The 63,793-nt window shown below is 40.0% G+C and overlaps 4 protein-coding genes across 8 annotated transcripts in view; 2 read left to right on the top strand and 2 right to left on the bottom strand.

Moving 5' to 3' along the window:
- Positions 1-4,100: 4,100 nt before the first annotated feature.
- On the top strand, positions 4,101-13,785 carry LOC137046212 (immunoglobulin lambda-1 light chain-like). The gene is made up of 4 exons (XM_067423332.1): positions 4,101-4,253; positions 4,341-4,673; positions 11,497-11,526; positions 12,978-13,785. The coding sequence occupies exons 1-4, from the start codon at positions 4,211-4,213 to the stop codon at positions 13,304-13,306; spliced, it is 735 nt and encodes a 244-aa protein (XP_067279433.1). The 5' UTR covers positions 4,101-4,210; the 3' UTR covers positions 13,307-13,785.
- A 5,347-nt stretch (positions 13,786-19,132) lies between these two features.
- On the bottom strand, positions 19,133-37,956 carry LOC137055135 (germ cell-specific gene 1-like protein). Its single transcript, XM_067429058.1, has 5 exons — positions 37,596-37,956; positions 33,057-33,104; positions 30,733-30,885; positions 20,319-20,430; positions 19,133-19,882 (listed from the first exon to the last, which is right to left on the bottom strand). Exons 1-5 carry the CDS (start codon positions 37,894-37,896, stop codon positions 19,606-19,608), a joined length of 891 nt encoding a protein of 296 aa, XP_067285159.1. The 5' UTR covers positions 37,897-37,956; the 3' UTR covers positions 19,133-19,605.
- Positions 37,957-51,887: 13,931 nt separating this feature from the next.
- On the top strand, positions 51,888-54,604 carry rcvrna (recoverin a). The gene is made up of 3 exons (XM_067423323.1): positions 51,888-52,441; positions 52,745-52,856; positions 52,957-54,604. Exons 1-3 carry the CDS (start codon positions 52,061-52,063, stop codon positions 53,073-53,075), a joined length of 612 nt encoding a protein of 203 aa, XP_067279424.1. The 5' UTR covers positions 51,888-52,060; the 3' UTR covers positions 53,076-54,604.
- Positions 54,605-55,462: 858 nt separating this feature from the next.
- Positions 55,463-63,793, bottom strand: part of gas7a (growth arrest-specific 7a) — a 140,329-nt gene continuing 131,998 nt past the window's right edge. For all 5 annotated transcript variants that reach the window (XM_067423281.1, XM_067423288.1, XM_067423297.1 and 2 more), the window contains one exon: positions 55,463-58,134. In XM_067423281.1, coding sequence (XP_067279382.1) covers positions 58,021-58,134 — 114 coding nt within the window. In that variant the 3' untranslated portion in view covers positions 55,463-58,020. The remainder of the gene's footprint in view (positions 58,135-63,793) is intronic.

Here is a 63,793-nt window from a genome sequence, read left to right as displayed (position 1 = left end):
CATATACCTTTTCACCGCTAGATGAGGGAAAATATAACACAGTGTAGCTTTACAGTTAGACATCAACCTTCTTAGTATTCCTCAATCAATTCATATAAACAATATAACGAGAGAGAAAACGTTAGCCTATAGATAACGTTAACCGTCACTGACTGCCAGAGGTGTGTAACAGTGTATATGGACTGCATTTATATAGCGCTTCGAACAGACCCATGGCCACTAAAGCGCTTTACATCTTGCCTCACATTCACCCATTCATTCACTCAGTCATATGTCAGCCATGTAAGGCGCCATCCAGCTCGTCGGAGCAGCTGAGGTTCGGTGTCTTGCTCATATGGACATCTCGACACTTGTTCAGGTGGATTGAGAAAATTGAGTCTTTGATGACTGAATAAGTGCATTTCACATTTATTCCACCAAGTGGCAATGTGTGAAAAATCCCAGATTATAATGAAATTGTGTTAATTAAATGTACATATTACTTTAAAAGTACATATCAGTAATTTGAATGTACTCATTAAAATGTAATTAGTAGTCTGCTTTAACATATTAGTAGCCTACCTTTTGTACTGAGAGTGTTGCTCAACTCTGACTGTTTATCTAGGCGATGATAATGTTTTACAGAAAAATTGGGAGGGGGTAATGAAAAAAGTTAAAGGTCGCTTAGATAAATGGAAATGGTTATTGCCAAATATTTCATATAGGGGGTGAACGCTCATTGTCAGCAACTTAGTGGCATCCTCACTTTGGCATAGGTTGGCATGTGTAGACCCTTCTCCACAGTTTTTGGCTGAAATTCAAGCTGCACTTGTGAATTTTTTTTGGGACAAATTACACTGGGTCGCACAGGGTGTTTTATACCTCCCTAAGGCAAGGTTTGATGGAGCCTCTTTTTAATTGATCCAACTAAACTGGATTTATCAGAACTGCCTGTTTTTTATCGGAACCTTTTTAAGGCGTGGAGTCTTTTTCGTGTTCACCAGACTGAGAACTCGTACTCGCTTCATTGGTTATTACAAGAACCATTAATATTGGGGGCCCGCTTGGACATTTCCACTCACTGGTCTCTACCGGGGATCAGTGTCCTATTGAAGAAATCCAGAGTTTCCACTTTGGGACATTTATTGACTGTAACTGGGCCTCATTTTGAAAATGTGGAGGAAGCATCTACATTTTTGGGAATTAGATCTTCTCGTTTTATTTACTCAGTTTGTGATAAAACTTAAATCATGTTTTACAGTTGATGAAGAACACATGTTGAGAGATTTTTTCACAGGGGTTAATACTCCTGATATTCAAGATCCTTTTCCGTGTTTGGTGGTACAGCCTAAGATTGATGGGAGTTTAGGCTTCGTACTCGTACTCTTGTCAAGTGAATGCAAAAAGCTGTATAGAGCCTGGTTTTTAATAAGAAAATGCTTGATAGAACTGATACGCCATGGCGGTCTGTTCTTAAACTGAGTAAAGATGTACAACTTGAATGGAGGTCCTTATATAAACCACCATTATCCAAAAGGGTAGGTGATATACAATGGAGAATTCTCCACAGTGCCATTGCAGTTAATTCTTTTATTTCGGTGTTAAATCCTGAAGTCAGTTCAGCATGTCCTTTTTGTTTTCAAAGGGAGACGGTTTTTAATGCTTTTATGTATTGTGTTAGATTGGAACATTTATTTATGAAGTTGAAAGTTTTGTTTGGAAGACTTAATTATGTTTTTTTGTATTGAAACATTCATTTTGGGTTTTAAGTACTTTCGGAAAAAGCGTTTCATTTGTCAATTGTTGAATTTTATTTTAGGGCAAGCAAAAATGGCTATTTATATTAGCAGGAAAAATAAAGTGGAACAAAGGTCTAGTGATGATGTTAACTTGTGCTTTTCAATTTTGATCAAAGCTGGAATTTTGATTGATTTCCGTTTATATAAACTTATGGAAGATCTTACAAACTTTAATTTGATTTGGTGCCGTCGTGGTGCAGTGTGTGAAGTGTATGATGGCAATTTGGAGTTTTCCTTTTAAGTTTAATGTGTATTTGTGAATGTATAAATTGTTAATACTTATATTGCTGGTGTACTGTGAAGAGATAATGGATTAATTGTAAATAAAGTTTTGTCAAAAATCAAAATCTCTCAAGCGACACAAGCGACAAGACTTTTGTCAGGGACTGTAGTAGAGGAGAGGAATGTGTATGGCAATTATGTATAGTATAATGTAAATGCTTATATAAAAGCAAAAGGACAATAATATCATATGTAATACATTCTCTCTCTCTCTCTCTCTCTCTCTCTCTCTCTCTCTCTCTCTCTCTCTCTCTCTCTCTCTCTCTCTCTCTCTCTCTCTCTCTCTCAGGATACACCTGCACAATGTGCCTCATAATTTTAGCTTTATGTAAATCATGATGTTCCTCTGAGCTCTTTCAGAACTGAAACACACACACTTATTCTTTTAGAAGTCACAGATGACAGATCAGAGAAATATGTTTCATACACACAAACCACACTGTAATTTCCATGATTGTGTGATATCTAATCAATGCTGTTATTTTGCATCATATTTCTTACTGATTTATAACTTTTACTGCATATCAAAACACATTTTTTTCTGTAATGAATAATCAAGGGACATAGATTGTAAAAAATAATGATGTCATTAATAAATGCTGCAATATTTCATAGAAAATAAGAAATGTCAGTTGTGGTTTTTATGGTGACTTTAAAGGGTTACTTCAGCGATTAGCATATGGCTTTGTATCAGTAGAAACCCTGGAGAATATTCAAATTATTGTGCTTTCCCCCCTCATATCCCCCTGAGACAAGAGATTTATGCATTTTATTTCTGGAAAAATTCCTCCTATGATGCAAAATGACGATTTTTGCATCATAGGAGGAATGTTTGCCCAGAGGCTAAAGACTACAGCCAGCAGAGGGAGCTATTTCCGCATGTTTTGAATCTGCGCATGGGGGATGGGAGATTACACTCAGCTGGCAGGGAGAGCTCAGCTTGCAGACAGGATCATTTAAACGGAGCTATCGTGAGCAATGTAAGTCTTTTAACTTCTCAAATTCATTTCTATGAAAGTTAAGCTTGCAAAGACATGAACTGAAACGCGTGCCAGACTGAACTCCTGTGTGAATGTATGCCGCGAATGTAGTCGCGATTACCTCAGCTCTCATCACTCGTGCAGTTAGTGCTCAGGGCTGTGACACTCGCGCGGTGACACTCATTATATTGAACAGGCACGTTCAGTTTTTAATTGTAGTGTCTTCTCTAACTCAGTCACAGTAATGAAGTTGGTGGTGTTGGGAATGGCCTCACAGGGCAGCGAAGCATTCTGGGAATTGTAGTCTTTCATCCCCATGGGACAAAAATACATTTTCTGTCTTTTCTCAGTCTAGAAGACACCAAATTCAAAAATAATTTCACATTTCTACTGCATTGATGACCCAGTTTAAATACAGATTCATCTTCCCAGCGCTGAAGTACCCCTTTAACATTTGTAAGTCAAGAATGGTTCATCATTATGTTCATTCATCACACATATACTGTAACAGCTCATAGAGTGGTCAGATCTGTGAAGACGCCTGTAACCGTCTATTAAAAGAGCTGATCAGTTTGACTAATGCAGTGTCACAGCAAACCAGAAGCTCAGCTGAAGAGAGAATGACAGAAGAGAGAAAGACAAAACTGCATTTCATTATGAAACACGTGTAGTTTCCTCTGCTGTTTCTGATGAACGTAGCAGATTATCCTGTTAATACAGACGCTGTACACACTATATACTGGACAATGCTGCAATAGTAAAAGTATAGTGGGGTTTTAAAAGGAGTGTAGACTTTATGATCTTATTAAGATGATGAATGACATCAGGCAATGTTTGATAAGTTGTTTGAATTATTATGTGTTTTATTCTGTCCTTTAGATTGAAGCTCCTTCTCCATAATGACTCACATTTATAGCTTTATGCAGATTGTGATTTCATGTCTCACGTCTTAGAGAATCGCCATTGGACAAACTTTCATTTAACAGGAACATTGAGATTTTTCCATATTGTGAAGTACTGAGAATATGAAACACGTTTCTGGATGAAATGATTGGCTGAACTCTAGTGATCGTCCCTCTTTCAGAGTTCCTCTTCCTCATATATGAGTATCTCGATCGCTCTTATTCTCTTCATCTCTCCACTAAACTCAGTCTGCTCATCACAGGGAAGATGCGGATCATTTTCTCCTTCTCTCTTCTCACTCTTCTGTCATGTAAGTCACACATTTCACTATAAACATGCTGTTCTCTCAGGACTGTCGAGGTTAATGAAATTCATTTGATTTATTATAATTTTACAGGTGTCGGATCTGTAAAAGTGGTCACACAGAAACCCTCTGTGCTGACAGAACAGAAAGGACAATCTGTGACTCTGGATTGTAACGTTGAAAAGGATCATGATTATGTCAGCTGGTATAAACAGACTCCAAACACAGCTCCTCAGTTTGTGTTGAGATTTTATCATTCACACAACTCTCCTAACCTGTATGGGGATGGTTTTACCTCCAGCCACTTCACATCTAGAGCTCAGCAGTCTAATATTGACTATAGTCTGATCATCAGTAATGTGGATGTGGCTGATTCTGCGGTGTATTACTGTGGCACATGGTACGGCTCTGTTAGTGAGTACGTATCACAGTGATTCACAGCATGACAAAAACCTCCTCACTGCTCACATTCACTTCTGCTTTTACACACACCTAATGTTCTTGAATTCAGTATACAATATGGCAGGTTTTACAGTTGTGCACTTCATCAATATATTGAAGTCACACAATAATTATTATACTGTACAAACTGTATATTCTATCCCCTATCCATAATCCAACCCCTGGTGAACGACCTTTCACCAAGTACAGCCAGTTCCTGGATCAACAATCCAATAAATCAATCAGATCTGAAGGACAAGTTTAGAGTTTATGTCAAAGTCAGGCCTAAAGCCAGGGTTAGGTGCTTCTCCATCGTGTTATTCACCCATCACTGTCCTCTGGTTTTATAGATTTGTTATATATGTTATGTGTAGGCTCAGGTTTAGGGATAAGGTTGGGATGACATTTCCAGACTGGAATGTTCTTCAGGATCAATATGTGGATTCAGGAACATGTCTTACTTGACAAAATCAGTGACCTCCTGTCCCTAAACAAAACCCTCACAGAAAACTTTCTGCATTTTTACATTTTCAAAAACCATCATTCTTCAGTATGATTTATAAGATAAAGTCGACCCCTGTCTTCTTCCTTCCTTACACAACGAACATTATTACACACGTTTGAGTTCGCAGATACTGAAGCGACGATTACGTCTCGCTCGCTCGCCTGCCAAACCATCACGTCCACTGACACGCCCGCGTTCGTGAGTCTCCTGTTACCGACGACGAAGTTTGTAGCCTCCTCCTCATCCACATGCGCAGCTCGCACATTCAGTGCCGCGGGTTGACCGGAAAAAGGGCCTTCGGAGGACATTATCAAGCCATGAAGGCTACCGGTATCCCCATCAGCCGAAGTTATCCAGCGTGTACCTACTGCACCTGGCCTTAATACTCTGGCTAATCCACCAGAACCTGCTTCTCACAGCTCAGTAACCGCTCCTGCACCTGGCCAGATGCAACAAGTCGGCAGGAAGAGAACCGCTAAATCCTCATCGCCACACTCAACAAAAAAAAGTCTACGCAGCACCCTCAAGCTTCTACTTCACTGGATTTATCTGAGCCCGCCGGAGTTTAAACCACATCGCGTGTTATTTCCCCCAACTAGCGGCGGAAATGCATATGACCAACCGTGAATATTTAGTTCTGTTCCTCTCAATTCCGATTTCGTTTAACTCTACGGTGGCCGATTTAGTCTAAGATTAACACGGCAATCCCCCTCCTTACATTCGACACCGCGCATCGAGCGTTAAAACGCGAAAGGCGAAGCTTTATTTACGGGTATGTCCCTCCTTGGCTATGTACTCAGATGGAGGGCCAACATGGCGATTACGTAATTATGCATTTACAATGGCATTTTATAAACTTACAAGAATACTTATTACTTGAAATAAGTAACTATACATCATTGAGCACATATTCTGAAGAACTAAGTTATAGATAAGAATACATTTTAAAAGTTACACAGCTTGTAGCGTTAAGGCTCAATTCTCCAAGTCATCCAAGCCTCTTTCAAACAGTCAAGACCCTGGAATCAAAGATGTCGAGTTCGAACATTCTTTTAATAACTCCGAGCTTGGTCCCAGCCACTAACATATTTGCAACCCACCAGCTTCCTCCCCCAGCCATCGGATTAAGCATTACATCGGACGTGCCTTCTACTTCAGCCTTCCAACTTTTCTTCAACCGACGGAGTCAACATTTCAGGATGCTCTGCCACACCCGAAACTCCTCCTTTAACTTTTCTTCAGCTCAGTTTTCGGTAGGCATCTTGTCTCTCCAGCTGCAGTGTCGCCTCTTATTAGAGTGAACATTGTCTAAGGTAAGGATATTAACTAGGCTTCACTTCTGCTTCCCTCGTCTGCCGTTGACAGAAAAATGGTAGAACGTGGTGACATGGCAGTGCTTCTCATAATTTACGATCCCAGATTAACCGGAATAGTTAATTCCGATTTCGCCATCGCATTGAGCTTTACATAGCCATATTGTGCCAGGTTCCTGATCGGAGGGAAGAGTTAGATCTGATTTAGCTTTAATGGCTGACTCTGACCGAAGGTACAGGAGAAACTTGTTTTACGAATATCACAAACCTTTAACGACACGGAATTGATTGTTCGCCATTCCGGTGGTTTAAAAAAAAAAAAAAACTGGCATGTTCCATTCGCAGCGCTCATCAACATGACATCAAAGCAGGCTAGTCAAATGCCAAGGCCGTCCAAGGAGCTGAACACATAAAGCTTGTTCATACTTCGCTGGCTCCGCAAAACGAGACGTTTATACTTGACGCGCTCGCCGTCGTGCTATTCTTAAAACGACAGAGGGTGACTCCGAGTACTCGTCTATAAACCATCAGGAAACGTCGAGAAGAGTGGGCTAAGGTACACAGGTGATGACAATTATTTAGTTATACTTGATATTATTACTTGTGACGTGAACAAACTATGTAAGCAACTACATCAAAAAAAAAAAAAAAAAAACACCTCCAGCTTCACTGGACCTCTTTCCATTGAATATAAACAATGCTTAGGTTCCAAAACAGAGCAGAAAATGCTACACGCAGTCAATTAGCAATGCTTTCCTTGCGCTTTTTACAGAATCCGTTTGTCTTTTCCTAAAGAAATTTGACCACATCTGCAGTTTTGCAAGTTCCTCACCCGAAATTGGTCTGCTCTCGCTCTACGAGATTTACCCCATAGCCGTCGCTAGCATGATCTGGGGCCATTCATAGTCTCGTAAACGCATCTCGATGTTCTGCGATAACAAAGCCACAGTTGCCATCACTAAAAAGGCAGATCCTCTTGCCTTTCAAGTAAAGCTTTAGTTAGACGGTTATCTGTTGTCGTAATTCTAACATTGAAGCTGGAAATATATTCATGGCCACTGCCATGTTATTGCTGGCGCGCTCTATCGATTCGATTCCAGTTTTAGACGGAATCTAAAACTAGCTAATCCGTTCCCAATACCCTGTCCTCTCCTAGCAGAAATTAATTAAATTAATCGATATGCTTACTTCGGCTAGACAATATGTCTAAAGGTGTCGCTCCCTCAATTTCAAAGCTTACACGTCCGCATGGTCAGCTTTTTCTATGTTCTGTTTAGCCTTCCAAATTCCAGTATTTGCCATTTTAATTTCAAACGTTTGTTCCTTTCTTGTTTCCAATTTAAAAAAAAAAAAAAAAACACCTCTTCCATCCGCCGACTCCTCGCAGGTATTCAGTTCTATGCAAAAATAAATAACCCTAATTTTCCAAGTCTCTTCTCCGAAACTTCCATCATTTACTCCTTAAAGGCTTAGCTAAATCCTCTATTAAACAGATCAATAAACGTCTGCCCATTACTCTGCCGTTGTTGCATAAATTCATCAATTCCGTCCGCAACGGTCTCTTTTCCTTTTACATCAATATCTTGCTAGAAGCAGTGTTCTAGCTGCTTTTTACGGTTTCATGCGTCCAGGCGAATTCTCTTCAGATACTTATACTTTCCATCCTTCTCGCGGTATTTCCTTTTCTGATATTTGTTTCTCTCCTAATTGCTTCATTCTAATTCTTTAACACTCAAAAAACAACGCTCAAAGCTCCGGCGTCACCTTATCTTTCCCTAAAATCAATAATCATTTTGGCCATTTACATCTATGGTTAAATTTCTTAAAATCCGCCCTAAAACTTCTAACGTTGCCCCTCTCTTTATCTTACCTAACGGTGCACCTCTTTCAAAAGGCTGGTTCAGAACCCATTTAAACTCTGTCGTTAAAAGCTGCAGTCTATCCTCCTCTCTCTACACCGGCCACTCATTCAGAATTGGGGCAGTTACTACAGCAGCTGAACGAGGAATCCCCACGTCAGCCATCAAGATTCTGGGTAGATGGTCTTCCTCGGCCTTCGAATCATACATAAGACCAGATTCTAACACCTTTCTTCAAACTCAGCAAGCTCTACAGTAACTATAAGGTACATTTCTATGCAACTACTGGTGGTGGTGTCGTTATTTATTCATCCCATTATATTATTCTAGCCAGCACTCCTCAACGACTCTCTAGTCATTTAATATGTGTGACCTAGTGGCTCTGTTCAATGTGGCCTCGTCTCTATGTGGCTGTAGCAGCCGTTGTGCCTTCGTTACATGTTCGATTAAAAAATAAATAAATTAGTAAATTAAAAAAAGGCCTCATTCAGTGTGGCTTAGTAGCCTTGTGGCCCAGCGGGCCTAGTCTCTATGTCAGTCTCATGGTACATATTGCCTCGTGCCACGTCCGGCCTTCATGACCATGTTTTGTGTGGCTTAACAGCCATCATCTGTACGTCTCGTCTAAATGTGGAATCATGGCCGAGGAAACAGTATGTTGATGTGAAACAGTCTATGTGGTGTGAAACAGTCTATGTGGTCTACTGTGACCGTGTAGCCTAATGTGGCCTTGTCTCGTGGTCTTGTGGCCTTCATGGCATGGTTAAATGTGGCCTAGTAGCCTTGTCTTAAGCATGTCTGTCTATGTGTGGCATTAGTGGCCTTGTGGCCACGTGGGCCTTGTGTTTATGTGGGGCTTGGCGCCTTGTGGCATATGTTTGCCTTGTCCTTCAAAAAGATGCCTAATCGGCCAGTGGCCCCTCTGGGGCATATGTTCAATGTGGCTTAGGCCGGAGACACACTGCAAGCGTGGCGTTTCTGCTGCGTGTCAGCCGCAGGGCTGCCTGGCGTTTTCTCTGTCTTTGCACACCAGAAGCGTGTCTGACGCGGCGCTGCTGCTGCTGGGAAGCCCTATACTTCATGTTAAATATAAATATATTGCCTATTGATACACCAAAGACAACGTCGGCAGTAGCCTATTGACCATACATATGGTATTGACGGCAAAATAGGCTACAGAATATTTCGTTCTGTTTTGACAGGTTTAATATTTCAAAATTGATAATTATGTTTTTTATTCTCAGCCTCCCTGGGAAAGTCTATGCCAGGGTACTGGAGAGGAGAATTCGGCCGATAGTGGAACCTCGGATTCAAGAGGAGAAGTGTGGTTTTCGTCCCGGTCGTGGAACGCTGGACCAGCTCTATATCCTTCACAGGGTGCTGGAGGGTTCATGGGAGTTTGCCCAACCAGTCCACATGTGCTTTGTGGATTTGGAGAAGGCATTCGACCGTGTTCTTCGTGGCACCCTGTGGGGGGTGCTCTGGGAGTATGGGGTCCGGGGCCCCTTGCTTAGGGCAGTACGGTCCCTTTACAACCAGAGCAGGAGCTTGGTTCGCATTGCCGGCAGTAGGTCAAATTTGTTCCCGGTGCATGTTGGTCTCCGGCAGGGCTGCCCTTTGTCACCGGTTCTGTTCATAATTTTTATGGACAGAATTTCTAGACGCAGCCAAGGGCCGGAGAGTGTCCGGTTTGGGGACCACGCGATTTCATCACTGCTCTTTGCAGATGATGTTGTCGTGTTGGCAACCTCAGACCTGGACCTTCAACATGCACTGGGACGGTTTGCAGCCGAGTGTAAAGTGGCTGGGATGAGAATCAGCACCTCCAAGTCCGAGGCCATGGTTCTCAGTCGGAAAAGGGTAGCTTGCTCACTCCAGGTTGGTGGAGAGTTCTTGCCTCAAGTGGAGGAGTTTAAGTATCTTGGGGTCTTGTTCACGAGTGAGGGAAGGATGGAACGGGAGATTGACAGGCGGATCGGTGCAGCATCTGCAGTAATGCGGGCGTTGTACCGGTCTGTCGTGGTGAAGAAGGAGCTGAGTCGTGAGGCGAAGCTCTCGATTTACCGGTCAATCTATGTTCCTACTTCGAATTCGGACCGGAAACAGTAAACCATCCGGGAATCTTTGAAATACTCTTTTCAACATACTACGATTTGGGACATACTAATTCTATTTTCGAATACTATTTAGGATGGATACTATGCGAATTGGGATGCAGGGTCATATTTAACTCAGGTGCTGTCCATTTCTTTTGATCATCCTTGAGATGGTTCTCCACCTTGATTTAAGTCCAGCTGTGTTTGATTATACTGATTGGACTTGATTAGGAAAGCCACACACCTGTCTATATAAGACCTTACAGCTCACAGTGCATGTCAGAGCAAATGAAAATCATGAGGTCAAAGGAACTGCCTGAAGAGCTCAGAGACAGAACTGTGGAAAGGCACAGACCTGCCCAAGCTTACAAAAAAATGTCTGCTGCACTTAAGGTTCATAAGAGCACAGTAGCCGCCATAATCCTAAAATGGAAGACGTTTGGGATGACCAGAACCCTTCTTAGAGCTGGCCTTCCGGGTAAACTGAGCTATCAGGGGAGAAGAGTCCTCCACCAGTTGGGGCTTTATTGGCAGAGTGGCCCGAAGGAAGACTCTCCTCAGTGCAATACACATTCAAGTTTGCTATACAACACCCGAAGGACTCCAAAATGGTGAGAAATAAGATTCTCTGGTCTGAGAAGACCAATATATAACTTTTTGGCCTTAATTCTAAGCGATATGTGTAGAGAAAAATATCACCTGTCCAATACAGTCCCAACAGTGAAGCATGGTGGCAGCAGCATCTTGCTGTGGGGGTGTTTTTCAGCTGCAGTTCTGACACCTTCAGATTAACATCAGCCACAGATGAGATTGTGTTTCAGAGCACTTTAATACAGCAGTCAAATACAACTAATATGAAGAATAAAACAACAACACGAGTGTCTGTGTTTGAATCTGAAACGTTTCTCCGTGAATTAAACGTGTAAAGGACACAGCCGGCCGAGGTCGAGTGAGCGTTTCACTTCTGTTTGTGTCTCTTCACAGACTGAGGAGGTTTTTGTACGGCTGAACATATGAAATGTTTCACTGTGGTATTCGGACAAGGAACACAACTCATTGTGACGGGTAAGTCATCTTTCCACTGTATTTTTAGTTTTCAAATATTTTTACTCTATTAAATATAGTCTACACTTCGTTATATAAACTCTATTGTAGTTAGTTTACAGTTAAATGTGTGAATTCAGTCAGAGGCAGTTTTATCAAACAACTCCAGTAAACAGTCCTGAAATATTCTGGACTTATTATTATTTTTATTATTATTTATATAGAAGTGTTTTATGTTGTGATTTTAAGGACAAGTATCTGCTTTGTGTTTAATTTGATATATTTGTTTAAAATCCTCATTTAATAATGATGTCCAGTATCTGTGAAACCACACATGAGAAGTTGACCTGCGGTGTGAAATGCTGTATAACATCTAAAACTGTTTTGCTCTTTCTTTTATAATTATTACACATGAAGCTTTTATAGTGTTTCTTATTTGTACCTTAAAAAATCTGAAGGACAGTTGAAAATGAGCTAATGACGGCACAAAGATGATTAAAGATGATAGAAAAAATAGTGTCCGCATCTAAAATATACTCTGTGCCATATATTCATGAACTTTTTAACATAAAATCTTGATGTTGATAATAACAGTCCACAGACACAGACTTTTGTGTTGCAAGTCGGTAAAGACATGAGATGCGTGTATTAAACATAAATCATTATGATCTGATGTGAGAATAGATGAAATGTTAAAATGTTATGAGTTTAAGTGTAGTCAGAGTTTGTGTTTTTGTTGAGTTATTGTGTTGATGCTGATGCAGATGTGTGTTGTGTTAATGGTGATTTGTGTTGATGCAGATGTGTGTTGTGTTAATGGTGATTTGTGTTGATGCTGATGCAGATGTGTGTTGTGTTAATGGTGATTTGTGTTGATGCTGATGCAGATGTGTGTTGTGTTAATGGTGATTTGTGTTGATGCTGATGCAGATGTGTGTTGTGTTAATGGTGATTTGTGTTGATGCTGATGCAGATGTGTGTTGTGTTAATGGTGATTTGTGTTGATGCAGATGTGTGTTGTGTTAATGGTGATTTGTGTTGATGCTGATGCAGATGTGTGTTGTGTTAATGGTGATTTGTGTTGATGCTGATGCAGATGTGTGTTGTGTTAATGGTGATTTGTGTTGATGCTGATGCAGATGTGTGTTGTGTTAATGGTGATTTGTGTTGATGCTGATGCAGATGTGTGTTGTGTTAATGGTGATTTGTGTTGATGCTGATGCAGATGTGTGTTGTGTTAATGGTGATTTGTGTTGATGCTGATGCAGATGTGTGTTGTGTTAATGGGTGATTTGTGTTGATGCTGATGCAGATGTGTGTTGTGTTAATGGTGATTTGTGTTGATGCAGATGTGTGTTGTGTTAATGGTGATTTGTGTTGATGCTGATGCAGATGTGTGTTGTGTTAATGGTAATTTGTGTTGATGCAGATGTGTGTTGTGTTAATGTTGATTTGTGTTGATTCTAATGCAGACGCTGCTGATGCTGCTCCTCCTGTGCTGAACATCCTCCGTCCATCCAGAGAAGAGCTGATCAGCTCCAGTAAAGTCACTCTGGTGTGTCTGATCAATGACATGTCTGTGGCTTTTTCTGATGTGCGCTGGCTGGTGAACAAGAATTCAGTCACTAAAGGCGTCTTCACCGGTTCTGCTGATCAGCAGCCTGATAAGAAGTTCAAGATGAGCAGTTATTTGACCATTGAGAGCTCAGAGTGGGACAAAGTCGAAGATCTGACATGTGAAGCGTCTGTCGCCTCAAAAACCACCAGCACAACCATCAAGAAATCTGACTGCAGCGACTAAACGTGTGTAGTTTGAGTGATTATGACACTGGCATAGTGGAACAGAAATCATGAAGATAGAAACCATTAAAATACTTCAAGAATGTAATCTAGTAGCCTGAACTGTGTCGTTTTCTGCAGACAATATTTTGCCTTAAATGTTGATGTAAGATGATTTACTGCCTGTTTAATAAACCGCATAAACCAACAGATGTATTATTGATTTCTTTTAATTTTCACTTCTACAAGTAATGAAAGACTGAACAATAAAAAGCCTCATGTGCAAATACTCAAACGCGTCTTAAAGTTTGAAGAAACCTCTGATCTTCAGCGGGAAAACAAATTAAACTTGTGTTACTGACGCTAAATATCATTTGTTAAGAACAGAGATGAATATCTGAATATGGTTGAATTACACAGATGGAGACGATCACGTGAGTTGAACTATAGTGACTCAATGACAGATGCAGAATTGACTAAAATTTTAAATTATAATCTAAACTAGAAACAAAATGCTCCTGACGGTCTGACGCTCATGTGATACGACATCTTCTGAAGATGGTGTGAAGTTCATGCTGAAGTTTGTCTTCCAGCAGATGCAGTGAGCTGTGGAGATTTACTTCAGGACAGGAAGTTCATGCCTGACACGCAGGAAACACCTGCTGTTATAATCACATCTATGCAAATGAGCCGTTTCTCGGTTCATCCAACCAGACAAGAGCTTTAACAAATGATCAGGGAACCTTGATCTGAACATGAACAGTAATAAAGGAGCAATACACTTAATGAATGGGTGCACAAAGACTAATTTAAATAAAAGCAAAGATTTTTTTTTTTTTTTTTTAAATAACCAATAAGAAAGTCAGGTAAGTGATCAGTCACACATCAGGCCAATGGGCCAATGGCCTCTGTTTTTTTTTATCCGCTTACAAAGCTTCTCTTAAAATCTAAACTGTGACAGAAAGAAGTCTTTGATAATGTTTAAATATTATATTCAAATTATATACCTGATTGAAGGATTATGATTTTATCAGTCTGAACATTGTCTTCAGCAATAATTTTCTTAATCTTAATCAAATAATCTTCTGCCACCTAGTGATTATATTAGGCCATATATTAAAACGTGCTTTTTTAATCGGGAACCGCATACACACGAGCGCACCCTTCAAATATCAAGTTAAGAGAGTAAACAACAGATCAAGAAATTGATGTTATTTCACTATTAAATTTTCACTGGCCTACTGACGTGCTTACGTTTTGGTAGCCCGTCTGGAAAACACACAGCCCCGGGACATAGGGCTTTTACCAGCACTCTGGCCCATAACATTACATGTCCGATCTGATCTGTTGTGATCCCGAATCGCAATGAACCAACAAATAAAGGATTCTCCAGTCTGTGACAGCATGCTAAGGTATGTTCTGTTAGACACGTACACATAATCAATACGATCTGTAACAATGCAATACTATCATTTATAAAAAACATGTTTGACTCACATACATGTGTTGCACCATTCCTGTCGGATCCAATATAGAAGGAACAACATTGTGTTTTAATCTCTTCTAATAAACGATTGTCTTGCTATCTTAATCATGTTTATTGCTCGTATATATCTCCATGAGTCGGTGGGAGGGGCTACAGAAACAGGCATACACATTTATCTGTACACTGTAAAAAATTTGTGGTGGTTTTTGTTGGTTTAACTTAAAAAAGTCAGTAACCTGGTTGCCTTAAAATTTTGAGTTTATTGAAAGTAAAAATTTGAGTTGATACAATGAAGGAAATTAGTTTAATAAATAGAAACTCAAAATATTATTGTATCTGAACCACATAAAAAATGTGATAAATCATGAAAATAGCACTATTTGGCATGTTTCACTGCATCATCAGAAATAACACACACACAATTACCCAATATGCTTACACAATATTTTAATAATATTTTAATAAAGGTTGTCGAATCTCAAAAAATGTTCATTGTATTAACTCAAAATTTTAATTTCAATGAACTCAAAATCTTAAGGCAACCAGGTAACTTTTTTTCTAAATATTTTTTTACAGTGTTTCCCCCTTCTATTGATTTGATAGATCTCGTTCACTGGGCCTGGTGTCTAAGCTTTTCTTTGACTAACAATTAAGTTTTCAGCTCAGAAATGTACTGGATATTGTTATATTAACATGACCTTTTATATATATCAAAAGCTCAAGGAAAGTTGATTTCCCAATTTATTACCCTTTTAAATTTAAACCATTTCTTTCAACCAGATCAAATCCTAATCTGCCTTTTTTTAACTTACAAATAGTCCTAAAATATGTGTTCAAAGGTTTTTAAAGGCTTGCAGTTTACCTTAACGTTCCAAGCCATATATATTTATACAATCTAAAATGTTCAGTAAAAACTGAAGGAGAGTAACACTACACTTGTGTGTCTGGCTGAGGATATTTCTGTAGCTCTGCTTCATGTCAGCTGGACAGTCAGTGGACGCTCTGTTACAGACGGAGTTTGGAGCAGTTCTCCTGAGAAACAACAAGACAAAACCTTCAAAATGAGCAGCTATCTGACCATCGACTCCTCGGACTGGATCGATAATGTGGAGTTCTCATGTGAAGTGTCGGTGGGTTCAAAATTCACCAGGAAAACTCTCTCAAATTCAGTGTTACTGAAATATTGTCTGAATGAATTTTAATCTTTATTTCTTTTCATATCTGACATTGTAATATGACTATATGCTGTATTTTTTGGTTTTGGTCCTGCAATTAAAAATCTTTGGCAATGCATTTGTCTGCAGTTTCTTTCATAGGGATGCGTGTCTCTCTCTCTCTCTCTCTCTCTCTCTCTCTCTCTCTCTCTCTCCTCTCTCTCTCTCTCTCTCTCTCTCTCTCTCTCTCTCTCTCAGGATACACCTGCACTCATAATTTTAGCTTTATGTAAATCATGATGTTCCTCTGAGCTCTTTCAGAACTGAAACACACACACTTATTCCGTTAGAAGTCACAGATGACAGATCAGAGAAATGTTTCATACTCAAAACCACACTGTAATTTCCATGATTGTGTGATATATAATCAATGCTGTTATTTATGAGGGCTATATGAGGGACAGTTAATATTAATGAAGACAGATGTAATTTTTATATAATAATTAACCATTTAATAAGCAACGCTTCATCAACACGCACGACAAGTACAATTTCACCGTTTTCTGTGCCACCAAAGGGCAGAAGTAATCCTGAAACCCACGCTTACATCCATAGGAGATTGAGGGATTTCACTCATCCTAAAACAAGTGCATCTACAAGATGGCTGGCACTGACACAAGTCTGTAATAAATGTGGCACTGGAGCATGTTTTATTAAAGGAGTCCTATTTCTGCCAGAGGCACTGACATGTTGGTCCACAAGATGGCATCCTTACCTCACTGTGGTTTTAAGTTCATATGAGAAACAGTGACATTTCAAATCAATAAATTTGCATAAATGAATTTGTAAATGTTTAAAAATATATTTATAACAACAAAAAATGTGTGGTATAATACTCTGGGATAGATAATAAGTCTGATGCCAGTACACCGATCAGGAATAACATTATGACCTAATATTGTGTTGGCCCCACTTTTGCTGCCAAAACAGCCCTGACACGTCGAGGCATGGACATGTGCTGTGGTATCTAGAACCAAGATGTTAGCAGCAGATCCTTTAAGTTCTGTAAGTTGTGAGGTGGGTCCTGGGGTGGGGACTTGTTTTATCAGCAAATCCCATAGATGCTCAATTGGATCGAGATCTGGGGAATTTGGAGGCCAAGTCAACACCTCAAACCCGTTGTTGTGCTCCTCAAACCATTCTTGAACCATTTTTGCTTTGTGGCAGGGCACATTATCCTGCTGAAAGAGGCCACAACTACCAGGGAATGCCGTTTCCATGAAAGAGTGTACATGGTCTGCAACAATGCTTTGGTAGGTGGTACGTGTCAAATTAACATCCACATGGATGGCAGGACCCAAGGTTTCCCAGCAGAACATTGCCCAAAGCATCACACTGCTTCCGCCGGCTTGCCTTCATCCCATAGTGCATCCTGGTGCCATGTGTTCCCCAGGTAAGCAGCGCACGCACACCCGGCCATCCATGTGATATAAAAGAAAATGTGATTTATCAGACCAGGCCACCTTCTTCCATTGCTCCTGATTCTCTTTTGAGCAGTTTGAACTACAGTGGCTCGTCTGTTTGATCAGGCCATACATTATGTTATGCCTGATTAGTGTATGTGACATGCTGTCAGTCGTCACAGAAAATATCTTTGATTTATGCCTCAATAATGTTTGACTTACTTCATTTGAACTAACCTTTGCTTTTCGATTATCAACCATATTATGTAAAATAGCTTTCTAGACTGAGAAAAGACAGAAAATGTATTTTTGTCTCATGGGGATGAAAGACTACAATTCCCAGAATGCTTTGCTGCCCTGTGAGGCCACACCCAAAGCCACTGCTAGTGAATCACTTTTACTTTCCCACCACCGCATTCATCTTCATAAAATCAGTTCGGTTAGAGAACAGACACTACAATTAAAAACTGAAAGTGTCTGTTCAATATATTATGATTTAGACGCTGAGGTCAGCATCAGCAAGTGTCAGCACAAACGCAGCAGGAGTCAGATTACACACATCATGATGAGTTGATGAGCTCTTGTGATGAGAGCTGAGGTAAACGCGTCCACGCTTGCGGCAGTAGTTCTCAGCGTGTGTTCAGTCTGGCGCGTTTTCAGTTCCTGCCTTTGGAAGATTAACTTTCATAGGAATTAACTTGAGAAGATAAAATACTCACTTTGCTCCGCCGGCCACACTGTTTCCATGAAAGCCTGAACCGAGCTGAGCTCATAGACAGTAAAAGAAATGGACCGAGCGATCCCATTACGTCAACGGCGAAATAATGAAGTCAACCTAGGGGCACTCACTTCCTGATGGCTGAGAGAACTGCGCAGGCTCAGACTGAGCTTGAGGATGTAGATGTGACGTGAGCCTCCTGTCTGACAGCTGTAGGTCTTCTAGTAGTTGTGGAAATTGAAAGCTGAATCACGTTGTTTAAATATTTTCTCCCGTTGCTTTTGGCTCACTATGGGCTTCTCCCCATTCTTCCCCCTTGACTTTATCAGACATTATGTCTCCACGTCCCCCCGACTGCCTCATAGACAGTAAAAGATTGCCTGCGAGCGTCTCCTCAGGTCTATACGGTAATTTCTCAACTGTGCGACAGAGTCGCGTTGGTTATGACGCAATCGTTAGCCTATTTTTACAAAAACGGCTTCTGCGGGGCGATAGTGTAAGATACAAGGTAATGGAGCCTTTTATACATTGTCGTGTTTCTTTAGAAATAAACAATGGACAAATGGAGTCTTTAAACGTCTCAGATGTAAAGTTATTCACTGTCAAAGTGACTCAAAAATGAATGGGAGTCAATGGGATGCTAACAGCAGGTGATGGCTTGGTTAGCAATGGCAGCCCCTAGGGGTGGAACGCTTTCCGAGCGCTAGATTACCCCCTTGGCTGAGCTGCGAGTGCGACCCCATCCCCCATGTGCAATTTGAAAACATGCGGAAATAGCTTCCTCTGCTGGCTGGATACAAAGCCATGCTAATCGCTTATATATATATATATATATATATATATATATATATATATATATATATATATATATATATATAGCCTCACTTTAAAAGCTTCACTCATACACTATATGAACAAAAGTATTGGGACAAACACCTATTAATTACTTAATTAAATTTCAATCTGAACATTGCAACAGTATAGAATCAAGCACCTAGCCATGCAGTCTGCAAACATTTGTGGGAAAAGTAGGTCATTCTGAGGAGCTCAGTGAATTAAAGCGTGTTGTGATAGGATCCCACATTTGCAATGAGTCAGATTGTGAAATTTCATCCCTCCTAGATATCCCTCCAAGATCAACTGTAAGTGGTATTACTGAAAAGTCTAAGTGTCTTGGGACAGAAGCAGCTCAGTCACAAAGCGTAACACCATGTAAAGTCACAGAGTTGGGTCACCGAGTTCTGAGACGCATGGGGCGTAAGACTCGCCAACACTATGCTGATTCATAGCTGGCACACATTTTTCTTACACTCAGAACTTTACTTTAAACCTCAGTTATCAGCATATGAACAAGGTTCACAATAACACAGTGAGTCTTGTCAGAACAGTTGTGGCACGGCAAAATAACTTCCGTCCATATCCTGCTCTGTTTAGAGAAGCCCTTTGATATAAATGCACAAAATATCTGTGCTGAGGAGGAGCAGTGTTCTTCATCATTGTTTAGCAGTATGCTCTGCCCCAATTGTCCAGTATCGTGGAGTTGATGCAGGACGGTTCAGTGCCATTCATATACAGGGCAGCGTGTTGGTCTGCTTGCTCTTGTAATGAAGTGACGTACCACAAGTCTTCTGGTGCGCCCAGCTCCAGAATCTGCTTGATGCGCAGTTTCTTCTCAATGGTCCTCTGCTTGAACTTAAACTCAATGATGGTCTTGGTGTAATGGTTTAATGCCGTGACTGCCGAGCCCATGCAGGTGCCGAACGAGCCCCATGCAAGACTAAAGAAAAATGTAGAGAAGATCAATATTTGAAATGTTCATTTTCATTTCATTTTCATTTTTTATTTACAGCTGGAGTCCCATAAGTTTTGCCTCTTTGTCTCCATCTCTGTTTGAACCCTGCAATCTAATCATTAAATCTAATGATCGCTTAGCTCAAATCACATTAAAACATGCACATTATTATTAATATTTTTATACTTTGTTCTCAAATTGTTAATGTTAACAACATAAGGATAATGTATGTTGTTAACATTAACAATTTGAGAACAATATGCAGAATAAAAGTTTAGAATTCTTACTGTATGTAGAGAACTTTAGGTAAAAGACATTTCCAAGTCTATAAAATCATCTATTCTGCTTGTATCTGGCTTGACAATTATTAATGAACGGCTGCTGGCAAATTTATTTGTAATTTGTCATATGTGAGACTCACAGATAGGACCAGCTGTAGTCCCATGTCTTCGGTCTCCAGTCTTCTGGACCCATTTGCACAGCAAGCTGGAAAGCTGTGGTGAACATCATATGTGCAACCATCCCGAAAAGGCCTGAGGCACAGAAACATTACAATGCAAATGTTGTCATTTTTGCATTTGTCCACAAGATGTCACTATGAGTTTCAGTTTAAAGTCTATACAAAAAACAAAACAAAACAAAAAACAAACAAACAATAAAAACAACTCTAGTTGCAAAACCAACTCAATAAGAAGCAGACAGCCAGCTGACCAGCTGTTATAGGGTCATTTTCTCCAAGGAGGCAAGATAGGCAGTGTCTCCTCAAAGAACTGGTGGTCCCACTGAGTTGTGTGTGTGGTCTGGAATTTCGGTCAAATGCAATAGGCTTTGAATGAATTATGTGTAAATATCATAGACTTTAAAAAAATATGGACGTAGTGTCTATGACGTCACCCATAGGTTTCTGAAGAGAATTCTTGAAGCCTCAAACCCGACCGGTGCTATCTTGGCAGCACGTCACTGTGCATCACTCGTGGGTAACAGAAAATAGGCAAAGAGGTGGGACATGGAATAAGCTGAGGTGAAGACTAGTGTTTCATGTCTAATTTTTAACTATAGGGAACTAAAATGTATGATCATTCCTATAGCACATACCCAGCAAACATGCTCCTTTGGGGCCCATACAGGCAGCCCAGATAGCGGAATAAAATACGGGGCAGGTGTGGGCCCCACACAATGGGGCTCAGGCACGGCCCTAGTGGGACTGCCCAAAGTGTGGGCAGACTGTTAGTGTGGGTTAACCCAATGGGGGCCTGTGTGGGTTCCCTTTATCGAGTCATCATCGTAGATGACACTTCGGGGGAATACCCTTAGCGCGACGCCACTGAAGCTTGAATTAAAAAAGGCCAATCCTGATTGGTGTTGCGTCATGACGTAGCGAGTGACGGCATACCCGGAAGGTACAAAGGGACGCTGGCACAAGCAGCGTTAGCTTTCTGCTCCTCAGCGTTAGCGCTCTGTATGGAGTCTATATTGGCAGAGGTCTCCAGAGTAAAGCTAGGCCACAGCCTCACTGTTAAGCAGTTTCAGAGACTGCTGGGTCTCATGGAAGCAGCGTCCAGCGTGATTCCGTTCGGCCTGCTCCACATGAGACCCCTACAGTGGTGGCTGAAGACCAAGGGGTTTTCCCCGAAGGGGAATCATTTCCGTATGATCAGGGTAACGCGCAGATGCCTTCATTCCCTCCTCATATGGAAGAATCCTTGGATTCTGTCCCTAGGGCTAGTATTGGGAGCATCATGTTGCAACAGATGCATCCCTTACTGGCTGGGGCACGGTCATGGAAGGCCACTTTGCGAGAGGTCCGTGGGGGACCCGCCGTTCATCCTGGAACATCAACTGCCTAGAAATGCTGCCGGTCTAGAAGGCTCTGAGGAGCTTTCTCCCAGACCTCCGCGGCCACCATGTCCTGATATGATCCGACAACACTGCTGTGGTACCCTATCGAATTCATCAGGGGGGTCTGAGGTTGCGCCCTCAGTATAGACTGGCGCATCAGATCCTCCTGTGGTTCCAGGGGGAACTGGCATCCCTCAAGGCGATGTACATCCCCGGGGACCAAAATCAGGGCGCAGACATCCTGTCGAGGAAGGGGCTGAGGCCCGGGGAGTGGATCTGTTGCGTCTCAAGAGACGTCCCACTGTCCACTGTGGTTTTCCCTCTGGCATCCTGCTCCATGACACAGACGTGGCCGAGGCTGCGTCTGTATGCATTCCCCCGGTTGCCCTGCTCCCGAGAGTTCTGGAGTGAATCCGCCGGGAGGGCGTCAGCCTGCTCTTAGTAGCACCCTCTGTGACCATCCAGAGTAGGGTTCCGAGTCTTTCCGGAAAAAAACGAGCGCCTGGAGGCGTATCGTGTGGGCGGAGCTAAAGAATGACAAATGCGCACAAAGCGGTGACGTCCTCAAGCGTGGAGAAACCGATCGCTATCTCAGCTAATACAGATAATGATCCACAATCAAATCTGAGGCAGAAATAAATTGAACAGGAGAAACGGCAACATCAGGACGTCGGTCTCTGTGGTATGTACTGTATTTAGGGGCCTTTGTGTGTCTTTACACGCATTTTACGAGGACATGACTCGGTTTATGGACTATTGTATGCGACTAGACCTTAGAAGTAGCAAGCAAAACGGTTTTGCACGTCAGAGTCAGACTAGTGTAACATTATACAGAACAACAATGGAGTAACCGTTAGCGCATTTGAATGACGAAGCACGCGATCGTGTCGTTTACTGATGTTTACTCATGCAACGCCAATAGCAGAGACATTTGAAGCAGATTTACTCACCGGCTGCTTCCAAAGCAGGACCGAACCTTTATCGCTGGGACCGCTCTGTCAAAAACACACTTCTTTGGTATGATTTGGTGAAGTCCTGTGACAGCAGTGGCGTGTAAATCCACTTTGAGACGCCACTGAAGCGATGCCTTGAAGCTTCCCGTCATTTCTGCGTTCAAATCGGTTCAAATGCAGCGCTGCCTTACCGGAATGCTGTGCTGAAGCGTTGAAGTCGCTCGACGTCACCCATAGGAATAAAGTGGAGCGCGGCGCGCGACATAAGTGTTCACGGAGGACTGGATCTGCACCTGAGAGACTGTTTACGGCGTGCATTTCCTCTCTCTCGCTCTGGTCACGCGCGCGCACACCCTACCGGGAGAAGAGCCCGTACGGCCCATACAAGGACCTTCCATTCTATTAACGTCAAGCCGACCCATACTCGAAAAAAAACTCTCCGAAACTTGTGAGAAACCGGAAGTTTTTTGACACAGAAATACTCTTTCAAACGTCCAACATTAGTTTTTGAAACTTTGTCTATGTTTAGGATGGGAATCCAAGTCTTTAACTGTGTAAAAAGCTCAGTATGCATGAAACAGCATTTCACCCCCCCTTTAAGGTGTACGTGGCAGCCATTGGGGGTTTCCACACACCTATAGGTGAGGTTCCTCCGAGGGGTGTGGAGGATGAGGGCTGTGGCTCATTCCAGGGTTCCGACCTGGGACCTGGCTGTAGTGCTCGAGGGGTTGAGGCCCCCTTCGAGCCGCTGGAGCTGGCTGAGGCCAAGAACCTCACGCTTAAGGTGGCCTTTCTCCTTGCCATCACTTCTCTGAGGAGAGTGGGGGACCTCCGAGCGTTGGCAGTCACGCCAAATTGCTTGGAGTTTGCCCCAGGCGGAGTTAAGGCTATCTTGTGTCCGACCCCGGGTTATGTACCCAAGGTACCATCTAACACAGTACGGTCGATGGTTCTCCAGGCATTCCATCCCCCACCTCATGTGACGGCGGAAGAGGGCAGACTTCAACTCCTCTACCCGGTACGGGAATTGAGGATTTATTTGGAGAAGTCTGCCCAGTGGAGGAAGTCAGACCAGCTGTTGGTGTGTCTATCGTCAGAGCGCTCGCTTCATCGCAGCAAGCTAATGCTGCTTGTGCCGGCGTCCCTTTGTACCTTCCGGGTATGCCGTCACTCGCTACGTCATGAAGCAACACCAATCAGGATTGGCCTTTTTTCATTCAAGTTTCAGTGGCGTCATGCTAAGGGCATTACCCCGAAGTGTCATCTACGATGACGCAGTGTCTCGTTCCCGCGCAGGGAACATGGGTTATATTCATAACCCGAGACGTTTTCTGTGGGCAAGCCCACAGTGGGTTGCCCACACTAAACACTCATTGGGGCCCAAACGGGCAGAACCATTAAGGGTCCCACATGGGCTAATCCACTAATGGGGGCCTGTGTGGGTTTTCTGTGATCAAGCCTAACTTTGTGCAGGCTTGCCCACTGTAAGCCCACATGGGGCCCCAAAGGGTTTGCCCTTGCCCACACTGTCCCACAGAAAACCCACAGTGAGCCCGCGAATCAGTGTGAAAAAAGTAAATAACTAATCCACTCAGATATCACTGCTTTATGTCACATTAAAAACTGAAATTGCTTAAACGGCCTGCCACACGTTTTTCATCCAAAAATATCGCATCCACATGAAAACGTAAAAAAAAGAGCTAGGAAGCGCTGTCAAGAGCATGCCAAACCAGCAGGTGGCAATTTAACCCTATCTGTAAAGCAATGGGACCAATCAGAAGCCTGGGAAAAAGGTTATTGTTTCACTGTCCACACAACATCACTGAAAATAAGGTAGTAACACTTGATTACTTTTAAAATAAAGACCTGAAACCAAGTACACATTAAATTCAAAATTGATTTATATTGGACTAAAAAACCTAATTGCAAATATCTTTCTAATTGCACATTTTTTTCAATGTTGTTTTTCTAATGACAGGTGCTGATGTGCATCAAGTGTGTTGGTGAGCATTCCTACAACTAGGATTAGTGAAAATATAGGGGGAGGGAGGATGGTCTCTGCTGGCCAGGTCACGTACCAAAACCACTAACCCCCACACCAATCCGATTACAGCACAAACCACCAAATCCCCATGCTGTTGGGACAGATCACACATTCAGACCAGAGCAGAGAGGCAGCTTCCTGTCCAAAACAATGTCCATATAGTTTTCAGTAAAAACATAGTAAACACAAATGTTTACTTTTCACCCAAAAATGTACCTTTTCAAAGAATATTTATGCTTAAATTAAGATTATTTTTTTCTTCCCTCATATGCATTTTTTGTTGTTGTGTTGAGCATAAACCCACTAATTTTTTAAATTAGCAATTAGCCAATAGATTAAGAAAATCATCCTAATTCAAAATTTTCTCTTAATTTATAAATTGATTTTCCAAAAGAGCTAGGAAATCAAAACATTCAATTTATCTAAAGAGCAAGGCCATAACCATGTGGGGGGATCTCCCTCCAACCACACCCTAACTGTACACACAACTTTATCCCTCCACCAAATTGGAGGAGGAGCTGAATGTAATTTGACTCTGCAGTGACCACAAGTTGAAATTTGCACTAACAGTAAGCTCCACCTACTTTGATTTGATCTCACTCAAGCGCTGTTTGACCGCTGAGGCAGACCATCCTAAAAAATTAATTTATTTTACTTTTGTCGTCCTAACAACAAAAAAAGCGGTGTGTAATGGAGTACAGTCAATTTACAGTCCATTTCTAATTATTCTGTCCATGGTGGTGTAAGACACACACACACACACACACACACACACACACACACGCACGCATGCACGCACACACACACACACACACACAAACATTTGTTAAGTAGAAAAGTATTGCAATACCCTGCTATTACAAACGGTACGATATGGACTTTTATTAGTACCGGTACTTTAAAGCTACACTGTGTAACTTTTTTAAGTTTATTCTTAGCTAAAAATACTTAGTTCTTTCAAAAATATATGTGCTCATTAATGTATATTTATTCCTTTCAAGTAATGAAGCATTCTCGTAAGTTTATAATATGCCATTGAAAACATACGGGTGAGGGGTTCGAATGCCGGTCGCCATGTTGCTCCTCCATCTTGAAAGTACATTAGCCAAAGAGGGACATACCCGTAAATTCAAGCTTTGCCTTTCGCGTTTTAACACTCAGTGGCACCGTGTCGAATGTGAAGAGGGAGATTGCCATGTTAATCTTGGACTAAATCGGCCACCGTAGAAGTTAAAACGAAATCAGAATTGAGAGGAACAGAAACTATTATTCACTGGATGGTCATATACCTTTTCACCGCAAGATGGGGGAAAATATCACACAGTGTAGCTTTAAGGAGGACAGTGCTAATATGAGCTGTATTTCTTAATTTGCGTCGATGTGTGACAGCATGTGTCAGGATGTGTGTGCAGAGCTCTGCTTCCACCGTTCACTGAACATTGGAAGTAGAAGAGCTAAATACATACGCACAGCGCATGACAAAGAAAGCAAAAGAAATATGCGCGTACGAGAAGAAAAGCGCAGCGCGGGACGCGCTCGCGCTGCCGGACTCTGACCTGAAGCGCTCGCATATGGACTGTCAAAGCTGCCAATATTAAAAATAAATAAATACATGATCACTATGGTACTTGGTTAAAATGTCACTTTACTATTCTGAAAATAATAATGAGATACGAACCTTGTAAATATTCAATCGACTTTCCTGAAATTCAAAACAAAATATTAATGCATTCGTAATTTCCATTTCTGAATAGCTGCTATATGGTCACGCAGGTTTGTGCATTAAACTCACGCCCTGAAAAAGAGCCTATAATCAATTATGTTGTTCCCTGAACATGACCCCTTCTCTGCCAACTTTTTGAACATTTGGTCATGACAGTATTTATTTATTTATATTATTATAATCAGTTTTAATATAATATTTGTATTATTTACGCATAGAAATGATCAGAAACAATTATACAGCTGATGTATTTTAAGGAATCAAACGAATGGATAGAACTCTCTCATTACGACTTGATGCCACCTGCTGTCTGTTTTAGTTTAATATTAACGGTATTAAACGTATTGATTCCATCATGCCAATTTTTTTTGGAATAACGCAACCTACTTTTAATAAGGTTGCCCCTGGACATGATTTTATAGAAGTAGGCTAGAAACTACCACTGCTTAATAGAAAAACATGGTCTTGTTTGAAATGCATTGATCAATATGCTTGCGTGGACTTCACTGTAGCCTATATGTGCGCTGCGCCCTTTCCGTGAGAAAATATCAAGCGCTTCCATTTCAGAGTCCCTGTTATCAGATCTTTTGAAGATGCTGTTCATGTTTGCTAGCCCAGGATATTTTACAACACAGTAGGCTACAGTTAGGGTGATATGACTTAATATAAGATTTTGGCCATATACATATCCAAGTCCTTCATCACAGACAGAATCAACGTCAGTAGGCTTATTGTATTTCGGCCAACCAAAAGGTGTGACTGTGGACTCAACGCTTTGCGCTCGCCTACTCTGAGCTCGATTGCTATGTCTGAGGTAAATCCCGCCCTCCTCATTACCCTACGCACAAATAAATGTAGTAAGAAATAAATGCATAAAGAAATAATTGTAGAAATAATTAAATGTATAAATGCATAAATGCATATATATGCATTTATGCATATACAGGTCCTTCTCAAAAAATTAGCATATTGTGATAAAGTTCATTATTTTCCATAATGTAATGATAAAAATGAAACTTTCATATATTTTAGATTCATTGCACACCAACTAAAATATTTCAGGTCTTTTATTCCCGACCTTTCACACTGGCATGAAGTTATTACAGCAATAAGAGGAGGGAATGGTCAAAAACCAGGGCAGGAACATGCTGGCCAAGTGATTTTTTAGTTTAAAAAAATAAAACAATGAATAATAAGTTCTGTTGTCATATTATTCATAATATATTTTTTGTTTTTGTTTTTTTGTTTTGAAAAAAATGTATCCTTATTAGTGATGATTGCTGACCCATCATCTCTCTGTAAAGTGTCGGGCATGTGAAGTGGTTGGATTTGTGCTGTGTTGTATAATCTCATCTCTGTTTCACAGCTGTGGCTGACTGGCAGGAGTTGAGCTAGCAGGATTTTTTGCTTTTCTGGCAAATGAGCATTCAACAGGGACTAGTGTTCCTCTGCCTGTCTGTGCCAAAAATGTGAAAGCAAGAAAGAAAAGTTTGTTTAAAATTGGGCCCAATGTACAATGTATTAAAGGGCTGGAAAGATGAATCTGTATTTAAACTGGGTCATTATTGTAGTAGAAATGTGAAATCATTTTACAATTTGTTGCTTTCTAGACTGAGAAAAGACAGAAAATGTATTTTTGTCTCATCGGGATGAAAGACTACAATTCCCAGAAAGCTCCGCTGCCCTGTGAGGCCACACCCAAAGCCACCGCTACTGGATTACTGTGACTGAGTTAGAGAACAGACACTACAATTAAATAATGAACGTGTCTGTTCAATATAATGATGGGAAGTTCGGTTCTTTTCTGCAAACCGGTTCTTTCGGACAGTCCGTTTCAATGATCCGGTAAAAAAAAAACGGATCACCAGTTCTTTTACGTCTTTACGTAATGACGTCATTTCTATCATCCCGGCGGATTAAAATACATTAAAACACATTAAAGTATTTGTAATCAAAACTTAGTATAGTAATAATTATTACTGACATCATCATCATCTTGAATAATTTTTTTTCATTTATGTTTTGCAAAAGCACTCAATAAAGCCACTGTCGTACAAACACTGATGTTTTACACAGATTAAACAAACTTACATTGGCATAACATAAATTTACACAAATCCTCGTCTCACCCGTGCTCATGTATTAGCATCAGTTATCCGAAAGAAACAGCATCAGCTGTCCCAGTCCGAGAGAAACAGTTCGGTTCATGACGACGCTACGCATGCTCAGTATCTCAGCTCACCGGTTCTCAGAATCGAACATGTCCGAAAGATCGAACGTGTCCGATAGAAACGGTTTTCGATTCTGTACTTGTGATCCGGAAGATCGAACGTGTCCGATAGAAACGGTTCTCGATTCTGTACTTGTGATCCGGAAGATCGAACGTGTCCGATAGAAACGGTTCTCGAGTCTGTGCTGGTGATCCGAAAGATCGAGCCGCAACCCGGTCCTGACTCGAGAACCGTATGTGTCCTGAGCTGCGACTGCTGCAAGCTGAATATGTAGTCTATATCAAACCTACTGTTTTGATCACATATTAAAATGTGTATCGACTTAGAAATTAAATAAGAAAAAAGCTGTTCCTGAAAATATCATGCATTATTGATAAAACAAATAAATGTTTAATTTGACCGTTTTACAACCCATTGTTTCCAAACTTTAAAATAATACAGTGATAAGACAGCTTTATGTTATGATGTTCCCAAACGTGATTCGTTTTATACACTTAAAACCCGCCTCTCGTTCCTCTGAACAAATAGCAAGCATGCTCAGCTCATCGGCTCATCGGTTCCCAGTATCGAGCGTGTCCGACAGAAACGGTTTTCGATTCCATACTGGTGATCCGAGAACCGCTACGTTCGGTTACACGCGCATGCTCAGTATCAGCTGCTCGTGAGCTCTCATCAGTTCTCTGAGCAAAACATGTCTCACTTCAGCTAACGATTGGAGTTACAACATCTACTTCAAGATATTCATTTATTTCTAGTCGGAGAGACTGTCACTCATGTCAGAAAGTTAGTAACTATAGTAACTTGTGGGATCAGCGCTGATTTGAGACGCGAACAGTTTAGAACGTTTCAGTCCGATTTGGTGAACTGGTTCGACCGGTTCACTATAAAGATCCGGTTAAAAAGAACAATTCGTTCGTGAACCGGACATCACTAGCTCAATATAATGATCAAGTCGCTGCGTGAGTCTCATAGCACTAACGCTGCAGGAGTCAGATTACATTTAACTTCATAAATGAGCTGATGAGCTCTCGTGGCATACATTCACAACACGTGTTCAGTCTGGAGCGTTTCAGTTCATGCCTTTGGAAGCTTAACTTTTATAGAAATTAATTTGAGAAGTTGAAAGACTTACATTGCTCAGCATAGATCCGTTTAAATGAATGCCTGCAGCTGTGAGCTGTGCTGTGAGTGTGATCTCCATCCCCCATGTGCCAGTGTAAAACATGCGGAAATGGCTCCCTCTGCTGGCTGTAGTCTTTAGCCTTTGGCCAAACATTCCAAAGATGACGCAAATATCGTCAATTTGCGTCACGGGAGGAATTTTTCCAGAAATAAAATGCATAAATCTCTTGTTTCAGGGGGATATGAGGGGGGAGCACGATCATTTGAATATACTTCAGGGTTTCTTCTGATACAAAGCCATATGCTAATCGCTGAAGGAACCCTTTAATCCAGATATTTTAATCCAATCCGCAAATTCGTTTGAAGAACCAAATTGGCCAGAGATCAATTATCATGATTAAAAGATCTGGGATCTGTCAAATCATCTCAGATTAAACGATGATAAAGACCTGCTCATTTACACACCGTGTGGAGCATCTAAATCCCCTCAGTGTTTCAAGGTTTCAAGCGTCAGCTCACAAAATGTGTTCGACAGGTAAGATTCTATACTCCTCTATATTAACCATCCGGTCATAATTTTAATATATGTCGTTAGCTGGACTATCGAGCTTGTATAGTCTACTAACTTTATCGAGTTGTTCATGAGAACGGTTTGTGTTTTTGTGATCGACGCGGTGACTTTTTCATTGAATATTCGACCTGGATTAGTAACACACAGATTCTGCCATAGTCGTTGCCTGGGTTACGTATGTGTGGGGCGGAGCTATCAATATAAGGCCGAGACCCTTTTTGGGGGTAGGGGCGTGTTTGTTTTGGTGATTTGAAAAACCAACAACGGTTACCAAATATCACTTATCCCACCTTTAATATGTACTGTCCCTGCAGTTCTAATCGGTTTTATTTATTTAATAGATGTTAGTTACCTGAGAGAGCGGTGCACACAGCAGCAAAGGCATTGAGCTTGAGTCTGTTCATCATGTTAAAGCATGGACACATCTCTATGACCATCAGCACGCCACCGGTGAACAGCAGAGTAATGTACAAACACTCAGCCACAATACACAGCCAGAGTACTCCTGAGAGAGAGAGAGAGAGAGAGAGAGAGAGAGAGAGAGAGAGAGAGAGAGAGAGAGAAAGAGAGAGAGAGAATGTATTACATATGATATTATTGTCCTTTTGCTTTTATATAAGCATTTACATTATACCATACATAATTGGCATACACATTCCTCTCCTCTACTACAGTCCCTGACAAAAGTCTTGTCGCTTGTGTACAAAACTAAAGTGCCGCTGAAATATATTTCTAATCAAGATTTTTTTTACAAGAAATGGCTCTTGTACCCCACCAGCTTTTGTGATAATGTTTCAGTGAAAATCTAAACTTTCAAGAAGTATTCTAATATTTACAGCTTGGTAAAGCCCATTGAGTCAATTTTTCAAAGACATAAGTGTTGTCACCTTGTCATATGAGCTTCACCTGTGACTAATAATGGATCAATTAGGTCTCAAGTGTGTATAAAAAGAACCCCAGTATGCTAGACCTTCACATCAACTGCAACTAGACCTCTGCAAACATGCCTAAGATTCACCCTGAGACTAAAGTTTTGATTATCAAGAGGCTGAAGACCAGATCCACTGCTGATATGGCAGACACCTTCAATGTGTCTCAGCTTCAAGTACAGAGGATAAAAAAAAGATTTGAAGAGACTGGAGACGTTTTTGACAAGCACAGGTCAGGCAGACACCGCAAGACAACTGCTCGAGAGGACCATTTGCTGGCTCGAAAATTCAAGGCCAGCCCATTTTCCACTGCAGCAGAGCTCCACGAGACCTGGTCACCTGAAGTCCCTGTGTCAACCAGAACAGTTTGTCGGATTCTGTCTCGAAATGGCCTCCATGGTCGAATCAGTGCCCAGAAGCCAGCACTAAACAAAAGACAATTGAAAAACCGTGTGGCATTTGCCAAGGCCCACAGCCAGCTAAAAGGATGGACGCTGGAAAAGTGGCAGAAGGTGGATTTTTCAGATGAATCTTCTGTTGAATTACACCACAGTCGCCACAAATATTGCAGGAGACCTACTGGAGCCAGAATGGATCCGAGATTCACCCAGAAAACAGTGAAGTTTGGTGGCGGAAAAATCATGGTCTGGGGTTACATCCAGTATGGGGGTGTGCGAGAGATCTGCAGGGTGGAAGGCAACATCAATAGTCTAAAATACCAAGAAATCTTAGCTACCTCTTATTCCCAACCATAAAAGAGGCCAAATTTTGCAGCAGGACGGTGCTCCATCGCATACTTCCATCTCCACATCAAAGTTCCTCAAGCCGAAGAAGATCAAGATGCTCCAGGATTGGCCAGCCCAGTCACCAGACATGAACATCATTGAGCATATGTGGGGTAGGATGAAAGAGGACGCTTGGAAGACGAAACCAAAGAATATTGATGAACTCTGTGAGGCATGCAAGACTGCTTTCTTAGCTATCCCTGATGACTTCATCAATAAATTGTATGAATCCTTGCCAAACCGCATGGGTGCAGTCCTTCAAGCTCATGGAAGTCATACAAGATATTAAATTTGGATCTCACAACACCACAACATAATTTGCTGACATATTTTTGTATTTGCAGTAAATTTGTTCAATTTCTGTATAGGCGACAAAACTTTTGTCTTGCCAAAATTTGACCTTTCTGTCTTGATTAAATGATAAATATTTTTCTATGAAAATTATTTATTTCAGTGCATTAAACATAATTTGGGAGGGTTTTAGCTTTTCATATGCGCTATTTCTAACACCAATGAATTAATTGAAAGTCAGGTTAATATCAGGTATTTCTAGAAAATAGATAAGCGACAAGACTTTTGTCAGGGACTGTATTGTAGACTTTAAATTTTTTTTTAAATTTAATTCCAATAAAATGTTGTGCTTTGTTCTCAGTAAAAAGAAAAGGGATTCCTTTCTTTATAATGTCGTTATTTCCTCCTTAATTGACAACCACAAAGTTGTTTTGATCATCATTACAGTATTACATCACAGCTTTTTGTTCTTTTTCTTCATTTTTCTTTTTCGAAAGTCTTCCATATAGTCTGGTGTTACACAGATAAACTGATGCTCCTTTATGCGACTTTATTCTCGGTTACTGGACACTGTAACTCATTGCAAGTAATCTCTGACCTCTCATGAGTATCTGATTTGTATGTATGGTTTTGTTCATATAAGTAATGTGTAACACTTGTTACTTACCCACCTCTTTCATGATCTGGCGCAATCTCAAAAAAGCTCCTACAGTTAAATCCTAAAAAGAGAGACAATTCTGGTAAGCATTACCTTCCGGCTCCAAATGTGCTTCAAACAAATGGGTTCACATTAGTTAATGATGAACAGGTTTTACAGAATTTATTATAGTTTACTGTTAATTTATAAATGATAAATGTTGTTTATTGTTAATTCATGCTAGTTCATTATTTGTAAACTAACTCTCCCTTTCATAGGTTCACTTGATGCATTAGTAGCTGACGCCAGGAGTGAAGATTGTCTGAAGCATGTTTGGATAATCTGTATTGGTGTGTAGGATTGATTGTGCTACTAAACATTTGGTTTGTGTGACTGGTTGATCATGATACTGCTTGTCAGCTCTGCCATGTGGCATTTCGGAGGATAGTAGTTTAGGCAGTGTGTCCAACAAAGTGTTTTTTTCAAACCCATGAGTTTAACGAGTTTAAAGCTCAAGCGCTGAATGCTTGACCATTTTTACCGGTCGCTGAGAGTTGAAGAATGTCCAACTTTGAGTAAAACGCAGCATTCATCACTGTCACTTTTCACCCAGCCGTCAAATCACAGGGGAGGGGGGGGGGGAAATACAACACAGACCAACCGCCACATTCTGCTTGTACTGTACAATGTCAACAGATGAAAACAAGCTGCATAATAACAGAACAAAATACTTTAAAACAAGAGCCAGAGCAAATACTTTACATTGTATCTGCAATTTTATATAGAATCAATACAGAAACAAACTACCTGTGAAATTAGATACTAGTAACACTTCCGCGGATATTCCGTATCATAACAAGCAAAGAGTTAGCCTGACAAGTCAGACCCACATCAAGATGTTTGGTCTGGAAACTCACCATAGACAGGGCTCAATCCGAGGGGCGGGATAAACGGTTGTCTTTCAAACTCCCTCTACACACGATAGGATAGCGCTACACCAACCAGAGCAACGAAGGTGAAACAGAGCTTGTTGATAGATTAAACATTCACCGTATCCGGTCGGCTAAACTCTGAACACATTTTCCCTTTTTAAGAATGACTTCAGTGCCGCTCTTTGTTCTTTTCTCAGAGAAAAGCTTAACTCCAAGTCTTCCAGAATCGCGGTCAAAGCTGATTCGAGAGACCGCCGCCGTTCGCCAGTTTCTGTGTTTACTAGAAGCATGCAAGCGCAACCATCGTCATTATGGCCCCGCCCGCCGACTCTATACACGATGTGATTGGCCAGTCCAGAGTGAGGGGAATACAGCTCGGAAGGGTATTGAGAGTTCCTAGACGACACTTGCGGATTAAATTTGCTGCCGCTAGGGTGCGTCTAGATTTCTAGGCTAGCAAAGAGTCTCAACTGAAAAAAACACTGCCAAAGTGCTCTCAAGCGCTGAAAGCAAGGTGGTTTCAGTGGAGGGCCTAGCGTTTTCAGTCGGCTAAAAACGCTTTGGTGGACACATTTAGTCATGTACTTTTTAATCATGGTTTACTCACACGACCTACTATGTCGTGGTTAGGCGATGCGGCCCGCCCCACTCACAGAAGACTGGGGTCCACGGCCTAGTCCAAAGGTACTCTGCCACCCATGTAGGTGCATTGAACTAAGGGCAGCAAACAAGTTTGTGAACAAGTATACAAATCAATTGTACACTCTTCATATCTCATGTCGTGGTTGGAGACACTGCAGGCTCCCTACCTAAAGCCCCTTTCACACTGCGATTCCGGCAAATACACGAAAAATGTGACCCGGCATTTGTTCCCGGGCCGCTAGATTTGGTCCATTCACACTGCCAGCGAAATACCGTAATATGTGCGCTTTCACACACAACGCTTAACGGTCCCGGGTCGAGTTGACACGTGACATCTGGATGTGACGTATAATGGCGAGCGATCTCAGCTTCAGATCGTTCAGAGACACAGGAAGTTTCTCAGGTTCTCTTTTGGGAGAAAAGCGTACCACATGCTTCCTTCAGCTTAGCCTCAGCACCTCATGCAATTATAAGAACTGGCTCTAGCGTAGTTCAGGGACTTGATATGTCATCGAGACTCTTTTTCAGATCATTTTAAAGGTCTGAGATTGAGAATGGATCCCCGGAAGAGAGTATTTGTTTTTAGGGATAGTTTTAGACAAACTTGATTTTTTTTTTCTGTGCCTGTCTGAATAATTTCAGAATATGGCGGGACATCAAGGTGAGTATGATTCAAAGGATTTTGGGTCTCTTCCGATTCGGTTGGGCCTGATTTGCATTAGACCATTTATAAAGGTCTGAACTTGGAGAGTTCTTCCCTATTGGCCCTCTCACAGCAGGTGCTATCAAGCTCTCATCATATGGAAACAATCTCAGTTTCTGATTTGAGGTGTTTCTCTTTATGGAGTGTGCTTCTGCAAGGCGATTACAACAGATGCCTCGCTAGTAGACTGGGACGTGGTCTACTAAGGCCACACCCTACAAAGTCATCACTTATGGCACATAGCTTATAATGCAGCATCAAGTGAACCTATGAAAAGGGACATCTCGGTTCCCTTAACAGAGAACAAGATGCTGTGTAGCTTGCCATGCTTCTTCATTACTTTCTTTCTTTCTTCATCCATCCAAATCTGATGGAACATGTGCTTACGTTGAGGTGCTGATTTGAGGTGCAGGAAAGGCAGTGTCAGAACCATCAGCCAATAAAATGTTTATATGCAGTCTTCAGACAATTTTCACTATGTTCCCATAGCATGAGCTACTGATGCAGCATCCTGTTCCCTACTCAGGGAGCCAAGGTAATGTACATAACCAAGACGTTAGTTCAGTGGTTCCCAGCCCCATCCTGGAATTCCCTCCGCACTACAAAGTTTAGATGTCTGCCTAATCAAACACACCTGATTCATCTCATCAGTTCGTTAGTTAAGACCCCAAGACCTCATGGGTGTCAGATAAGAGAAACATCAGACATGTGCAGTGTTGGGGGTTCTCCAGAACCATGGTTGGTAACCACTGCTTTAATTTTAAAATGGAGGTATTAGTATTTGTATAATTTAACATAACCCAAGAATAATATCAGTCCTACAAAAGCATCATTCATTGTTATTTCATGTTAGAATTTAACCATATTGTGATATTTTACCATAAATGTATATATCAAAATGAATAACGTTAAAGGGGTGTGATTTATTGTTACCTAACATTAATTACCTGTTACATCAACAAATTATACAAATGTATAACATATGGCAATAATTGATACTAATTCTTGTTATTCAGAAAAATATACAATTTATTGTGAATTAAAAAGGCAGGCCTTTAGGTAGCCAATGATGTGGCGTTTAACTTCTAAAACTCTTTCCCACTGTCACCCTCACACAGAAGACTCTTTTCTTTGTTTTTCTTCTTTTTGTTGTTTTTTAATTATACAAGACTGGTAACAGGGAAACATTTACAATTTTCCACAGTTATTCCCCACCCCAACAATAGAACTCATCACTCATTCCTCCCATATAGAAATAAAAGAGAGTCTCAAACAAGAAACAATCTAAATGCAAGACAGATATCACAAGGTACCCAAAAATCAAAATGACTACTGTACACAGAAGACTCTTGTTGAAGTGCTCCAGAAATCGCTCTATTAACCTCATTTCCCATCTCTTCTCAAGAGGGATTTTTTGCAGCATTTTTGGAAAGTAAATGAGATATTTTTACTCACAAATCAAATGTGTCTAACATAGTTTTACTGTAAATTGAGAAAATATCAATGTTTCCATATGGAAATGCAGTACCACTATGGAAAAATAGTTTATATATATATATATATATATATATATATATATATATATATATATATATATATATATATATATATATATATATATATATATATATATATATATATATATATATATATATTTTTTTTTTTTTTTTTTGTGTAAAATCCCTTTAAACTTACCAAATTAGGTAGCTGTCAACGTGGAGGTGAGAGTGAGGATGAGTTAGTGGAGGGTTAAAGATTTGGGATCTACTTATTTTTTGTTTGCATGAGTTTCAAGTACATACATTTAAAGATTTCTAAAAGAAATGTGTTTTAAATAGAAGACAAAATCATAATTTTACATAAAAACAGTATTGCAGAATAGTTACCCATCAAAAATCAGTTTTTATTTTTTATTTGTTTACTTGTAAATTTGCTGTTGTTACTTTAAAAAAAGTATTTTATGGTTAGAACATAATGCAGAGCATATAGGGTTATGTTAAGGGAGCTTATTCGCTGTTAGTTCATGTTAACTATTATTATTTTAAAAAGCCATAGTATATGCAATTTACATTAACAAAGATTAATGCTGATCATGGTGATGTTAACTAATCCATTAGCTAATTTTAACAAATACAAACTTATTTTATAGTGGTAGGCTACCACATTAATTTCCCCAGTCTAGAGCTAGATCTAGAGAATAAACTCTGAATAGACTGCACCTTAAATGCAAACACCAGTGGAAACCTCCTCCGACTGTAAGTCCAGCCATGAGAAAGAACCAGTAATTCTGCCTTACCCAGTAAGTCTGTGGTTTGTTCGCAGGAGACCCAGATTCCTGCGTGGAACTTCCTCATGAGGAACTTCTCTTCTCCGGTCTCATAGATGTACTGCACCAGCCGCGTGTCATTAATGTTGGAGCTGTTAAAGCGGATGCAGTACGTCTGCTTGACTTTCACCGGCCCCATGCAGAAAGGTTTGACCACCTTTCTGGTCCCCTCACACCAGTAGCTGGTGGTGACGGCCGAGATCGCCATGGCGAACGCCACATAGTTGAGCGTGAGAGCCAGAGATGCTCTCTGAGCACGCTGTATACCCATAGTGCTCCAGGAGGCACAAGGAGATGAGTAATCCTGGCTTCGAGGTCCTTGCTTCAGACATTCAAACTTTTGTTTTTGGGTCCCATCTGTGCTTTCTTCTCCCGGACAGACCAACTGAACGGACGCAGAGCTTTCATAAATGACAGCTGCTCTACTTCATGTCTAGCTCTAATGCTATCAGTCTCTTGTATTTTGCTCTAACTTACCCCACCGCCCCCAACCCCACCCACGTTTCCCGTCCCACCATCCTTTTCACTGTTATCATTTCAAATGGCAAATTACATTAAGACCTTGGTTTTGTTCTTCCAGCTAAACCCAGAGCTTATTTTTGTGAGCATAGCAATAAAACAGATTATCAATCAGATTATTCTTCAACCTGATGCAGGGCTTTCTGCCAAATCTCAGTGGGAACTTCCTCCGTTTTCATGTCGATGAAGTAAAACAGTTTGTTCATCAATGGTTTACAGTAAAGATAATGATAAATCTGTAACGTCTTTGATGCTGCGAAGACGCTCTTATGTTTGTCAGCGCATGCAAAAATGATTACACACACACACACACACGCACACGCACGCACGCACGCACACACACACACACACACACACACACACACACACACACACACACACACACACACACACACACAGCAAATCCTGTCTGATTTGACAGATTAAAGTTGGATATTTTATACAATTGTAGGGAACTGCTGTGGGAAATATGTTAAAGGGCTGACAGATGTCAGCATAAACAGACACTGGACCAACGCCCACAAGGGATTATACTGTAAATTATTATTTAATATTTATCATTCAGGAATTTACAATGTATCCTGGAGAGAATAAACAGGTTTTTTTTATACTTAAATATTGGTTATTTACTCACCCTCATGTATTTCATGGAACACAAAATGTGGTATTTAGCTAAATGTCCATGCTGTTCTTTTACAACACTTTCACAATGAAAGCGAATTACAAAAATGACACAATTTTTTAAAATAAAAAATCATCTTGAAAGTAGCATGAATGTAGTCTATTTCACACTCATGCACTAGTGTTTTGAAGTCATAGCTTTGTGTGAGAAATGGAAGTATTGTGCAACAAAATCATATGGGTTTGGCATGACATGAGGGTGTTTTTTCTTTTTTTTTAAGTGCAATAATCCCTGTAGGCATAGAATATCACAACGGGTATCATGATACAGATTTTTCATTTCATATGAACAGGTGAAAAGAGATTGACTAGGATGGATCTCCTAGATTAGGATAAAGCAGGGAAATATAGGAAAAAGGAGGAAATTATTTCCCTCCCCTTTGTTTTTTTAAAGGTGCTGTTGCACCAGAAATGCCAGGACTGGATTAAGGCTCACATTATCAACCCGTGGAGGATGTTTATGTAATATGGAATCCAGAGGTTTATCTGTTTCTGGATATGTCAAACTTTTTTTTTCACAGAGATATTCATTTTGCAGAATGCAATGTTGTATTGCTTCTGTCTACTTTATTTTTATTTTTTATTTTTTAACAAAACATCTGTGGAAACATTTTATTTGGTCAAGTCCATCCCAGTCATCGTTTACATCCAAACCTGTATGATTGTCTTCTCAGTAACAAAAAAGAAGGTGTTTTGAAGAATGTTGCAACCAATCTAGTCACCATTGACAACCAAAAAACAAACAAATTATTTATTTTTGAGTGTACAGTAATATCCCTTTAAACTGACTAAATCAGGTAGCTGTCAACATGGAGATGATGCATATTACACTCTAATAATAAAAATAAAAAGCAAAATGTATATGTTTTAGACTAAATTAAATTCGGGTTTATTTGCAGCAAGAATTGTAGCCTACTGACCAGAGTGCGTTTTGTGAGGTGAATTATTAGCCATCAAGAGTGTGAAAATATCAAAATTTAAAACGTCACAAATAAAGATTGATCCTTTTAAAAAGAAACATTTAGAAGCCAAAACTCCCCATTATCCTACTAAGCATATTGTCTTGTTAAAGGGACATGAAACCCTAAACCAAATTTTCTGAGATTTTAACAGAAGTGTATTAAACATCATGGAAGACAATGTTACCATCTGTTAGTTTTGAATGTGGGAGAAAACTAGTTCATTTTAAACCTTTTTGGTCTAATTTCAACTTCCTGGTTTAAATTCTTCTTCATGTCAATGTCATAGGCTGTGGCGTTTTCTCGTACTATAATACAGTGATGACTCATCGGTGTCTCATAATTATTCATAAGACTGCGTGTCTTTATCCTATGAGAAGACGCGTTGCTTAATTCAGGACAGCATGTGTTGATAGGCATTTTCCTCTCACTGGCGCTTCAAACAGTGAGATCGCATACAGTAAGTGAGAAATGCATTAATGGAAAAAAAACAACAACAAGTGTTTGTTTCTGCTTTGTATGAGTTTCTACGCGTTGCATAAGTTCTATTCAATAGATCCTGAGTCTACGTCACAAACGTGATTCATCCACACTGTGAGTGTAACCGCTCTTTACGGCCATTTAACTGACCAAACGGCACATGAAACTCCCCAAAATAAGCCTCAAAGGTTATCAAAGTTTTATTATATATATATATATATATATATATATATATATATATATATATATATATATATATATATATATATATATATATATATATATATATATATATAGTGATGCAGAGAACACATTGCGAATGGATGTGCATTTAATTGTGTATTGAATTATAGCTGTCACAGGATAAATGTATTTGAGTAACCCCTCGTCCCCCTCCACTCCGCTGCTAAACCACGTCCACTTTTATAGCATTTTTCAAAACTGTTGAGAACTTACGGCTGCTGAAACAGGAGGTTTCCTGACCCTTTAAAGGAAGGGTGTAATGCTATTTCATGCATCCTGAAAGACTTATTCTCATGCTTAAAGTCCTCATGAAATCAAAATCGATCTTAATTACTTTGTTAGCACATAATACAGGTCTTAGGGTGAACAATTAATCTGTGCAAGTTAATACACAGAAAAAAATAGTTTGCCATAGTAATTTTTAATCAAAATCTAAAAAGTTACTTCCGGTCTGGAAACGGCGATCCTTCTCAGATGATGTCAGTTTGATGGTTTGCGTTTTAAAATGCTTAACCACTCTCCTCCAGCCGTTAGTCTGCTATGAGCGAGAAATGGAGAGGAGGAGCACTGAAGTTAACCCTGCCCTCTGTTCAATAGTCCTTTTCACTTGGAAATACATCACTGAAAAAAAAACACTCGGTACTTCCGATTCACTGGGACTTTAACATTGCCAAAATATATAAAAACAAGTTGGAGTATTTCCATGCCAAAACACTCTATTCTAATATTCTAGATTCTAATAAGTTTCGGCAGGTTTTTTCCCCCGACAATGGCCTTGTATGACAATATAAAGGGTGAAATTGCTTGTATGGGCATTTGAGCGCATACACAGATCAGCCAGAGCGAGAGCAAGAGCGTGTCCATCAACGAGCTTCGTTCAGGTTACGGGAGCCGTTGGCGGCGCTGACATTTTGTTTTTAGATCACGAAATCAGCAATAGGCTACCACTAAAGAAATGTTTCTGGTTGTGAGGGAAAGATAATCTTGTTCAGCTTCACAAATAACCCAGCATTAAAGGGGTGGTTACATGCGATTTGACTATTTTAACTTTAGTTAGTGTGTAATGTTGCTGCTTGAGCATAAACAGTATCTGCAAGTTTACAGCGCTGAAAGTTCAATGCAAATGGAGATATTGTCTTTTAAAGTTATGTCAGTTTATTGCCTACAAAAGTGGCCGGTTTGGACTACAGCGAGCTTCTTCCCAGGTTGGTGACCTCATAAACCCTTGCTAGTCTCCGCAGATGTGACTTCTGCCCGTAATGGTAAGGGCCGTGGCGTTTCCAGACAACCTGTGCTTGGCACTTCAGCCAATAAAAATACAGGAAACTACATCTGGCCATCTAACCAATCTAAGACCATTGTGTTTTTCAGAGGGATGGGCTTCATAGAAGCAGGAGCCGTTCAAAGGACAGAGGAGACAGCGGTGTGGAATAAAGGTAAATAAAATTTAAGAAAAACATGGCGTTTAAAAAAAAAAGAAGAAGTATTAAGACATGTTATACTGCGCCACATAAACACAACCAAGCCTAGAAAAAAAACACGGAACCACCCCTTTAAAGGTTAAAAGTGGATCCAGTTTGTTTCTCCAGAGCAGCAGAGTTCTGCAAGTGTGTGCGTTTGTTCCCGGTCATGAGTCGAGACCACAGGCAGTGAGTAACACTGCATCAAATGTCTGTGTTTTGTTGGCAATCAGCGTATAAGTGCATATAATGTGGACAACACAAACGTATAGTGAATCAAGAGTTATCCAGGGATAATCCCATGGTGTATTGTGTTGATGTGTGTGTGTGTGCTAGTGACTCTATAGCTCTGCCTACTGCACGGCTCCACAAGCTCTGCTGTTTTCAGAAAGAATCGGTACAGCGTATCTATCTTTTATAAATATGATTGAACTAAGGAGTCTTCTGGAGATACGAAGAATACACAAGATTGACATGAGACTGGCAGAAACAGTGTGTATTTGTACCCTTTAATATTTATGCCTATTAATATAATTCCATTCTTATGAGCATCTTTTTTATTATTTAAGAAATTGTTAAAGCCTACACAAAAAATATTAAAAATATAATTCACTAAAATAAGTACTTTATAAAGCTAATATTTGATAATGACAGATGTAAACATGGCAGAAGTATTCAGTATTTTCCATAGGGGGTGAAGTTATGTAACAAATAATCCATACGATAACCATTAGATTTCTGCTAAATCTTATAGTATATGCTCAACATATAACACAAATTACAATAATATTCAACCTAGAGTGTATTCACATTTGTATATAGGCAGTCTTCCATTGTCATAGAAACTACAAACTCTATGCAATATAGATTTTGGATAAAATAATAAATTAAAATTCAGGAATAAATAACATATAGGTGATTAGTCTACAAATCTCATTCAAAAACGGGTTTCAGATGCTTTGAGGATTATCTGCGCTGTTATTTGATGAGGACTATGACCTTATAGGACATATATGTCCTACATATACAAATGACATACTCCATTCATTGTCATACATAATAGCGATGGTTCAAACCCTGCTCTCTTCTTACAGTATGTAACTGAATGGCAGATTTAATTTTTTGTTTAATTTTTAAATGTCTAAACCAGTTTTGTGATCATGTACGTTGAACTATTCATACATTCATTTCAGAATTAATCCTTCAATATCTGTGCATGAGGTTAAATGTTAAAGTGCACGAACAGAGATTGTAATCAGGACCACTCTGCCAACTTGATTGTGGTTTTGCTGTAACTTCCTGGAAAAAGGAAGATAAAGCATGTAATCCTTACCTGCATATCCTCCCATGCCAAACTTAATTGCTTTTTTGTTGTGTATATTTACCATTTATACCGTAAAAGACAGTACGGGTGTTGGCAACATGATGAAGAAATATTCCAAGTATTTATGTAAAATGACAAATGAAATAAGCACTGTCTGTAAAACATCAAATGTTTCATAATAAGTTTGAAATCACAATGTCAACATTAGATAATCCTGTTAAATGACTTCAGCTGACTACATAAATCAGATTTGACCTCTCATGCCAAGCCACTACAGCAAAGCTCATATGAAAATAAAAAGCAGTCCTCATCCCCAAACAAACAAAAAAGCTCAAAGGAAACCTCTCCTCACACTCTTAAGTAGGTTCTGGTGTGGATAGGGGGCTACATAGCACTGTAAAAAACAATTTGTTCGAACTAATACTGGGGCAATTCTTAATAGACTTTTCACTGATTTCCTCCTTCTCTATCTGTGTTTAGCTGCATGGACTCATTTCTCAAATTCATCTTGAATGCTGAATTTCTTGAATGTCAATACAACGGAAAAATTTGAGAGAACATCAAAACATCACGATTTTCCTAAAATGTTTTTGTTTGAACTCACCATTATGGTGATCAGTGGTTGGGCACTGGGAACTTCATGTATATTATTGTAATTCTATTCCTTTTGATGCAGCGAAGCAAGGAGAAATCACAGTTATATGGTTACAAAGGAAGGAAAGTAATAAATAGGTCTTCTGTAAATACTTCTGACTAAGGTTGCTTTCACACCTGAGCGATTGTTTTGCTACCTGGTGCGTTTTCTCCCTTGGTTCGTTTCATTTAGGCATATGTGAACATGGCAATCACACTTGGATCCGCACCAAAACAATCGTTTCGAGTCGGCCTGAACGAGGGGGTCTTGGCCCGATGGCAAACTAATTATGGAATGGTTTGCTTGAGGTTTACGGAAATCAATCCGACTCAGCAGACAAAAAAACCAAATGGTATTATAATTCATAATGGGAAATGGGGTATATAAATAGCAGCAGTGTCTGATTCTGAGTGAATACATTAGTTATCACAGTTGAAAACCAAAAGAGCTCCTCTTCACTTTAAAATATTGTAAATGCACTTCTCAGTGCGAGAATGCTGTCCCGAGGAAGCCTTGATTTATGCTATAGCTGCATTTTAACAGTGTTTGCTTGTGTCTTGACACAGTTAACCTATAGATGGCGCTATCCAGAAAGTGTGTGTTTGAATTTACTGCAGTATACGAATGTATATCAGTGGGAATGATGGCTACATTTATATAGTATTTGCGTGTGTCTCAACAGTTACAAATACATTTATAATAGGCTCATGGAGCAAAAAACTGACTAATAAGAGGACAGTTGTACTCGCATGTGACTTGCATGAACACATTTTGATATGCTTTGAAAGGATGCCTTGTGAAAGTGAAACAAAGTGCAATGTAACAAATTAAGTCCCTGTTTCAGAACAAAACAAACAATCTATAGGTGTGAAAATGCCTAACTATAGTTAAAGATTCAAGTTAGGTCACCTTTTAAAAGAAACCTAATTATCACTTCCATGTCATATGATGATCTTTTGTAATTTTATTACTAACACTTAGGTCGTAAACACATTACGAAACTTTCAATTGGGTTGATATAATTCTCACTCACTCAAAAAAAAAAAAAAGATCTTTCACAGTTGTTAGTTGCACTTAAATCATTCTTGTTCACATTACTTTAAAAAACTACATGAACTTAAATTTACTGAGTTGTTTCTACTAAAAAATAAGTATTGTCACTTTACTTAAGTGTTTGTTCGGTCAACTTAACATTGTTGAGTGAAACAAACAAACTGGGCAGTGGATCTGTAGTTCCCAGCATGCTTTGCAAGGGACTGCATTAGGCGAGTAAAATTAGGGATTAAAGTGTTATGTGTTCAGTAAAGGGAAAGATGTTGTTAGTTTATGGTTAATGTTCAGTTATGTTGGACATTTGATTTTCTTTGGTTACCATTATGCAGAAGAATGGTGCCTGTGTTTAGGCTGTGGGCTCTCACATACACATATTTATTGGATGGAATTCCTGCCCTCAATTAAATTGAGATTAAGTTATTTCTGCATTTTGTTTCTAAAAATATCATTTGTGTTATTTAATAATTTTCCACTTACACTTGTTGAGCTAGGAATAGTTAATTTAATAAGTTTAATTAACCTAACATAATAAACTTTTATAAAATGTAACAACAGTATTAATAAACTGCACTTATAAATATCATGTAACAGTGACAAATTCAAATGGTTTGTATGTAATAAAATAAATTGTGTCATCTTTACATGAGTTTGTTTTCTTCATATAACTAAATAGTTATTTGTAAAAAATTACTCAATATAGTTTTGTGGAACCATATGACGCTGCTTTTTAAAGTAAATTCAACAAGTATTTTGAGTGCATTTTTGTGACAATATCTTGCAACTGGCCACGCTTGAGTCACACACAGACTTCAAATTCAGCATGCAAAGCACAACAATGGTGGCTATACTAAGTAGAGAGTAAATCTAAAGTAAATGATCAAGTACTCCATACAGTTATTTATAGTTACTAGAACTCGTGTGTAACAATACCAACTAATATTTTGTCAGTACAACATACTGCACCTATTTTACTTCACTTCTTTGAAGGCAATTTTTTTTTAAGGCAATTGGTTTACATGTGTGTGTGGTTTTTTTTTAAAGTAAGTCTAACTAATTCGATTTTACAGTATGTGTGACCTAGATCATTTGACCAGTTTAAACCTGGCCTTCTTCAGTGTAACAGTCATCATAGGGATGTACATGGTGTCAGACATAAGCCCAGTTTCCCAACCCACTGACACAATGGCAGTTTGTTTACCAGTTAAGATGTGTTAATGAGGTGAGTATTAGATTTGCCTGACATGATATGATGAAATATCTCCTGCGCACGCTCAACACTATAATGTCAGTGTGTCAAACAGGTTGTAGCCAGTTCTACATACCATGTTTTTCAGGACTCTACAGGAGTATTACTCTCTATTATTTATTCAACTTCCTGAAAAGTGTAAACACTACATTTATTTTTGTGCTTTTAGATTGCTTATTGTTTTAGGAATACTGACTCAACCTATATCATGCTCAACTTGCTTATGAGTGATGGTAAATGGAGAAACAGCAGTGGGAATGCGTGACGGCGGTGCTCCGTAAACATGATGTATGTCATTGTTTTTGTAATTCCATGTAGTACTGTTAGTGATGGAAAATACAGAAAAGAAAGAATGAAAACAGTCAAGGAAGAAAGACTAAAATGATTCAGGTGATTCAAAAAGAAGAAGAAAAATTAGAGACTAAAGCTGGGCTCAGACTACAGGAGCTTTTAAATCTTAACCAAGAAAAAAATGATGAGTTCCCTTTCAGTCGGTCACGCTCAACATACGTCGGACTTAGACCGACGAATTGGGATCACTTCTGGGAGCCCCTATCAGCTTCGAGATATAGAAAACGGGCCAATGAACATTGGTGTGCGTGCTTTTCATATCGCACCCTGCCCTGCTGCACGGGTATAAAGCGAAAGCGATCACCATCCACTGTTGTCATTCACGTCGGAGCCGAATGGCGTTGATGAAGCATCTGGCTGCCTTCTATCTAGCACGAGAGAGAGAGAAAGTGTGTGCCGGGAAATTGCTCTTGTGTTGGCCAGACGGCCAAGGGCGACCTGGTGGCTCCTCCCTCCTCACTACCCTTGACGGTGGGCAGGCCAGGGGGTATGAGGGTCTCCCGCCAGTGGAGCGGGCCGTCGAGATGCAACTGTGTCCGACGTCCGCCTCTAGCTGGCGTGGGGACCCGAAGCTCCCTGTACAGTCTCTTCCGGTCTGACCACGAAGGCCTACAGGTCCTGTGGCCAGGCCGTGTCTGCCCTGCATGCCATGGCGTTGCTTCAGGTGTATCAAGCACGGGCACTCATGGACATGCACGAGGGTAGTCCTGGCCCAGAGCTCCTCCGGGAGTGACGGACGGCGACAGACCTCGCCCTACGGGCGACGAAAACCGCTGCCTGTACTATTGGCCAGGCAATGTCCACTTTGGTGGTCCAGGAGCGGCATCTCTGGCTCAACCTGGCCGATATGAGGGAGACCGATAAAACCCGGTTCCTGGACTCCCCTATTTCGTCGGCTGGGTTATTCGGCGACGCGGTCGAGAGCTTTGCCAGCAGTTCTCGGCCGCCCAGAAGCAGACGGAGGCCATCCGGCACATCCTGCCCTGGCGGTCCGCTGCTGCCTCCACCCCGTCGCCGGCGGCAGCACCTCCGCCTGCTCGTCGCCGAGGGCGTCTGCCCACCGCCGCCCCGGCTCCCGCCGCAGCCCAGCAGCAGCCTCCACCCGGGCGTAGGCGTGGAGCTGGCCGCAGGAAGGACGTCCAGCCTGTTCAGGCCACTGCCAAGCCAGGTGGCAAGCGTCGTCGTAAGAGACCCTGAGACGGGCCACCCAGAGATGGAGGATCCTGCTCGACAGGAAGTGCAGCAGCACTACTTCCTCCCCCCGGAGGAGGGCCGGGGGGCTCCCTTGTGACAATTATATCTGTCCCGCCACTGACCAACAGGACATGGTTCTCGGAACTAGTGCTCCTTGCGACAGCACTGTGGCAGGCCACCTAGAACCTCCACGTCCCGTCCAGGGACCAGACATGGAGTTTCCAGGTGGCCTGCCACAGGCTGTGGCAGACACCATCACTATGCATTGAAGTGGAACCTGTTCGTCGACTGGTGCTCTTCTCACCGAGAAGTCTACCACGCTATTTCCAGTTTTCCGGTCGTGAGTATGAGGTAACACAGCTCTGTTTATCATATTAGACACATTTAAGTGTGTTTAAAATGATGTTATGACGTTACTCTGTGTCTTCGTTCAGCAGCTGCTGTGACACTTGTTCACACTGCTAAAAATAAAGCATTTCTGCAGAATAAAACCGGAAACCGAGAGTAACGCAGATATGACGCTATTGAAAGGCAACTCCCTCACACAGCCCGGTTCATTGGTTAAAATAGCAATATTCTCAAAATGTACAAATAGTTGGAAACATTTGGGATATTGTAAGAACTCAACTGAACAAAATATATAACACTGGCCTCATATTTTTTGGATATTTTACTGCGAAAAAATCCTGCATAGTGCACATAGACAACCAAAAATGGGAAGTGTTTTGGCCATTCAATTACCCAACTGGGCTTTGGGAACCTGAAAGTGCAAAGTTTTGAAAACTGTAAAAAAAAGTAAAGTCATGTGCATGCATATTATGTGTTCAGTCTATACCCAGCAAGCAACGTCACCATTTCACCATCCCGGTTAACTATACATAAAAAATAAAATAATTAATAATAATTAATTACATTTATATAGCACTTTTTGGGTACTCTTTACATATAGAAGGAGTAATCTCCTCAACCACCACCAGTGTGCAGCATCCACCTGGATGATGCGACGGCAGCCATATTGCGCCAGAACGCCCACCACACACCAGCTGATTGGTGGAGAGGAGACAGAGTCATGAAGCCAGTCATTATATGGGGATTATTAGGTGGCCATAATGGACAGGGGCCAATGGGCAAATTTGGCCAGGATGCCGGTGTTACACCTCTACTCTTTATCAAAGGACATCCTGGGATTTTTAATGACCACAGAGAGTCAGGACCTCGGTTTAACGTCTCATCTGAAGGACAGGACCTGATATAGTCTGGCTATGTGTAACCCACTTCTAGCTAAAATAAAACTGAATTTGGTTACATGTCGTTTATGCAAAACTAACTTGCGAGATGTATGATATTCCATCATATAAGCAAAGTCAACAGTGATTAGGTGACAAGGGATTTTTGGTTTCATTTCTTTGACATGTTCATGTTTTAGATGACGAGTCTACCCTTTGGCTATGGTTAGAAGTCTATTAAATATTCACTGACAGCCCAAATTTGCCTTGTTTTATCCTAGACGGTAGGGCTGTGTTTGGACAGCTTGTATGTGCGATCACTTGACAACCGAAACAACAATGGCGACTACAGGACTGTGTTTGTGCTGCTCAAGGTACAGAGCGAATCCGTGTGTATGGAGATGTGTACGTATGTACACATATGTACATCGTTGTCGTGTAAACATACCCTAAAAAGCTCAGGATTAAAGCACAGCAGACACACTATCACTAAGATCAGTTTCCCTTTTTGGCTGGCAGATCTGTCGTCAGTCATAATCTGGTTAGCAGAGCAGTATCGACCTCCATGACTCGAGGCAACATAAATAGGCGATGTGTGCTAATGAGGTTAGTGAGGTCAGTAGCTCAGGCTGTTCACCATCCAAACAAAAGCACGCCCACTCAGTAAAATAACTCCAGCACAAGTAAAATAAATTGCATTCAATTAAAAAAAAGTAACACTAATCAACATGACACATACAAAGGGGTTGCAACACCCAATGTGTTATAGAAATATAGAAAATAGTATTCTAATTATAAAAAAGTCATGTCCTCTTGATGCTACTAAAGGAAACTCTCCTCCCCAAACCACACCAAGAGCAGGCAGCACAGAATGACTGAGCAGTCGTTCACTCTAGTCATGTTCTTGCAGTCAAAGTGTGACCAAACAAAATGAATGGGACAGAATGCACCATAAACTCCCCAAAGAACCTTTCAAGGAACATTTCTAAAAACAACATGACATTTTATTAGTTTTAAAGAACCTTTTGCGGAATGGAAAGGTTTTAATGGATGTTTCTTCATGCAAACCCAATAAAGAAACCATTATACTTTTAAAGTGAAAGGAACCAATCTACTATAATGATTAGGAAGCAAATCATGTACGGGTCATGACAGGCCATGACTGACAAAAGAGGTCAATTTATTGATGGATGACAAACTAAACCTATGATCAAAAGGGATATTTCACCCAGAAATGAAAATTAGCCCATGATTTACTCACCCTCAAATCATCCTTGTTCTTTCAGACGAATACAATCAGAGTTATATAAAACATTTCCTCTTTCTTTCAAGCTTTATAATAACATTGACTTAATGGGGCGTTTTTTTGAAGTCCATAAAAGTGCATCTGTCCATCATATAACTGCTCCACACAGCTCCAGGGGTTCATAAAGGGTTACACTTTATTTTGATAGTCCACTTTAGACATTCTACTAACTATAAGTAACTTTGCAACTACATGTCAGCTAACTCTCATTAGAGTATTAGTAGACTGTCAGTAGACTGGTAGGTTATGGTTAGGTGTTAGGGTTCGGGTTAGAAGAACAAGTTGAATTGTAGTTGCCAATTTGCTTATAGTCAGTAGATTTTCTGTTGGGGGACAGACACAATAAAGTTTTAGTAAATATTAATCAGAAAGTCTACTATTACACTAATGACAGTTAGTTGACATGTAGTTGCAAAGTTACTTATAGTTAGTAGAATGTCTAAAGTGGACTATCAAGATAAAGTGTTACCTAATAAAGACCTTCTGAAGCGAAGTAGTGCGTTTGTGTAAGAAAAATAACGATTTTTAAAACTTTATAGACTAAAATAACTAGATTCCGGCAGTAAGCGGTATACAAGTCGACTTAAAGTAGACTAAAAGAGTAACCAAAGCATCACAAGCTTTGATGCGTCTCGTGGATTGTGGTGGGCAACAAACTCAAGCCCATCTTCTTTTATATCGAAATTCCCCGCCATTTCCCTTTAAAAATTCTCTTTTTAGACTCTAAGTCATGACAGGTGTTTTGTTTTGCTCTAGCCTCTGGGCTTCTGCGTTCGTCAATATGTCAGCGTCAAGGGTTACTCTTTCACCTTAAGTCGACTTGCATACTACTAACCACCACAAGCTACACCTTTAAAACCTTGTACACTACACATGGACTCACGGCGACACCAATGTGACACCAATATTTGAACAAGTCATAAAAGATAAATCACTGTCTGGCCATCTGAGGTTTTGGAAATGAATGTTAGGATCATGATTCTGTACTATTTCAGCACATGAGTGTGTATTAGCACCATTTGTTGTTTGGTTTTGGTGCATGATGGAGTGTTTGGAGATGGAAACGGTGAAGCGGATTGTTAATAACTGTAAAGCACCAAAATAGTGCTTCCTAAAGAGACCCACCATACTCATAACATGAAACTCCAGATTGTTCATAGTTCTGAAGACAAAATGAAAACAAAGCAGCTTTTGCAGTGTTCCCCCATTCATAAATGCACCTCAGTATGTTTACACAGTTACTGTAACATGACCCTGCCTGCTAATTACCTAGTCCAATTAGTGTCCAAGCTGGTGGGTCTTATTGGAAAATTATCCCTCATGTAGAGCCCCAAAACCACACGCAGAAACCGACTCAATGGCAGCCGTGTTTGTCATTACACCTTATTCAACAGTAAAGTGCAGAGTTTCGTTTGCCATCCTTGTTTTGATAGACCATGTCGTAAAGGAGCAAATGAACATAATGCAGCACTCATCAGAAGTGGTGTGACGTAACTAGCTAATCTTTCAGAAAGCCTGTCTGGATTTAAATAGAGATATACATAATCCCATTCAGCACTTAGAGGAGTTGTCAGGGGGAGCCAAGCCCAAAGAGGGGCCAACGCCAGCACTCAGCACAACGCCATCCCGTTATTCTGGTCGGAGAAAGGAACGGAGAAAGAAGAGAGAGCGTGAGACAAGAGGGTAAGCGAGGAGGGTGGGTGAAAGCAAGAAGAAACTCGGCAATTCCGTCCCTTTTACTCGTGTACATCTTGGAAATATGGGAAACACCAAGAGTGGTGCTTTGTCCAAAGAGATTCTGGAGGATCTGAAGTTGAACACAAAATACACGGAGGAAGAGCTCTGCACATGGTATTCCAGCTTCCTCAAAGAGTGTCCCTCCGGACGCATCACCAAAGAACAGTTCGAGGGCATCTATGCCAGTTTCTTCCCAGATGCTGATCCTACCGCCTATGCTAGGCATGTCTTCCGCAGCTTCGACACCAACGCCGACGGCACCTTGGATTTTAAGGAGTACATTGTGGCGCTACACCTCACCTCGTCCGGCAAAACCACGCGCAAACTCGAATGGGCGTTCGCTTTGTATGATGTAGACGGCAACGGGACCATCAGTAAAAACGAGGTGCAAGAGATTGTACGGGTGAGTTTCGCTCATATTTGGATTCAACATACAAGACTTTTTTTTGCTGTTGATTGAGTATGGGACGTTTGCAATACTTAGGGGTTGGTTTGCAACCATTTCCCATGGCATTTAGTAGCAAGTTGTAGTATGTAGGTAACAGTCCAAATGTTGTGACCAGATGGCTCAAGAAGCTCAGGATAGATTACACCACCTGATAATACAAGCCTCAATGATTATCCTATGCCAGTTGTTGACAATGTCAGTCATTGTTTTTATGTTAGAAGTGACATCATTTTAATATTTGTATTCTCCTGGGAACAGTCGATATTCAACATGATCCCGGGCGAAGACCAGAAAAACCTTCCGCAAGATGAGGACACGCCTGAAAAGCGAGCAGACAAAATTTGGACCTTTTTCGGAAAGAAAGATGATGGTAATAACTCATCGTGCAATGTGCAATTGCTGTAGAATACATGAATCATGCTGTTTGCTCACAATCCATGTGGTTTCACTACATCTCATTGCCTTCACAGATAAGATCGAAGAGGGGGAATTCATTCAGGGTGTCATGCAAAACAAAGACATCTTGAGGTTGATACAATTCGACGAGCCAAAGAAGATTCAGGAAAAACTCAAGGAAAAGAAGCATTAATGACCACATTTCCATGAGACTGATCGAGCTTCATTTCTATTAATTTGACATCAAACCTACATGACCCAGGCTGCTTCTCCAGGTCACATACTGGACGCATCCAGATACGCTATCCGTAAACACGTCAGAGCCATGAACAAGACAAACCTAGCTTTTCTTATAATGCAGACAAGGCTTCTGTTCTGGACCACCACCTCTACCTGAAAGGCCTCTGAAGTCATTGCTATTTCCATTGTTTTCAGAGTCCAATCAATAAGAGCAATTAGGCTCATGTTAACAGTCCAACTCTAGCGTACGCAATCCTCTTAGGATCTGAAGGTCGGGTAAGACAAATCCGCAGGGTCCAGCGCCTCTCCTCTTTTAGATCCTTTCAGGGTTAAGGTGGTTTAAGTGCTCAACATGCATTCATCAGAATCTGTTAAGCAGGTGATTGGGTCATTTTTATAGAACAAATTTATTGTACTGTGTTTTTAGGATGTGCAATGATGGTGCTTAGAAATGTAGAGAATTTTTACATGAAAAAAAATTAGGAACACATATTCTAAGTCCACGTCATTACTGATCAATCCACCAATGCCAATTAGTCATATAAAAACTCTGGGTAACACTTTATTGTACAGTGTCCATGTTACATGTACTTAATGTAGAAATAACAGTAAATTAGACATAATTACAAGCAACTAATCCTAAACCAAACATGCCGTTACATGTTGTTTCTGTGGATTTGTAATATAACATAGCAGCCTGATGTTTTAGTACAAATGTTAACATATGTTTTTCATTTTGTTTTTTTCAATCAGAACACTTCAATATACTGTATATAATTCTATTTTTGAGTTGATTTTCAGTGCAAATAATTGGTAATATCATGTAACCACCACTTGTTGTCATTGACCTAGTTTTGCACATGATATTATCACACAAAACAAAGCTGTTTAAAAATGGATATTTAGCTGGAACTTTAATTAACTGATTGAATTCGGAGTGAGAGTAGAGGCTCAAAAAATGTTCAGACTTACTAAACGTGAATACCAGAAAGGGCTTCCAGCCAAAGTGTATCTTCATCATGTTGACGCTCCTTACAACCAAAGCTTTAAGGACAAGCCTGAAACGCAAGGGCTTACCTCTTTCTTTTCTTAAAGCCGTCTTTGGCTCAAGCTAATGCATGGCCTGGTTTCAACACTAGGACACAGAGCTGCAAAACAATGGCCAGAGCTCCGCAGCATGGCTGCTTTTGACTCAATGGAAAACAAGCTGAATGCTCACACGCGAAAACACAGAGGATCATTATTAGTTGTATAGTTGCATTAAACTCCAATCGCCTGCTTTTTGGATTGGTCTGACATTGTCTTGAACCAGAGGGTCAAGGAATGGCTGGATACCTAGAGCAGTCAGTCTCTCCACAGCATCTTTCTCCATTGACGGCTGTTCAAAAGTTGCATTCTGAATATATATAATTTAGCATTATGTTATAGTAGATGTTTCTTTAGAGAACAATTACATGGATGGGTCAAGTGACTAGCTCAGAAATAAACTAAACTAATGTAAAATATGGAACTGAAGGCCCAAAGATGAAAAAAAAAAGCAAAGATGGGAACATCTGCCAGACAAGCAACATTGAGCCACGTGGAAATGCTACATGCCAATTTTTCTCAAGAGAAGAAGCCTCAGTGGTGATAAACAATTAGAGTTCTTTTTATTATTATTATAATAATAATAGACAATGTAGTGATTTTCTGGGCAAATTCAACATAAACATCTTCATAAACATGTTGATAAATGATTTTTTTTATCAATGAAGACTACTGAGAGCAAATAAATCAACATTTACAATATTATATAGATATATTTATATATAAAAGATCTAGTTTGGAACACAGACATTCAACTGAACAGTTTTTCAGAATACACATAATGCACACCATTGACATCAATTTTCAATACGATTTCTGCAACATGTAGTTCTAGATTAGCTTGGGCAATGCAGAACAGTAAAACTTGTTACATGCTAAACAGCAAATGTAAACCAGTCATATCCTATGTTATGTGGAAAGGATTGTAAGTAACTTGATATAAAGGAAAAATAAAGTAAACAATAACCTGAATGCATTACCTTTCATGGTACAGCATTTTTTTTTACTATTTCATTTTAGATGTATTTTCACATTATGCTTGTATGCATTTTACAATGTTCTTAGCTGAGCACATGAAATCCAATTATATTCCCATCATGTATTCCTGGTGTGCATACATATATTGTGAGTTTATCTCGGGCAGTAAATCCTATATGCCTCGTTTTGAAATTTTTCAAACAAATTCCATGCTTGATTTTTCCGGGCTGCTGTGTGTTTTTTTTTTGTTGTTGTTTTTTTTAAATCTAACTCTAACTACTAATGTATTAATTGCCATATTGACCAATAGTAAAAATAAATACAAATCTGATAGGAATTTGAACGAAAGCACAGATATTTTTCCTTTCCCAAAAGTGTGCTTTAACTTCCTGTGCTATATAAATATATCAAATTTCTCAATATTACTATATAAAGTTTGAAAATTGAAACGTGTCATATATATCTTCCAGTATTAGAGCTGTGCGGTTTGACCAGTGTGATGAATAGCTGCCTATGACAATGTGCATTCAGCAGAAAACTGTGGCATCCATCAGTCCAATGTTTACATATCAGTTAAAACATATTATGACAAAGACTACAGAGAGACGAGCATGATGTAGGATGAGCCTGACAACAATTACGGACAAAAAACGCCACGCACATATTTACAGTTATTTACAAACACTTAACAGAATAGATTGTGAACATTCCAAGGCAATTTACCTTTAGGCACTAAAAGGTGTACATTATAACTCAAATCATTATAATTCACATCGGATCCACCTTTGATTGACCGGGATTCTACAGCCGAACCATATAATTTCACCATTAAGAAACAGTATTGTTTATAAGTTGCTGTAGTGCAACTTACAGGAAAAATTTTGGATGTCATCAGAGTAAAACTGGCTGCATAAGATGATTTCTTGGCTTCAACCGGGAAAAATTATATGACTTTGCTATCGAGTCCTGGCTAGTTCACACATCTTCCATGAACACAATCAATGGACTAACCAGCACCACTCAACTTACACATCTATTTTTCCATTAACCATACAAGAACTAGTCCTACATTTAGACAAAACATGCTTTTCTGTAAAATTAATCTGCAAAAATATGAAAATATATCAATTCCATACTTCAACAAAGCATCCTGACCCCTCTTTTATAAGGAAGGCTGTAGATTTGCCAGCAGTTAGTTTGTGTAGTTTGTGAAAATAGCGTTAAAAACTTTCCATTGCATTCCTTGTTGCAACCCCCCCCCATTTTCTTAATACAATAAAGATTCAATAATATAATCATTGAACGATGATATGCTTTAGCTTTTTTTTCCCCCATAACTTTGATGCTGGTTATTTCTGCTAAAGGTTTTAAGGTCTTTGAACCCCTATATGGCATCCAGAAGCTGTCTGTTCAAACGGAAACGATCACCATAATGTTAAGCTGCGTTCACACTGCCTGCGTCACGCAGCAACATGCCAGCCGCAAGACCAGCCGAATGCTGTGAGTGTGTGTTAGAAATCAGGAATGGTAAGAGAACATTGTGCTTGGTACATTTTCATCTTGAAACTAAACTTGGGTCTCCAGTCGACAAAGTTTAAATCCTGTCTGGCTTGTGCGCGTCCCATAATGATTACACATTAGGTCAGTAAGATGAAAGTAGGAGGTCTTTTGTGGCTGCAATTTGACAACTTGAGCGTTTAAGCAATCTGGTGAAAAGCGTTTTCTACGAGCTCTGGAAGTGGTCGAAAGTTGACAAGCTCAAAACGTTTTAGACCCTGATCACACCTCTATTTAGCGTCGTCCACTTGTAATCTGATTGACCAAAATAATACCAAGTGTAAACAGGACCAGAGCTCAGATATGTTTAACTTTATGCAAATAAAGAGCGACTTTCGGGGTCATTGGAGAGCATGTGATCCGTAACTACATCCTGAGTGTCAGTGGCAAGATGGAGTAGTTATTGGTTAACAGCTTTCCTATAATTTATAACATGTCTCTGTGGGCATACGGTAGTTCTCACCAAGTTGAATCCGAGCCTGAATGGTTTCATGAACCAAGATAGATGGTACTCGAAAGATGGCAATATGAGCATTTTATGTACTGATTCCATTTATATTTGTTCTTTTCCCTCCAGAATGTTTTTTAGCGGCAAGAAAATGGATGCAGTGTCTACAACATGGAATAACATCCGTGAATGTCATTCATAAAGGCTAGGCAACCATTATGAAACGCCATTAGTGACCTCACCGCCAGCCACTGGCGACAGTGGCAGTGAAAACGCAGCTTTAGACCCACACTTTAGTCCAGGCATCTATACATATCCGCAAATCTGCAGTTCAATGTGCTTACACTATCACTTTAACACCAAAAAAGATATAAAAAAATATTGATTAGATGAAATTTGTTTAACAGAAATCCACCTTGAATTAAACAAACAGGTGTTTTACTGTGTAGAATTTGTTCAGATCTTTATCAACAGAGGCCTTGACTATTTCCTTTATGGTAATGTAATAGACATACTGGGAAGCCTTAAGTAGCATCTTAAAGGACATGCATGATTATATGGATGGCTACTCAATATCATAATGCATCTGCTGTCCTTTCCTGCCACTCATTCCACATGGCATTAAGAAAACCTTCTATAAAGCTTTGATTTTGTAATTTTCTAATATCTTCAGTGGAAATCCACAAAACAAGCAGTGCTTTAAGGGGTGATACCTGTATGGCTTTGGCTGAGAGGTTGAAGTACTCAGGTAGACAGGCATGCAGGTAGATAGTATAACGTACGTGTGTGTGTGTGTGTGTGTGTGTGTGTGTGTGTGTGTGTGTTCAGTCTAGATGTCCATGTCCACAGGTCTCAGATCTCCTGTCTTATGTTCCTTTACCCAGAGCTCTCTGTCTTTGGCTGGGTCCACACTCTGCAGGAGCTGGTCCACCGGCTCCAACGTCTAAGAAACAAGAGTGATCAAAAAAAGGTGTAAGATGTTAGCTACCAAGTAAGAAATTAATACTTTTATTTATCAAGGACACATTCAATATATATAAAAAATGCCAGTAAATAACTTAAAGGTATAATATTACAAAAGATTTCAATTTCAAATAAATGATGTTCTTCTATTCATCAAAGAGTACAAAACAGCTAAAACATTAAAACAGCTTTTAATTATAAATTGTAATATTTCACAATATTACTGTTTATATTTATTTATTTATTGTTAAAATCAAATGAATGAACCTTCTTGACCATAAGATAATAGAAATATAGTTTTAATAGAAATCAGTCATTTTTAGGAAATTTGAAATTTGAAAAAAGATGATACTAATATAGTTCTGGTAGTATTATTTATACATTATAATTTAATTGACATTTCAATCAATCAATCAAACTTTATTTCTATAGCCCTTTACAGCAGCCACAAGGTGTTCAAAGTGCTTCACATCAGATACAAATAACACATCATTTGAACAGAATATTCGAATAGAAGTAGAGAAAATACAATGTTACAATGTTACACCGCTACTGCGTATCAAATGCCAAATTAAACAAATAAGTTTTAAGTTTGGTTTTAAATAGTACAACATCTGTTTCAGTACGCATGTCAGGGGGGAGCTTGTTCCAAAGCTTAAGGGTTACTTCAGCGATTAGCATATGGCTTTGTATCAGTAGAAACCCTGGAGTATATTCAAATGATTGTGCTTTCCCCCCTCATATCTTCCTGAGACAAGAGATTTATACATTTTATTTCTGGAAAAATTCCTCCTATGATGCAAATTGACGATATTTGCATCATAGGAGGAATGTTTGGCCAAAGGCTAAAGACTACAGCCAGCAGAGGGAGCCATTTCCGCATGTTTTGAATCTGCGCATGGGGGATGGGAGATTACACTCAACTGGCAGGGAGAGCTCATTTAAATGGAGCTATGGAGAGCAATGTAAGTGTTTTAACTTCTCAAATTAATTTCTATGAAAGTTAAGCTTGCAAAGGCATGAACTGAAATGCGCCAGACTCGTGAATGTATGCCGCGAGTGTAGTCGCGATTACCTCAGCTCTCATCACAAGACCTCATCAGCTAATTTATTTCACTCCTGCAGTTAGTGCTCAGTGCTGTGATACTCGCGCGGTGACTCACTCATTATATTGAACAGACACGTTTAGTTTTTAATTGTAGTGTCTTCTCTAACTCAGTCACTGTAATCAAGTTGGTGGCTTTGGGAATGGCCTCACAGGGCAGCAAAGCATTCTGGGAATTGTAGTCTTTCATCCCCATGAGACAAAAATACATTTTTTGTCTTTTCTCAGTCTAGAAGGCACCAAATTAAAAAGTAATTTCACATTTCTACTACATTGATGACCCAGTTTAAATACAGATCAATCTTCCCAGCGCTGAAGTACCCCTTTAGGGCCAGCAACAGCAAAGGCCCTATCACCCCACTGTTTATGCCTTGACTAAGGGACCTGTAAAGTGCATTGATCAGAAGACCGCATACGCCGATTTTGTCCACCCAGAGTTAAAAGCTCAGACAGGTACTCAGGAGCTAGCCCATTTAGAGCTTTAAAAACAAACAATAAAATCTTAAAATCAATCCTAAAACGCACTGAAAGCCAGTGGAGAGAAGCTAAAACCGGAGTAATGTGTGCTCTTCTAGGAGTACTGGTTAAAAAGTGAGCAGCAGCATTTGTTCAAGTTGCAGACGGGAAAAAGATGTTTGACCGACATAAAGAGCTTTGCAATAATCAAGCCTTGAACTAATAAAGGCATGTGTAGACATTTGACATCTTTATTTCAAAACTGGTCCAACCATGTTCACCTTCATGTTTTGGAATAGAAAATTGTGCAGCAATGTTCATTTTAGTTTTATTATAATTTATTAATATTTTGAATTAAGTTTTTTTAAATCACTTTATATACAGTGGGGCACAAAAAGTATTTAGTCAGCCAACAATTGTGCAAGTTCTCCCAACTTAAAAAGATAAGAGAGGTCTATAATTTTCATCATAGGTACACTTCTAGAAAAAAATTTAGAAAATCACATTGTCTTATTTTTAAAGAATTTATTTGCAAATTATGGTGGAAAATAAGTATTTGGTCAGTAACAAAAGTTGATCACAATACTTTGTTATATAGCGTTTTCTGTGAATCACTAACACTGTTTTTTAACACTGTTGCTGGTAGTTTGGCCCATTCCTCCATGCAGATCTCCTCTACAGCAGTGATGTTTGGGACTGTCACTGGGGAACACAGATTTTCAACTCTGAGATCTGGAGACTGGCTAGGCCACTCCAGGCCCTTGACATGCTTCTAACGAAGCCACTCCTTTGTTGCCCGGGCGGTGTGTTTGGGATCATTGTCATGCTGAAAGACCCAGCCACGTTTCATCTTAAATGCCCTTGCTGATGGAAGGATTTTTTTAAACTCAAAATCTCATGATACATGGCCCCATTCATTCTTTCCTTTACACAGATCAGTCATCCTGGCCCCTTTGCAGAAAAACAGCCACAAAGCATGATGTTTCCACCTCCATGCTTCACAGTAGGTATGGTGCAACTCAGCATTCTTTCCCCTCAAAACACAAATTGAGTTTTTACCAAAAAGTTATATTTTGGTTTCACCTGACCATATGACATTCTCCCAATCCTCTTCTTGATTATCCAAATGTTCTCTAGGAAACTTCAGACTTTAACACTAGTGTTGTAGTACTCGAGATCGGTCTTGGTCTCGAGACCGGTCTCGAGACCACTTTTTAAAGGTCTTGGTCTCGTCTCGGTATCGACCGCATTTTTACTCGGTCTCGTCTCGGTCTCGGGCGAAGATGACTCGGGATTTTGTCTCAAGACCGGTCAAGACCACAGCTGAAGGCATATAAAGAGCAGAGAACTCCACCCTGCGCGCACTCTCTCTGTCTTCAAAATAAGCACATAAGCTCTCTCTGATACTTCACATATTAAGCTAAATCAAAAGTTCAGAAAACCGAATCAATGTTGAACGTTGCGCGTTCGGACAACTGTTTTGAAGTACCGCTCGGTGTGAATTGCGCTCAAAAAACGTTTGACCAGCTAAACAGCTGACATAAATCATACATTAAATAAACAGGAAACAATTTCTATCCAGTTATGAAGTGTTTTCTGTGTGACAAACCTTCCGCGATGTTCTGACAGCCGTGATTCACACACAACGGGTCTGCTAATGTCCGATTCACGACCAAATGACTCATTTGAACCGAATCATTTTAACGACGGTAATAAGAACTGATCTGTTCAACAATGAACTGAACGAATCAGTTTAATCATTTACTCAGAACACCTCAGAAATGAGAACACAAGTGTGCTTACCCAATTTAGCAAGAGTGGAGAGTAAGATTTATTAGTTTTAACTATCCACAGTATTTCAGCTTATGTATGTTGAATGTGTAGTAAAATAAATAGTCTAAAATCATTTAGTTTAGACTGGAGTGAGGTGAAAACAGAACAAAACTGTTTGTTAGCTAGCGGATCATTTTATTAAATTGTATATGGCAGAAAATGTGGCTATTTGTTAACTGTTAATGCTATTTCTAATATTGATATGATTATATACCAAAACAATTCAACCTGTTGGAACAAAAGAAACATAATATGAGATATAACATAAGATAATAAAGAATGATTGTTTCGTTGCATTTTTAAAAAAAAATTGTGTGTGTGTGTGTGTGTGTGTGTGTGTGTGTGTGTCAGCCACCACCAAAGACCATTTTTGACCCAAACCCCTGCACATGTGAAATATTTGTTAAATCAAACTGTAGTTAATCAAAAAATGCAAGTACAGGGTTTCTTTTCCTTGTTGTTGCACAATAAAGCTGCACAATAACATTTTTAATTTGTAAATGAAAAATATGTACATATGTAAAATAATTTGCTTAAGCAGCATACTAATGCATATCTGTATGATACATCTTCCACCTCCTGTTATTCAAATTCAATTAAGACATAATGGACTGTGTCTGAGATCAATACCTCATCCAGATTAGCATTCTTAGGGAACTTTGAGTTTTAAAATGGGATTGAGCACTTTTCACAAAACAAAACACAAAGCTCTGTTAGTGTCAGTTTGGTGTTTGTGTCCACCATAGACTGTAAACAATATGGACACGTTGTCTTCAGTGCCTCCCATTGACGAAAAGTTAAGTGTTATTTGCTTATAGAAGAAAAATATTAATTCCCACAAAGCTGCAATGCCTTTTGATTATTTGATCAAAACTTCTCTCATGGTACACTTACACACCCACACATACGAGAGAAGTGCCAATCATATGCATATTCCACATTTTATCATAAGTGTGGGGACATGCATTGGTCTCGGTCTTGACTCGGTCTCGGCCTGTCTTGGTCTTGGTCTTGACTCGGTCTCGGCCCTTCAAAGTCTTGGTCTTGTCTTGGTCTCGACCCTTCAAAGTCTTGGTCTTGTCTTGGTCTCGGTTTAGGTGGTCTTGACTACAACACTATTTAACACATACTGGCTTAAGCAGGCGGACACGTCTGGCACTGCAGGAATTGAGTCTTTTTTAGTTTGGTCCCAGCTCTCTTTGGTCTTGGTGGAGACCATAGTGGAGTTTGGAGTCTGATTATCAAGTCAAATTATATTTTACTTGATTTTGTGGTGTTAATGTGGTTTATTATTGATTTGTACAATCTGTTAGAGTATAAATGTAATGTCTTCCCACTAATCAGACACAGACTTCAAATGTGCTCACTCAAACATACATTAACTTGTTTTTTAAGAGGATTATGACTGTTCTTGCCATTTCATGAGGCTGAGATCCTGTTTGAGATCCATCTGTTGAAACATACTCAGATTGATGGTAAGTGTTACTCTGTTTGGACGGGCTTGTGAAGTTGAGAGTGCTGGCAGCTAGTCCTCTGTGAAGTGCTGCCTGCTTTATCTAACACACCCCAAGGGCTCTGGAGCAGGTGTTTACACTCTGATTTGCCCTGAAACATGAACTGTGTGTATTTACAATGTGCTAGCTTGCATTAACCTATGATTCAGCAAATCGTAATGTAACCGAGATTCACACAAAAAACATTATTAGGCAAACAGAAAAAAGTATTTGAATTTACAAGAGTTGCTTCCTGAGTATATTAATGACACTTGTTTCCATTTAATGCCATAAATATTTACAATATTAGGCCCTTTGTTGCATCCCTGGTGTTTACTTAAAGGGTTACTTCAGTGATTTAACATTAAGCTTTGTATTTAAACTGGGTCATTAATGTAGTAGAAATGTGAAATTATTTTTGAATTTGGTGCCTTCTAGACTGAGAAAAGACAGGAAATGTAATTTTGTCTCATGGGGATGAAAGACAACCACTCCCAGAATGCACCTGCTTCATTTCTTTCTTTCTGTCCCTCCATTGACATGCTAGGCAACACTTTCAAGCACCAAAAAGAGCAGGCAGTAAAAACATCATTAAAGTAATCCATGTGACTCCATTAGTTAAACCTCAAATTTATGAAAAAAGTTGGTAAATTATACTTTTTTTGTGCAAACAAAGCACTTGCATCACTTCATAACATTGAGGTTAAAGCACTGAAGTCACATGGATTACTTTAATGATGTGTGTACTGTCT

This window comes from Pseudorasbora parva, chromosome 2, assembly GCF_024679245.1.
Source record: "Pseudorasbora parva isolate DD20220531a chromosome 2, ASM2467924v1, whole genome shotgun sequence".
NCBI classification, from domain to species: domain Eukaryota; kingdom Metazoa; phylum Chordata; class Actinopteri; order Cypriniformes; family Gobionidae; genus Pseudorasbora; species Pseudorasbora parva.
Note: the sequence above shows the minus strand (reverse complement) of the source record. Positions and strands in the feature narration are given on the sequence as shown.

What these genes read in the sequence shown, in the direction of transcription:
- LOC137046212 (XM_067423332.1), top strand. Translation starts at nt 4,211, where the DNA reads ATGCGGATCATTTTCTCCTTCTCTCTTCTCACTCTTCTGTCAT. An exon ending in CTCTGTTAGTGAGTACGTAT is followed by an intron (nt 4,674 to 11,496) that starts CACAGTGATTCA and finishes TCACTGTGGTAT; the next exon opens with TCGGACAAGGAACACAACTC. An exon ending in AACACAACTCATTGTGACGG is followed by an intron (nt 11,527 to 12,977) that starts GTAAGTCATCTT and finishes ATTCTAATGCAG; the next exon opens with ACGCTGCTGATGCTGCTCCT.
- LOC137055135 (XM_067429058.1), bottom strand. Translation starts at nt 37,896, where the DNA reads ATGGGTATACAGCGTGCTCAGAGAGCATCTCTGGCTCTCACGCTCAAC. An exon ending in TGCGCCAGATCATGAAAGAG is followed by an intron (nt 30,886 to 33,056) that starts GTGGGTAAGTAA and finishes TCTCTCTCTCAG; the next exon opens with GAGTACTCTGGCTGTGTATT. An exon ending in GACTACAGCTGGTCCTATCT is followed by an intron (nt 19,883 to 20,318) that starts GTGAGTCTCACA and finishes ATTTTTCTTTAG; the next exon opens with TCTTGCATGGGGCTCGTTCG.
- rcvrna (XM_067423323.1), top strand. Translation starts at nt 52,061, where the DNA reads ATGGGAAACACCAAGAGTGGTGCTTTGTCCAAAGAGATTCTGGAGGAT. An exon ending in AGGTGCAAGAGATTGTACGG is followed by an intron (nt 52,442 to 52,744) that starts GTGAGTTTCGCT and finishes TCCTGGGAACAG; the next exon opens with TCGATATTCAACATGATCCC. An exon ending in TTTCGGAAAGAAAGATGATG is followed by an intron (nt 52,857 to 52,956) that starts GTAATAACTCAT and finishes TTGCCTTCACAG; the next exon opens with ATAAGATCGAAGAGGGGGAA.